This window comes from Pelodiscus sinensis, unplaced genomic scaffold (genome assembly GCF_049634645.1).
Source record: "Pelodiscus sinensis isolate JC-2024 unplaced genomic scaffold, ASM4963464v1 ctg34, whole genome shotgun sequence".
Lineage (NCBI taxonomy): Eukaryota > Metazoa > Chordata > Testudines > Trionychidae > Pelodiscus > Pelodiscus sinensis.
This window is the reverse complement of record NW_027465849.1, coordinates 3498731-3566174: the sequence shown is the minus strand read 5'-3', so window position 1 is coordinate 3566174 and position 67444 is coordinate 3498731. Positions and strand designations below refer to the sequence as shown.

The following is a 67444-nucleotide window of genomic DNA, read 5'->3' as shown; positions in this document are numbered from 1 at the left end:
TCGCCCCGGAGGTCGAGGTGGCGGGACCGCTGCGCTCTGGGCGGTCCCGCTGCCTGCAAGCTCCGGGCCAAGAAAGCCCCGTTGGTAAGTGCGGATCCGACATAAGTCGGATCCGCGTAACTCGGGGACTGCCTGTATAATTCCCCCACAGAGTTCTGCAGCTGGGTGCTCCGTGACTCAGCTTCCCTCCAGCCGCAGGAGGGGGCCAGGCAGAGCCAGCACCCCCAGGGTCAGGCCGGCCATCAGCAGCCCCAAGCGGGGGGCACAGAGGCGGGGTGCGGCCCCACGGCCGTGGTGCAGGTCTGGCCGGCAGGGCAGGTGGTCGTGGAGTAGGTGCTCGGGCATGGCTCCCGAATCTGGGGGCAAGGACAGAGGGGAATCAGGGGACAGTCTAACCCTCCCCCATCGCCCCCCCCTCTAACCCACTAGACTGCCTCCCCCAACCATGGCCCCATTTGGTCTCCTCACCCAGCCTGGTCAGTCCCTGATGCCCCCAGATGTGTCATGAGTTTGGGGGCCTCAATCTAGTTCCCAGACAAGCCCCTCTCAGGCTCTCCCCCTCCCCTGGCAGAGAAGTCGAGGGCCGGATGATTCAGCCCCCTCCCCATCCAGGTTTGTGGCTCGGTTTCCAATGAGGGGGTAAATTGGGAGGGGGTGCAGCAGGAAGGTGTAAAGAGGGGGTCTCCAGGCCCAGGAGCCCCAGGTTTGGGGGCAGAAGACTGTGGGGAGGAGCACTGATCTCAAAGGGGGGGGTCTCATTGCAGGACAGCTCCAGTTAGGGGGTCACTGGTTTGGGAGGGCTCAGAAAAGGGGGTTCAGGTCTCGGGGCTGCCTTCAATGGTGGGGGCTCTGTTCTCCAGGGGAATAGGCCTGGGGGGGTCTGCATTGGAGGGGATCTGCACTCTGGGAGGTGGGATGACTCTGCTGTCAGGGGGCCCCAGGAGGGGGGCTCTGGACTGGGGGGGGCTCTGCTCCCAGGGCCCATCCCCACTCACCCCGCGAGCGGTTCCAGACGAGCAGGCGCAGCTCACCCAGTGCCTGGCTCAGGTTCTGCACCCGGCCCTGCAGCTGGGTGTTCTCGGTCTGCAGCTCCCGGATGGCCTCCTGCAGCTCGAAGGGGCGCCCCCCGCCCTCCAGCAGGGCCAGCAGCACCAGGGCTCCCCACAGCCCCATCCCGCCCGCTTGCCACCCCAGCCCGACTGAGAACCAGAGCCAGCCCTGCGCCCCATCGATCCCCGGCCTGCGCCAGCCCTGATCAATGCACCCCCCCAGGGCTTATTAATTAGCAGCCCCCACAGCTCAGCACAATGAGCGGTGCCCCTCGCTCCTGACCCACAGCCCCTGTCAGCCCTGCCCCCACCCCAGCCTTGCTGGTGCCCCTCATTCCTGACCCACAGCCCGTGCCAGCCCAGCCCTGGACACGCTCCCGAACTGCAAGCCCTCAGTGATCACTGAGCTACAAGAAAAAAGTCACAGAGACATGGAAAAACTCTCCTCCCATGGTGCTACTGTAATTCACTCCATTGATAATGTGCAGTGGCATGCACCGTGGGGTACTACCGTAATACACCCCAGCAGTAACATTCCGCACCATCCCTGATGCCCCCAGATGTGTCATGAGTTTGGGGGCCTGCATATTTATACCTGCCTCTGGAAATTTCCACTACTTGCATGCGCCTACACTTCAGTTACCCCTCTGATACTATTCTGCACCATGCAGGCTATGCACCTTTGGGTCCTAATGTAATGCACCCCATTGATAATGTGCAGCGCCATGCACTGTGGGGGGCTACTCTAATACACCCCATTGATAACATGCAGCGCCATGCACTGTGGGGGCCATGCGCTGTGGGGTGCTACCCTAATACACCCCATTGATAACATGCAGCGCCATGCACTGTGGGGGCCATGCACTGTGGGGTGCTACCCTAATACACCCCATTGATAACGTGCAGTGCCATGCACTGTGGGGGCCATGCGCTGTGGGGTGCTACTCTAATACACCCCATTGATAACGTGCAGCGCCATGCACTGTGGGGGCCATGGGGGCCATGCGCTGTGGGGTGCTACTCTAATACACCCCATTGATAACATGCAGCGCCATGCACTGTGGGGGCCATGCGCTGTGGGGTGCTACCCTAATACACCCCATTGATAACGTGCAGCACCATGCACTGTGGGGGCCATGCACTGTGGGGTGCTACCCTAATACACCCCATCGATAACGTGCAGCGCCATGCACTGTGGGGGCCATGCGCTGTGGGGTGCTACTCTAATACACCCCATTGATAACATGCAGGGCCATGCACTGTGGGGGCCATGCGCTGTGGGGTGCTACTCTAATACACCCCATTGATAACGTGCAGCACCATGCACTGTGGGGGCCATGCGCTGTGGGGTGCTACCGTAATACCCCAGATTAACAGCGTGCGGCTCGCCGGTACGGGGTGGCCGGGTGTGCGGTTTTGAACCGGGCAGGCCGGGGGTCGAGCTTTGTGTCCGGGAAACCAACGGAGCGAACAGCACTGCCCGGGGCGTTCTACAGCCGATGGAATGCCCATTGTGACGTCACGTCAAGCGTGTCCGGTATTTTTGTTGCAACCACCTGGCTCTGGATTGGGAGAAAAACCGGGGGCGGGGCGCGGGGCAGAGGGGGCGGGGCCGGATCCTGAGGCTAGTGCCGAAAAGAGCCGAGCGCTGTCGAATGAGCGAGGGGGGGGGTCAGTGACGGAGATTCCCGAGCGCTGCCGGAAATGAGCGAGCGGGGCGCGCGGGCCGGAAGTTCAGTCCCTGCACCGACCCGCCTCTTCCCTTTCCGTTTCCGGCAGCGGCCGCGAGAGCAGGTAACGCGCGGAGCTCCGGCCCCGGCCCCACGTGGGACCCCCCCCCCCGCTCTCACCCCCCCCCCCCCCGCTAACGCGTGTCCCCCCCGCAGCCATGTCCGCCCAGCTGCAGTGGATGATCCTGCGGAACTGCTCCAGCTTCCTGCTCAAGCGCAACAAGCAAACCTACAGCACCGTGAGTGCCCCCCCCGGGACCCCCCCCGGGACCCCCCCAACCTACAGCACCGTGAGTGCCCCCCCGGGACCCCCCCCGGGCCCCCCCAACCTACAGCACCGTGAGTGCCCCCCCCGGGACCCCCCCCGGGACCCCCCCAACCTACAGCACCGTGAGTGCCCCCCCGGGACCCCCCCCGGGCCCCCCCAACCTACAGCACCGTGAGTGCCCCCCCCGGGACCCCCCCCGGGCCCCCCCAACCTACAGCACCGTGAGTGCCCCCCCGGGACCCCCCCCGGGACCCCCCAACCTACAGCACCGTGAGTGCCCCCCCCGGGACCCCCCCCGGGACCCCCCAACCTACAGCACCGTGAGTGCCCCCCCGGGACCCCCCCGGGCCCCCCCCGGCCCCCCCAACCTACAGCACCGTGAGTGCCCCCCCGGGCCCCCCCCGGCCCCCCCAACCTACAGCACCGTGAGTGCCCCCCCGGGCCCCCCCTCGGGCCCCCCAACCTACAGCACCGTGAGTGCCCCCCCGGGACCCCCCCTCGGGCCCCCCCAACCTACAGCACCGTGAGTGCCCCCCCGGGACCCCCCCTCGGGCCCCCCCAACCTACAGCACCGTGAGTGCCCCCCCGGGACCCCCCCTCGGGCCCCCCCAACCTACAGCACCGTGAGTGCCCCCCCGGGCCCCCCCTCGGGCCCCCCAACCTACAGCACCGTGAGTGCCCCCCCGGGCCCCCCCTCGGGCCCCCCAACCTACAGCACCGTGAGTGCCCCCCCCGGGACCCCCCCTCGGGCCCCCCAACCTACAGCACCGTGAGTGCCCCCCCGGGCCCCCCCCGGCCCCCCCAACCTACAGCACCGTGAGTGCCCCCCCGGGCCCCCCCCGGCCCCCCCAACCTACAGCACCGTGAGTGCCCCCCCGGGCCCCCCCGGGACCCCCCCAACCTACAGCACCGTGAGTGCCCCCCCGGGACCCCCCCAACCTACAGCACCGTGAGTGCCCCCCCGGGACCCCCCCCGGGACCCCCCCAACCTACAGCACCGTGAGTGCCCCCCCGGGACCCCCCCCGGGACCCCCCCAACCTACAGCACCGTGAGTGCCCCCGGGACCCCCCTCGGCCCCCCCAAACCTACAGCACCGTGAGTGCCCCCCTCGGCCCCCCCAAACCTACAGCACCGTGAGTGCCCCCCTGGGACCCTCCCTTGGGCCCCCCCAAATCTACAGCACCGTGAGTGCTCCCTGACCCCCCTCTGCTCCCTCGGGCCCCCCCCAAACCTACAGCACTGTGAGTACCCCCTGGGACCCACCCTCGGGGCCTTCCCTCCGCCCTCCCCCTTGAACTCCCACGGGACCCCCTTCCAACCTATAGCACTGTGAGTGCTCCCCACCCCCCCCAGACTCTCCATTCCATCCCCCTGTGAACCTCCCAAACCTACAGCATCGTGAGTGCCCCCCCATGGGACTCCCCCTTCCGGGCACCGCTCCCCTCCCTCTCCACTCCCACTGCAACTCCCCCCTCCGCTCTATCTTCTCACTGGACTCCCACGGAAACTGCCTTCTATCCCTCCACCGGTACCTCCACCGCCTGGATCCTCCCCACTCCACTGCCCGCTCCATTCCCCGCCCCTTTGGGGACCCCACCCCAGTCTCCTGCCACTCCCAGCCAGCCCTTCCCAGATACAGTCACCAGGATCGGGCCCCGCCAGACGAAGCCTCCATCCCAAGGGCTCCCAGTCTGGCCTGAGCCCCCGTGGCAAGGGGGGACGCGGGAGCTGAGGTGGGGCCCAGCCCTGCTCACCGGCTCCTTTCCTGTTGGCAGGAGCCGAATAACCTGAAGGCCCGGAACTCCTTCCGCTACAATGGCCTGATCCATCGCAAGACGGTCGGGGTGGAGCCAGCCGCCGACGGCAAGGGCATTGTGGTGGTGCTGAAGAAACGGGCAGGTGGGTGGGGGCAGGGATGCCAGCGGTGGGCTGGTTCCCTGCACCCGGGGCAAGGGATTCTGGGGGCCAGACTTGGTTTCCCTCTCCCCTGCTGCACGTTGCCAGTCAGGGATCTCTGGGGAGGGCAGAGGAGGATCCAGACCCATGTGTCTGGCGCGCTGATTGGGCCCCCAAAACGCTCCATACTCCATTCCCTTCCCTGCTGAGCCAACTAGTCCACTCCCTGGGGGTTCAGAACTGGTGCCCCATAGAGGGGAAGGGCCCCACTGCCCCATTCCCAGCCCCGCTGAGCCAGCCAGTCCCTGCCCAGAGTCTGGTTCAGAGATGGTTCCCATTGGGGAAAGACGCCCTGTCGTGTCCTGCTACATAGACCAGCTCCTTCTCTGCCGTCTCTCGCTGTGGCCTTTCCTGGCTCTGATCTGTGGTCCCTGCCCCAGGTCAGCGCAAGCCAGCCACGTCCTATGAGAAGACGACCATTAATAAGAACGCCCGGGCCACCCTCAACAGCCTGCGTCACATCATCCGCAAGAACAACTACCGCAAGGACCTGCGCATGGTGAGTGCCAGGCTGAGCCTCCGCTGTCCTGGGGCTGGACCCCGGCTCCCCAGAGACGTCACCTGTGATTATGAACCCTTTGGAGGGGGGGCACTGCCCCATTGGCCAGAGCTCTGTGCCCTTGGGCAGAAAGGGGCTGACTGTTCACTTCCCCTTCAAGACGGGAGGACCTGAATTTAATCTGGGCCGATGGGCTCAGTGCTCAGCTCATCATGCCTGGTTGGAGATGCTAGAGTGGGGGCATTCCTCAGTGTGGTGATAGTCGCTCGGCTCGCCATGCCTGGTTGATTGCCTTTGTGTGGGGGGAGGGAGACCTGTGGTTGTGGGATGCAGGTGGGTGCTCGGCTCGCCATGCCTGGGCAGGACCTCCTCCCCCAGTGTAGCTGCAGTGGGATGATCTCCAAATGTGGAGTGTTGATTGGCATTCGGCTCGCCAGCCTATTCCATGCATGCACCCGCCCCACCCCCTCCCCAGCCCTGGGGGGACATTCCACTCCCGGGGGGGGGGGGCTGCGCCAGGGCGTGCCCTGCCGTGTGCCAGCCTCACACGCTCCTGTTGCCAGGCCGCTCTGCGCCGCGCCAGCGCCATCCTGCGGAGCCAGAAGCCGGTGGTGGTGAAGAAGAAGAGAACTCGGGCTACCAAGACTGCGTGAAGGGCGCTCGTGTCCCAATAAAGCGTTCAAACCAGCCTGCGGTGTGGCCCAGCCTCTGTGGGGGGAGACTGGGAAGATGGGTGGGCCCCCTGGGGCTGCTGGAGGGCGGGGGCGGGCCCCTGTGCCTCATACATAATGTGGGGAAACTGAGGCGGGAGGTGAGACATGGTTCTGCCTCTGTGTCCTTGGGCAGGGAGAGGACCTGGCTCCCAGGCCCCCACCGCTCTTGCAGTGCCATGGAGAGAACCCATGAGTCCCAGCTCCCCAAGACTCATAGACTCATAGACTTTAAGGTCAGAAGGGACCATTATGATCATCTAGTCTGACCCCCTGCACAGTGCAGGCCACAGAATTTCGCCCACCCCTCTTAGAATAATCCTCTCACCCTTCCAGATGGGTCCTGGAAGTTGGTCTGAAGAGGCTGGGAGGGCTTCCCATACAGTGACTCCATTAGACACCCCCCCCACACACACCATGTCCCCTCCATGGTGCCATTGGGGACCCAGACACTTGGTCTTGGCAGTGACTCCATGGCTGCTACAGGCGACCCCAGTGGCCCCCACACAGCTGCTGGCGGAAGGGTGCAGGGCCCCAGCTATGGTCCTAGGAAGCTGTTCCCTGGTCAGCTTCCTCTGCAGGTGGGGAAGATGAGGAGTCCCCCCAGAGTCTGGGCTGGCAGGGGAAGCCCAGGCCTGGCCTAGCTGGGAGGTGGGTTCTGGCTGGCACTGCTGCTGCCATCTGTCCCCTGGGGGCCGGGCCCTGGTTGATTAGGCCAAGCTGCTTAGGGCCGTGTTTACACCGGGCGCAGAGCTGATCCCTGCTAACGGGATTGGAAGCCGCTGGGCGGGGGGGGGGGGGAGGCTGTTGTATAACAACCCCCCTGCCAATAGGCCTGGGACAAAGGGATTATCCCTGCACTGCATGTGGGTGGGAGGGAGCAGGAGGGCACGTCTGCCTGGGGTTAGAGTGAGGTTCTCTCCCTGGCTCCAGGATGGTAGTGGGGGCTAGTGCTTAGAGCAGGCGTGCTGGGAGCCATGGACCAATAGCTCCTGCTTTGACCACTCCAGCTTGCCCCAGCTAGTGGTGGCAGGGGGTACGTGGCTGCTCACAGAGGGCTTGGGCACGTGGCTAGTGGACAGGCTGTGTCCCTGCTGCTCTCCAGTTGTAGCAGGGCCCATGGACCTGCAAGAGGCTGGTTTGATTCCTGCCTCACTCTGGACGCCCCCCAGGCAGGACTGCAGGGGCGGGTGGTTTACACACAACGCTCTTTATTGAAAACCAAACACGGGTACAGAATAAGACAAATGCCCTTTGCTTCCCTCCCCCGCAACAAGCCCTGGGCCGGGAATCCTGCTGGCTCTTGTGGGGGGGGGACCAGCCGGCAGCCACACAACACAGAGAAGTGGGGGGTGAGGGCGGTTTTCCCCACACTGGCTTTGTCGGGGGCGGGCAAGAGGACAAAGGATCCGCCTAACACCGCTGCTGTGGGGGGCCCGAGAGAGGGAACCGATCAGGTCTGAGGACGGGCAGAGCAAATGGAAAAGGCAGAGCAGGTCAGGTGGGCAGTGGTTTGCACCAGCTGAGGGAGCCATGGCTGGGGCATTAGAGAAAGATGTCTGGGTTCAACTCCGGGCTCTTGTGCCACATCTGACCCCGATCAGTGACTCTCTGGGTAACACCCAACCCGACAGGGCCCTGATCCCCGTGAATCTGTGTCTGGGCGGCACTGGCACAACAGGGCCCCAATCCCGGGGACTCTGTGTCTGGGCAGCATCCAGCCCCACGGGACCCCGATCCCGGTGACTCTGTGTCTGGGCAGCATCCAGCCCCACGGGGCCCCGATCCCGGTGACTGTGTCTGGGCAGCATCCAGCCCCACGGGGCCCCGATCCCGGTGACTCTGTGTCTGGGCAGCATCCAGCCCCACGGGGCCCCGATCCCGGTGACTCTGTGTCTGGGTAGCTCCCGGCCCCACGGAGCCCCGATCCCGGTGACTGTGTGTCTGAGCAGCGCCCGGCCCCACGGGGCCCCGATCCCGGTGACTCTGTGTCTGGGTAGCTCCCGGCCCCATGGGGCCCCGATCCCGGTGACTGTGTCTGGGCAGCGCCTGGCCCCACGGGGCCCCGATTCCGGTGACTATGTCTGAGCAGCGCCCAGCCCCAGAGGGCCCCGTTCCCGGTGACTCCGTGTCTGGGCAGCGCCTGGCCCCACGGGGCCCTGACCCCGGTGACTCTGTGTCTGGGCAGTGCCCGGCCTTTCTTTTTCATCAGCCATTTCTCTCTCCCTTCCCTTTGCTGCTCTGCCTTCTTTCCATCCTCCGATCTTTCCCCTTCCTCATTGCTGCTTTTCTTTCCTTCCGTCCTTCCTTCCCATCAGCCCTTCCCCTCCTACGCTTGCCCCCTGTTCCTCTCCATTTCCGGGGGGCTCTGGGAGGCCCCCCACAGCAGCCTGTTGGGCAGTGTGGGCTGGGGACGCGGCGGGGGACACAGCTAGCCAGGGAGGGGGTGAAGACTGACAGTGGCAACATACAGCGGGAGCCGGAGCCGGTGCCTTCCCCTCGGATCTTATTCATTCACTTGCAGCTCTTGTTTGGCTCCCGCGTCCCCCCCTTCCAGCCCGGTGCCCCGCTGCCTATTTCTTGGGCTCGTACTGGATCAGCCTCATGATGGCTTCGTTCTTCATCACCTCTGTGATGAACTCCCCCTCGGCGAGCTTGTCTGTGAGGGGAGAAGACGGAAGGGCAGAGGGATCCGGGGGTTAATAGACTGCAATGTAGAGCCTGGCTCCTCTAGGGGGCGTTGGCTGGGGCAGGGAATTGTGGGGGGGCTTTTCCCTCCAGGGGGCGCCCACTCCCAACAGCTGATGGACAGGGAATGGGGCAGGGGCTTTTCCCTCCAGGGGGTGCCAGCGCCCACCTGGCCCCATGGCAGGGGGGCTGGCTGGCTCACGAGGTGGAGAATGGGACATGGAACTTTTCCCTTTTAGGGGGTGCTGACCCCCACCCAGCCCCATGGCGGGGACTGGCTGGCTCTGGGAGAAAGGGACTGGGGTCTGGGGCCTTTCCCCTCTAGAGCTGAGTTCTGTGGTAGGTTAAAAGGGCTTCGGTGTGTCGCCTGAGGGGTTAGGGTTAGTCGATAGGTGGGTACAGGGCTCCAACCCATTCAGCTCTGAGCTGGCCGCGGTGGGGAAGGGAGGGAGAGCGTGGGGGGGGGGGAGGATCCCTTACCGTTGTCCCCCTTTTTGAAGTAGGCCCAGAGCTTGTCGGCTCGTTTCTGGGGGGTGTTTTCATCGGCGGGGAGCGCCTTCTGCTCTTCTGGGGGGATCATCTTAAATATCGCCTGTGAGCAGAGAGCGCATTCGCCATCAGCTGGGTGCCATCCAGAGCCCTGCCTACCCAGCTCCACCCCAGAGCTGGCTGCATGTCTGGGAGGGTCCCAGTTCCCAGCTGGTGGGTGTGTGAACCGTCTCGTTGCTCCACCCACTAGCCCACCCTGCTTAAGGTGTGGGGGTAGGTCCGTTCCAGACCCTCTCCCAAAGCTGCTTTCCAGCTCTGGGGCTTAGCGCTGCAATGGGGCAGAGGTGGGGTGGGCTCCCAGCGTGCCCCTCCCCTGCTCTACCCACTAGCCCCCACTACCCTCCCCATGCCAAGGAGAAAACCCAGGGGCCCTGCCTCCCAGCCCCGCTACTCTACCCCTAAGCCCCAGGGCTGGGCTGTTCCCCTGTGCCTCACATAGCTCCTCGCAGCCGCCCCCCAAGTGCAGGCTGGGTGGGGGGTTATTAACCCCCCCTCCGGATTGGGAGATTAATCTGCACCCGGCACTGAATATGAACTGTCCGCAGAGCCCTGTGGGATATGAAAAATGATTAAATGGTCCCAGGGACTGAGCGAAGGGCTTAACCCAGACTATGGGGGCTATGCCAGGGAAACACGGGGGGGGGTTACCCCCCGGGTGGGGGAGGAGCAACAGGGCTAGATGTACTGGAGAGGGAGAGGGACATCGGGTGGGTGGCAGAGGGATGGGTGTGGGCGTGGATGGGGGGGCACTGTCTGGGGAGAGGGGAGAGGTGGATGGATGCAGGCCAGGCCAGGCTCTAGAGCAAGGCAAACCGGCCAGGCCCAGGGCCCCACTCCCAGCGTCCTGCCTTCGGCTCCGCAAACCCTTTGGCCGGGCCTGAATGGATGGATCAGGGATGGAGGGAGAAGTGTAGGGGTGGGTGGGTGATGGACAGAGGGATTGAGGGGATGGATGGATGGACAGAGGGATTGAGGGGATGGATGGATGGACAGGGGGATTGAGGGGATGGATGGATGGACAGGGGGATTGAAATGAACCGGGGGGCGGGACGGGATGGGTAGATGGCGACCCATTCTGTTTGCTGCGTGCTATGAGTCTCAATCCCCCGCCCCCCCCATTGCTCCCAGCCAGGTCCCTCCCCCACTCTGGAGTAGGGATGTAAGGGTGCAGTGGATAAGCAAAAGCATCGGGGCTAACGCACTAGACGACCCTCGTTTCCCTCCCACCCCCCAGGACGTGTTTCAGCAGCTGCCCGGCTCAGGCTCGGCTCGCGCCGGATCCGGGACCTACCCTGCTGCACCTCTGCATTTCAAGTGTGCTAGGAGCCGGGTGGGCAGGCAGCCTGGCTCAGCTCTGGCTCGTGCCAGGTCCAGGAGCTCAGACCCCCCTGGACAGGGGCTGCTGCCTCTGAATCCGTGGCAGCAGTGTGGGGCAACAGGCAGCTGATCCGCGAGGGGAGCCAGTTTAAAAACCAGGGAGTGAGGCCGGAGCGCACTAGCTGCCGGCCCCGCCCCTGGGCATTATAGACTCATCGAGTGACCAATAAGAATTCATGAGACGAATCGACTATTCAGTGAACCGATATCTAACATCCCCACTGTGGAGGTCGCTGTTTCTGACCCCTTACTCCAGGACCCCACCCATTCCTGGTGAGACTCTTCCTCCCACCCCGGGATTCTCTCTTGGCCGCTAGCCTGGTCATGAGAAATACCTTCCCCCTAACCATGAACCTCCTCTCACAAGGCCCCCAATCTCTTGTCACTTCTGCCTTCGTCTTAGCAAAATCCAGCAGCAGGCAGTTCCACTGGTCATCCACAGATTTTCCCTCCCCCTGCGACTGACGAGCAGGTGACTCCTTCCCTTGCCTTACCCACTGATCCCTCCCTAGGTTCAGGCCCACTGCAGCTGAGGGCTAATCCCTGATTAATGGGGGATCAGAGGCCCTGGCTGGCGGGAGGGCATGGTGATCAGGCTGGTGGGGTGGAGGCGAATACGTGCTAGGAGAGGCATTGGCTGTTGTGATGCCACCAGGAGCCAGATAATTTGGGATCAGAGGGAGGGGATCAGACACCAGCTTTTGTTCTGAGTACACGGGACTTTGCTGGTGGGTCGCAGATGAACCCTGGGCGCAGACCCAGGCTGGATTAAAATTAGCACTTTTTGGGTTTTTCTTTGAAAAAAAAAATGTAGAAAGGTTAAATCACATTTTTGTAATTCCATTTACAAAGCAAGTTTTCCTTCATGAGACGTCTGTTCCGAAGGGAATCTGAGTTGCAAACCAAAGCCGAACGGGCCAGAACGTAGCGTCTCACTACACGCGTGCTGCACCCTTCTCGGAAACGGGTGTGAAAGGCTGTTTTTCTAGACAAGTCAAGGATCCAGGGGGAAGCAGGTCGCTTCTGAGACAAGCTTTGTAAAGATGGCAGGGCCATAGGAAGCCAGCAAGCTGGGAGTCACCATTTTCTCCCATTCTAAAAACGTACCCCGGATAAGAATTTGCCTCTCTTAAGCTACACCCCTGCTCGAATAAATGTCCAGCGGCCCCTGCCAGGAAGCAAAGCGATGCACAAACTCGAGCGTAAGGGCACCTGCGAGTTATAAATCGACATGTTTGAACGGGCCCATCGGCAAGCGAGAAAGCAACTCGCTTTGAGAAATCACGGCGGCACAAAAGGAAAAGGAGCTTTAAAATCGGTGATTTCACTGGTCTTCTTTTAAATCCCTGTGCCCAGTGCGGAAAGGCTTAGCGGTCGTGAGGGGCCACGTATGGTCGGCTAGTTTCTCCCCTCCACCCAGTCAAAAAATGGATTGAAGAAGGTGGGGGATGGGGGAGACCGAAAGAAACGTTTTCACAAGGAAATCATCTTTTGATTTTGAAAGTGGCTCTTTGAAACCCTCCCCCCAAAACAGCTTCCCTTTTGGAAATGGGCAAATCCAGAACCCACCGGAGGAAAAACATTGGCACGGGTCGAATCCAAACACGGTGTTTTCCGAGTTTGGGGAAGCAGATCGAGTTTGGATGGAATGGGCAGTGGATTTTCAGCAGTGACAAATCGATTCCTCCTGGCTTGGGTTAAATCTACCTGGGTCCCGTCCCCCTCCCCAGAAATGTTCTTTTGTTTTTAAAAAATGTAGCCTCTCTGAAATCCTGTGGCGGGTAGTTCCGCAGGCCCGCTGTGGCCATAAGGTGAGAGGAGCAGCCGCTCACCTTGCCTTGATCCTGTGCTGAGGGACTGGGAACCCACCACCCCACAGGTTGCTTTCAGAGGCAAGACACTAACCCCCAGCCTGGCCCCAGGGCAGAAGCAGCAAAGGGAGGTTTTCGCCACCAGGGGGCAGGCAAGCCATAGATTGCAATACAGGCTCTATTAGCCGTTTGGGGGTGGGAGGGCCTGGTGGTTAGAGAGCGAGGGAGATGCCACTGTGGGAGGGGAGTTGGGTCTAGTGACCGGCTGTGAGCGCCGTGGCATTTTTAGCCCCTTCTACGAATTTCCACGTGGTTTTTATCGTGATCTCTCTCACCTTTTATCGTGATCACTGCTCCCTCCCCCCCAAGCCTTCCTCCTCCTCCCCCCCCCAGCCTTCCTCCTCCTTTTGGCCATGGCAAATCCAGCTTAAGGCTCGTTATTTTCTGCCGCGGTGTGGGGCAGCGCCCCAGATACCCTGCCTGACCTGCAGGAGCGGCTCTGTGGGGCCGGGTGAGGCCATACTGATAAAATTAACGAGGGGGGGGCTGGCAGCCAAGAGGCTCAGCCCGGATAAATTAGCATAACAGGATTTGGCGCCCAGGGGAGGGGGAGAGGCTGCAATCCCATCAGGGATGTATTTGCGACCAACGCAAGCCTTGATCGGGGCTAATCCACTGTCATGCTGCCGGGTACAATCCTGCCACCTGCCCTAGGGATCAGGCCGCCTCCACGCCCCTCTCTGCCCACTCCACCCGCTCGAGCTGGCCGGTCACAGGCCTGCGCGGCAGGGAGCAGGCGGGATGCCGGGGTAGATGGGCTCGCTGTGATGCTGCATCGGCCTGGCCTCTGTCCACGGGCGGGGGAGCCCAGGCAGGATCGGCGTGCTTGGCATGAGCGGGAACAGGCTGTGACGCTGGCTGAGGGTTGGTGCCCAGAGGACGGGGCTGGGCCGGTCCCCCAGTCGGCAGAACAAGCAGGAACCACAGTTTGGGCTAGGGAGAGACTTTCTGGCTCCGTGGGCACCAGCCAGGAGCCCGGGGGGTGTGGGGGGAGTCCCCTGGCTCCGTTCACTGTGGGGTGGGAATGGCCAAGCATCCCCTTAGGGCACCACAGCAAGGCTCCTCAGGGCACTGCTAGGAAGGAAGCTCGCAGCATGCCTTCTTCCCCCTCCTTTCTGGGCTGAAATCCCTACAAGACATTGCTATAGGAGAGTTCACATTGTTTGCTCCCTCCCCTGCTCCCGGCACTGCTGTGGGGAAGTTCACCCCTCCCTCATGGCACTGCTGTGGGGAAGTTCACCCCTCCCTCAGGGCACTGTTGTGGGGAAGTTCACCCCTCCCTCAGGGCACTACTGTGGGGAAGCTCGCAGCAGCCCCTCAAGACACTGCTGTAGGGAAGCTCACAGCACCCCCTCAGGGCACTGCTGTAGGGAAGCTCGCAGCACCTCCTCAGTGCACTGCTGTAGGGAAGTTCACAGCACCCCCTCAGGGCACTGCTGTGGGAAAGCTTGCAGCACCCCCTCAGGGCACTACTGTGGGGAAGCTCACAGCACCCCCTCAGGGCACTGCTGTAGGGAAGCTCGCAGCACCCCCTCAGGGCACTGCTATAGGGAAACTCGCAGCACCCCCTCAGGGCACTACTGTGGGGAAGCTCACAGCACCCCCTCAGGGCACTACTGTGGGGAAGCTCGCAGCACCCCCTCAGGGCACTGCTGTAGGGAAGCTCGCGGCACCCCCTCAGGGCACTACTGTGGGGAAGCTCACAGCACCCCCTCAGGGCACTGTTGTGAGGAAGCTCGCAGCCCCTCCCCTTGCTCCGCACTCACCGAGATGATCTCCAGCACCTCGCTCTTGCTGATCTCGCCGTTGCGGTCCACGTCGAAGAGGGAGAAGGCCCACTCCAGCTTGAGGTCAGTCTTGCCGGAGGAGGTGAGGTGCAGGGCGATGATGTACTCCCGGAAGTCCAGCGTCCCGTCGTTGTTGGTGTCGAAGCTGCGGAAGACGTGGCGGGCGTAGCCCTTGGGGTCGGAGTTGGGGAAGAAGTTGGCGTAGATCTTCTCGAACTCGGCCTGGCTGATGCGCCCGTCCGGGCACTGCTTCTGGAAGCTCTCGTACCACTTGCACAGCTCGTCCTCCGTGTACTTGGTGTTCAGCTTCAGGTCCTCCAGGATCTCCTTGGACAGGGCCCCGCTCTTACTGTTCCCCATGGCGCCCCGATGCTGCGCCCCGAGCCCGGCCTAGCCCCCGCGTCCCAGCACCCGCGCCCCGATCCCCGGCCTAGCACCCCCGCCCCTCCGCTCCCAGCCTGGCTCTAGCAGGTGGGCTCCTCGGCTCCCACTGGCATCTCCCAGGCCCTGGTGCTGCCGGCTCATATAGACTCCCTGGGAAGGGGGGGGTCTCCGCCAGGCCCCCCCCGCCCCTCCCGCGGGGCTGGCTCCGTGACGTTGGTCACAAGCTCCTTAGCGCTATTAACGGGAGATTGGCAGCCCTGAGCCACTTGGAGTATTGTCGGCCGCTGCCCTTGGGCGCCCGCCGCCCCGCCTTCTGCCGCCTCCCGCAGCTGCCTGCCCCCCCGGCCTCCTCCAGACTAGCTACCCCATCCCCCCGAATCCCCATCCCCCGCAAACCCCTCTATCCCCTGTCCCTGATGAACCCCTCCATCCCCATCCCCCCAAACCCTCCATCCCCCATGAACCCCTCTATCGCCCATCCCCCATTCCCCCACAAACCCTTCTATACCCCATCCCCCTGAATCCTCCATCCCCTGTCTCTCATGAACCCCTCTATCCCCCATCCCCCATGAACCTCTCCATCCCCCATAACCCCCTTACAGAACCCTCCATCCCCGTCCCCCATGAACCCCTCCACCCCCCGCAAATCCCTCTATCCCCATCCCCCATAACCCCCCCTGCAGACCCTTCTATCCCACATCCCCCATGAACCCCTCTATCGCCCATCCCCCATTCCCCCACAAACCCTTCTATACCCCATCCCCCTGAATCCTCCATCCCCTGTCTCTCATGAACCCCTCTATCCCCCATCCCCCATGAACCTCTCCATCCCCCATAACCCCCCTACAGAACCCTCCATCCCCCATCCCCCATGAACCCCTCCACCCCCCGCAAATCCCTCTATCCCCATCCCCCATAACCCCTCCTGCAGACCCTTCTATCCCACATCCCACATGAACCCCTCTATTCCCCCATCCCCCCACATACCCTTCTATTCCCCATTCCCCCAAACCCGCCATCCCCCGTCTCTCACAAACCCCTCTATCCCCCATGAACCCCCCCACCCCGCAAAACTCTTCCCCTGGAAACCCCTCTATCCCCCATCCCCCATGAACCTCTCCATCCCCATAACCCCCCCCGCAGAACCCTCTATCCCCCATCCCTCGCAAACCCCTCTATCCCCCATCCCCCATGAACCTCTCCATCCCCTTAACCCCCCCCCGCAGAACCCTCTATCCCCCGTCCCCCACGAACCCCTCCATCCCCCATCCCTCGCAATCCCCTCTATTTCCCCCGTTCCCCCACAAACCCTTCTATCCTCCATCCCCCTAAAGCCTCCATCCCCCATCTCTCATGAACCCCTCTATCCCCCATCCCCCATGAACCCCTCCATCCCCCATAACCCCCCCACAGAACCCTCTATCCCCCGTCCCTCGCAAACCCCTCTATCCCACATCCCCCATGAACTCCTCCATCCCCCCCAAACTCCTCAATCCTCCATTCCCCACAAACCCCTCTATCCACTCAGCCACCTACCCCCAGCCACCCCATTCCCCCATGAACGATCTATCTGCCTTATCCATCTATCTCAGCCACCCCCTCTATCTATCTACTCCCACCCATCCCCTTTATCTATCTATCCCCACCCGCCATCTATCTATCTAAGGGAATGGCTACACTACAAAGTTAATTTGAACTAACAGTCGTTAGTTCGAATTAACTTTCATAGGCACTACACAGGCAACCCGCTAGTTCAAATTTAATTCAAACTAGCGGAGCACTTAATTCGAATTGGGTAAACCTCATTCTACGAGGACTAAGCCTAGTTCGAATTAAGTAGTTCGAATTAAGGGCTGTGTAGCCACTTAATTCGAACTAGTGGGAGGCTAGCCCTCCCCAGCTTGCCCTGGTGGCCACTCTGGGCACCACCAGGGAAACTCTTCTGCCCCCCTCCTGGCCCCGGAGCCCTTAAAGGGGCACGGGCTGGCTACGGTGCCCGTGCCAGGTGCAAGCCTGCCAGCACCCAGCCAGCAGACCCTGCACCTGACACAGCATGAGCCAGCCACCCGCTGCCACCCAGCCCTCCGCCTCTTCCTGGGACCAGGCTGGCGGCTCCCAGGAGCCTGCCCAGGACTGCAAGAGGCGGGCGCCTGCCTGGTCTAGTGTGGAGATCGTGGACCTCATTGAGGTTTGGGGGGAGGCTTCCAACATCCACGATCTCCACACTAGGCACAGGAAAGTGGCCGTCTAGGGCAGGAGAGCTGCCAGCCTGGCCACCAAAGGCCACATGCGAAACCAGGAGCAGGTTTGCATGAAAATCAAGTTGGTCCAGTGAGCCCCCCGGCCCGGAGCGCTGAGCTTAGAACATAAGAACATAAGAACTTCCGTACTGGGTCAGACCAAAGGTCCATCTAGCCCAGTAGCCCATCTGCCGACAGCAGCCAACACCAGGTACCCTGGAGGGGATGGACCAAAGACAGTGACCAAACCATTTGTCTTGTGCCATCCATCTCCAGCCTTCCACAAACAGAGGCCAGGGACACCATTCTTACCCCCTGGCTAATAGCACTCCATGGACCCAACCTCCATGACTTTATCTAACTTCTCTTTAAACTCTGTTCTAGTTCTAGCCTTCACAGCCTCCTGTGGCAAGGAGTTCCACAGGTTGACTATGCACTGTGTGAAGAAGTTTCGCTTATTAGTTTGAAGTCTGCTACCCATTCATTTCATTGGTGTCCTCTAGTCCTTCTATTATGGGAACTAATGAAGAACTTTTCTTTATGCACCCTCTCCACACCACTCATGCTTTTATAGTCCTCTATCATATCCCCCCTCAGTCTCCTCTTTTCTAAGCTGAAAAGTCCCAGTCTCTTTAGCTTCTCCTCATATGGGACCTGTTCCAAACCCCTAATCATTGTAGTTGCCCTTTTCTGAAACCTTTCCAAGGCCAAAATATCTTTTTTGAGGTGAGGAGACCACATCTGTACACAGTACTGAAGATGTGGGCGTACCATAGTTTTATACTTCCCCTCCTCCTTCTTCCCCTGGCTTCCCCCTTCCAGCTCCCTCCTCCCAGGTTTCCCCCTCCCCTCTCCCACCCTCTCTCCCACCTCCTTTTCCCAGTCTCCCCAGAGGTTAATCCCCTCCCCCCCATTTTTGTTAAATAAAGAGAGTTTCTATTTTTGAACACGTGTCCTTTATTTTTTACATCAGGAAGGGGGGCTAGGGAGGGGTAAGTGGAAGGAGGTGAGGGAGGAATGGGGCACGAGCCCCCAATGGGGAGGACTGGGGTGGCTCTGCGGGCTCCTCGGGGTGGAAGCTCTCCTGCAGGGCCTCCTGGATCCTGACAGTCCCCCGACTGACCCCCCCGGATGGCAGCCTGCGGCAAGTGCAGCCGGGCTGATGGCCAAGTGCTGTGATGTGCCGAGTGTGGGCACTCAGGGCTCTCCAAGACAGGACTGCTTTGCTGTCCCTCATCGAGGTAGACAAGCGAGCGGGGAACCCTGAGAACTGTCTGTCCGGGGTGGGGGTCAGGTCCCTTTAAGCACAGCCCTCAGCTAGCCTGAGACAGCTAAGTCCTAACCTGATGCCCTGCCGGCACTGCTTCCGGCCAGCCTTAACCTCGGTTCAGGGTCCAGTCAATGTGGACATGCTAGTTTGAATTAGCAAAACGCTAATTCGAATGATTTTTTAGGTCTAGATGCACTAGTTCGAATTAGCTTAGTTCGAATTAACTAATTCAAATTAAGTTAGTTCGAATTAGTGCTGTAGTGTAGACAGACCCTATCTATCTATCTATCTATCTATCTATCTATCTATCTATCTATCTATCTATCTATCTATCTATCCCCACAACCCCTCTATCTATCTATCTAACCCCACCCACCCCATCTATCTATCTATCTATCTATCTATCTATCTATCTATCTATCTATCCCCACCCCATCTATCTATCTATCCCCACAACCCCTCTATCTATCTATCTGTCCCACCCACCCCCTCTATCTAACCCCACCCACCCCATCTATCTATCTATCTATCTATCTATCTATCTATCTATCTATCTATCTATCTATCTATCTATCTAAAGTTACACAATGAGCAACTCTGAGTGGGACTCAAAGTCAGCACTTCCTCTGTCCTGTGCTGGCCTGGGAGGGGAGTGGGGTCTAGTGGTTAGAGTGGGTGATGGGCTCCCCGGGGTGCCATCTGGAGCTGGGGTCCCACCAGGGCCCCTGAGCGCCCCAGCCTGGCCTGTGTCTCACACACCAGCCCTGGTGAGTGTGCAGAGCTGCACCCAGAGCCATGCACCAGCCCCACACAAAGACACGGCAGCCAGCAGCCCATTGCCCCCAGCCCCCCGCCTTGCCCTCCGCCTTGCCCTCCGCCTTGCCCCCTGCCTTGCTCTCCAGCATCAGCTCCCCCGCCATGGAGAGCACATGGGTCAGCCTGTGTTGCCGGGGATGCCCTCCCCCCCCAAAGCCACGGGTTTAGGTAAGATGGAAAGCAGAGTTGTTAACCGCGGCGTGGTGGGTTTTCAGGCACAAGCGGTGTCCACCGACGGGAAGGAAAAGCTGCATCTTAAACTCTCCTAGGCAGCATTTCAATCCAACCATTTCCCCATCCTACTGGTTGTTCCCATTCTTAAAACGCACGCCTCTTCCTTACACCAAGCCCCTAAGAGCCAGCTCAGGGAGTGGAGCGGTGACTAGTGGTTAAATCAGGGGGAGCTGGGACACCTGGGTTCTCTCCCCAGCTCAGGGAGGGGAGCAACATTCCCTCTAATCTTTTCCATCCATGGGTGATTTTTTTCCCATACATGTGCGGAATAATTTTATCTACACTGAGGCATGTGCAGATGTGCACCACCAGTAGAAACTCAACAGCCAGCTGTGGGTGCTCTGCTAATGAGCCAAGCGGCCTTTGAATCTCCCCTGAGTGGCCACTCAAGCACCCAGCTTACAGGGAACGCTGGAGGGGTGTGGGGGCTAGTGATTGGGGCTGGGGGCAGGGAGCCAGGACCAGCGTTAGGGAAACAGGTCCCCACCATTTGCAAAAGGGCAAATGGAATCAGAGGGAACAGAGCTCAGTTGCCCAAATAAAACAATGACTCTAGAACATCTGTTGCTCTAACCACTAGACCCCGCTGCCCTCCCAGGCCAGTGAGAGCACACAGGCGTTCTGGCTCCCAGCCACCTGCCCCCTCTCCCACTCTAGCCACTAGACCCCACTCCCCTCCAGAGCCAGAGAGCAAGCACAGGAGTCCTGGCTCCCAGCCGCTTCCTCCCTCCCCCTCCCCCTCCCCCGCCTTCCCAGCTCTAACCACTAGACCCCACTCCCCTCCCAGAGCTGTTTCATGTGCCACACAGTGGCTAATTACAGTCGGTCTCTGCTAATTATAGCCCAATCTGTGCCTTGTGCCATATGCTCAATCGGCTTTGGTGGGTCAGTTCTGTCAGCCAGGAGGCATTAGTGTCATGGCCAATCTGTCTGGGATAGGGCGGTGCCGGGCCCAGCTCTGGCTCATGGCGGGGGAAGGAGGACAGCATTGGGTGCCAGGGAGAAAGCCCAAGAGTCCGGGATGCCAGCCCTTAGCATAGAATCATAGAGCGGGAAGAGACCTTAGACAGTCATCAAGTCCAGCCCCCTGCCCAAGGCAGGACCAATCCCAACTAAATCAATTCAGCCAGGGCTTTGTCAAGCCGAGGCTTTGCTCTAACCACTAGACCCTGCTCCTCCAGCCTATCTCTGATGGCTGAGCTAGCGCAGCTCCCTTGGAAGGACGTCTAGTCCTGCTATAAAGATGCCAGGTGATGGAAAATCCACCTGTTTCATGAAAGAAGCCGCCAGTGCCTCACCTCCAGCTGAGGGAGCAGGGAATATAGGGGCTGGGATGTGAAAGAGGACGTTAGGGACACAGAACTACAACTCCCATGAGGCACGGCAGCATCTGTGCTGTGGGAGGAGGCCACAATGCAGTATGGGAGATAGAGTCTAGCAGGGGAGATCCCTTATGGGGAAATCAAGGCCTCAGGGTCACTGAACTACAACTCCCAGGAGACATTGCAGCAGCAGCAGCAGCAGAGCTGGGGAGGAAGTCACCGTGCATTATGGGAGATGGAGTCCAGCAGGAGTGGGGCTATTAGGGACATAGAACTTGGATCTCATGAGGCATAGTGACAGGCCCCATTCCCCCAGTGTGTGGGTATGGGATACAAGTGTGTGGTGGTGTAGCAGCTGGGTTGCGCGTGCTGTCACAGAGTGTGTGTTTGTGTGTGTGTGTGTGTGTGTGTGTGTGTCCCTCTCTGCTGCCCCCTGCTGGAGGAGATATGCCTCCCACTGTGCGTGTGTGTGTGCGTGTGTGTGCGTGTGCACGCGCGTGCAAGGGGGGGGGTTGTCAGGTGTCCGGTATTGAACCGGACAGCCCGGTATTGAACCGGACAGCCCGGTATTTGTGCTTTCCATCCAGTAAAAACATTCAGAAAATACCGGACACCTAAAATGTCCAATAGTTTCTGTTTTTCCCAAGGCCCGGCTCGGGCGCCCGACAGAAGGCAGCTTGGGACATGATCGAGTGAAGAGATGGAAGAGCAGCTCGGGAATTAAAGGGGCCGTGACTGCATTTCGGCCCTGGTCATTTTTTGGCGGGTCAGTATTTTTTGTGAAACCATCTGGCAACTCTGTGTGTGTGTGTGTGTGTGTGTGTTCCTCTCTGCTGCCCCCTGCTGGAGGGGATGTGTGTGTGTGTGTGTGTGTGTGTGTGTGTGTGTGTGTGTGTGTGTTCCCCTCTGCTGCCCACTGCTGGAGGGGGATGTGTGTGTGTGTGTGTATGTGTGTTCCTCTCTGCTGCCCCCTGCTGGAGGGGATGTGTGTGTGTGTGTGTGTGTGTGTGTGTGTGTGTGTGTGTGTGTTCCCCTCTGCTGCCCACTGCTGGAGGGGGATGTGTGTGTGTGTGTGTGTGTGTGTGTGTGTGTGTGTGTTCCTCTCTGCTGCCCCCTGCTGGAGGGGATATGCCTCGCACTGTGTATGTGGTTAGAGGCTACATGTACACTACAAGATTTTTTTGAGGCATAAGGCTCTTGCACAAAAAAAACCCTTTTGCACAAAAAGGAACCAGCCACACTGCTTGTTTTTACACCAAAACCCCTTGTGCAAAAACAGATCGGAAGAGAATATGCCACTGAAGCATGAGCCAATGCTAATCCGCGCTTCATTTGCATCGCCTCTTCCGGCAAGTCGTGTCGTGTAGACGCAGCCTGAGTGTCTGCGTGTGGGCTGAGGGATGTCTGGCTACGTCTCCACTACAAGATTTTACAAGATCCCTGTGTGGAGGGTTACATTTCAGGTGTGCATGGACATGGGGGGGGGGGGAGCAGAGTTGTGTGCATGGCTGGTGGGGTGCGGGCGTGTGTGGTGTTTACAGGGACGTGTGTATGTGCATATACTGCCTGCTTGTAATTTGTATGTTCCACGCCTCCCCCCCCCCCCCCCCACGGGCTTATCCCTGCTGTTTGTGAGTGTGTGGGAAACTGGGTGTGTGCAACCCAGTCCCCACGCCAGAGGAACTGGCTAATTGGTCACCTTATCATTTCATCTGCCAAGTGGAGACGCCGATTGCCAAGGGGCGGGGGCAGGAGTGGAGTGGGGGGGCAGGGGACTGGGACAGAGCTATATTATAGAGAGGAAGCAAAATTACAAAACTCCAGCCAGGCAGCTAAGGGGGAGACAGAGAAAGAAAGAAAGAAAGAAAGAAAGAAAGAAAGAAAGAAAGAAAGAAAGAAAGAAAGAAAGAAAGAAAGAAAGAAAGACGGACGAGAGGCAGCAGCAGAGAGGCGTGAAAGGCTGGGGCAGGAGGCGGCGGGCGGGGCAGGGCGGACGGCGGGAACCTGGACGAAGAGGGGAAGAAAGCAAGACCCCAAAAGGCCGTGGCCCTGGGCAGCTGAGAGGTAAGCAGGGACAGGACACACAGCTTGGCGGGGTTCAGAGAGGATACAGGCAGATGCCGGAGGGTTGAATGAGAAATTGGGGGCGGTGGGGCATCAGGGGGCCCCGCCTGGCACCTGGCTTGTGCCCCACAGCTGGGATGTCACGTTGCACCAGCTTCTCCCCAGCATGCCCCACACATCTGGCCTGCTGCCCCACCCCGCTCAGCCCCCCAGCTGGCGCGCACAGCACATTGGCCCCTGCTCCTATCCATGTTCCCCAAGACAGGTGCCCCCAGCCCATCACATCTTCCCAAGGCCCATAGGGGATGGATAGGGGGGGGTTAGTCAGGGCACCCTGCATTGTGGCTGTTCTCTGCCTCCTGGAGTCCAAGGGGGAGGATGAAAGGGTGGTCACGGGACCCTACGCCCGGGGAATATTGGCTCTTGGGGCGGGATTCCTCCCTGAAAGATGCAGGCTCCCTTTTCTGCGACACTGCACGGCAATGGTGGGATGTTTTTGTAGGGTCTTCTGAGCCAGTTCTTGATTTAAAGGCACAAACGGCTCCTTGAGGTGCAATGTTATTTTAGGGGCTCCAGGCAGGAAGCTTGGTTCCCCTAACCCTAACCCCTTCCCTCCTCCCAGCCCCCTCTCTCTCCCCACACACCCCCCCTCCTGCTGCCGCCTGCTATGTCTGCCACCCCGGCGCCACCCGAGCGTGTGACCGTGAACATGGCCACGGAGGAGGTCCAGATCCAGCCACGCCTGGACCCACACCTGGTGAGCACGACCACGGGGGGCGTGGAGGGCGCCTGCTCCCACTGCCTCCTGCCCTTCAGCGCGGTGGCGGTGCTGATCGGGGTGGTCATGACAATCCTGGCCTACGCCCAGGATGCCCACGGCTCGGTGCTGTGGGTGCTGGGGCTGGTCCTGCTTGGCACCGGGGCGCTGGGCCTTGCCGGGAGCTGCCTGGCTCGACGCTGCCGGGGTGGCAAGATCAGCTGGAGACATGACAGCTTCACACTGCTGGTGGGGGACCAGCTGCAGAAGAAGGCGATAGTGTGAGAGTCCGAGCCAACCCGGCGCTGCGATCCGGCCCAGCTTCCGTCTCCATCCCATGTCTGATGCGAGCCGGCGCTGCGATCCGGTCCGGGTTCCACCTCCATCCTGTGTCCGATCCCAGCCGGCGCTGCGATCCAGTCCGGTTTCCACCTCCATCCCGTGTCGGATCCGAGCTGGCGCTGCGATCCGGCCCGGCTTCCGCCTCCATCCCGTGTCTGATCCGAGCCGGCGCTGCGATCCGGTCCGGTTTCCACCTCCATCCCGTGTCGGATCCGAGCTGGCGCTGCGATCCGGTCCGGCTTCCGCCTCCATCCCGTGTCTGATCCGAGCCGGCGCTGCGATCCGGTCCGGGTTCCACCTCCATCCCGTGTCTGATCCGAGCCGGCGCTGCGATCCGGTCCGGGTTCCACCTCCATCCCGTGTCGGATCTGAGCTGGCGCTGCGATCCGGTCCGGGTTCCGCCTCCATCCCGTGTCGGATCCGAGCCGGCGCTGCGATCCGGTCCGGGTTCTGCCTCCATCCTGAGTCCAAGCCAAGCTGGCGCTGCGATCCGGTCCGGGTTCCGCCTCCATCCCGTGTCTGATCCGAGCCGGCGCTGCGATCCGGTCCGGGTTCCGCCTCCATCCCGTGTCTGTTCCGAGCCGGCGCTGCGATCCGGTCCGGGTTCCGCCTCCATCCCGTGTCTGATCCGAGCCGGTGCTGCAATCCGGTCCAGGTTCCGCCTCCATCCCGAGTCCGATCCGAGCCAGCGCTTCGATCCAGTCCACGTTCCGCCTCCATCCCAAGTCTGATCCGAGCCAGCGCTTCGATCCGGTCCGGGTTCTGCCTCCATCCCGTGTCTGATCCGAGACGGCGCTGCGATCCGGTCCGGGTTCTGCCTCCCTCCTTTGTCTTCTGGCAAAGCCCTCTCACGTCCTCCTGCTGGACCTTCCCTGTGTTGTGTGTCATGCTGCCTGTACTGCAGGTAATGGGGGAGTCACCGTTAAACCCAGCACTCCTTCACCTGTCTCCTCTCTATACAAACATCACAGCCTCCAACCTTGCCTCCCGATTCTAACTGCAACCCTCTTGCCGCACACCAATGGGCCCATCTAGCGTAGCATCCCACCTCCAGCAGCAATCAATACTTGCTGATGTGAATGGAAGGCCCAAGACACCTACCACGTCCCTCATCGTGGCCAATTACGAAACAAGTCAACCGGCTACCAAGGGCCTGCCAGTGCTGAGAATCATGTCTCGGGGAGTTCCGCAGGCCATGCAAGAAAAAACCCCCCAAAAATAACGTTGCCTTGATCGGTCCTCATCCCCGTTGCCAGCGCTGGCGTTGTGGTTTAAAGGACCAGCCCAGCGCTCAGAAAGCAGTTGGGGGGCGAGGTAGGCGGGGCTCTGTCCCTGCTTGGGGGGCTGGGTTAGTTATAACGGTTCCTGAGCAGGGTAGCGTTTTGGAGCTTGGTAGATCCCCTTTGGGGTCAGGTGCGGGGGCTGGTCATATGGGGACACAGCCTCTAGGGTGGAGGCTGGTTATCCGGGGACCCCCCTACCGGGCCCCTCCCCCCACTCCCTGGGCACAGGGCCACCAGGGCCCCTCTGGGGGTATCGGAGCCTTGTGCCGTGCCAGGCGGGGTGCCCTGGGCAGGAGGGAACCGCCCGCCCAATCGCTGCCATCTCGGTGCCCTGAGTGTAAACAGGCAGGGCGTATCAGCTGGGGGCCGGGTCAGTGCATTGTTCGCAGCCTCTGGCCTGGCTTATCTGCGGCCCACAGCGGTGGGGGGGCGGGTTGGAGCTAGAGGAAGCGTGGGAGGGCAGCCCCCGGGAGAAAGGATCCCCCTGCCCAAACCGCCCTGCCCCCCAGCTGCCTCCCAATATTGCCCCCTGCCCTTCCCCATCGCCCTCCATTCCCCCTTTTCCTGACACCCCCCCCCCACACCTCTCTTCCCCAGACAATGCCCCCCCCACTCCTAGGCTGGGAGTCCACCTGGTGCCCCCCCATCAGTGCCTGGGCCCCATTGCTTGGGACAGCAGGGGCCTGGGCAATGTCTCAATGAGCCCCCCCCACAGGCAGAATCCTTGTTGAACCCCTGACACCCCCCAAAACCTCTCCTTGGTCTGGCCCCTGGGGCATCGCAAGGGGGACGCTGGAGCCAGGCTGCAGGTGTCCAGGGACCGTCATTTTAGGAGAGGGCAGTGCCTACCTGGCCCCAGGGCACGATCTGGCTGGCTCGGGGGGCGGGAGGGGGGCAGGTAGGCACTGCCCGCCATGGGCACCAGCTCCCTCCCAGCCTCAGGTGCATGAGGCGAGTTTCCCAGGTCTCAGCTCAATTTCCAGGTGTCTCCATCACGCAAATCCCCCCCCCTCCATCCTGGGGGAGGGTCTCTGAGGAGATGGGGGCCATTGTGGGGGTAGGGCAGACAGAAGAGGGTGAATTATAGATTGGACCCAGGTCCCCACCCCTTGGGGCAGGGCCGCGGGCAGTGGGGCAGCCCAGCCAGTGGAAGTGGGGACACCAGCAGGGCCATGCCCCTCTGCTCCTCCAGGAGGGGGATGCCAGCCCCAATCCAGCAGCCCGGGACCCTGGCCCCAAGGCTCCAGCAGAGCAGGGGTTAACACCCTGGCTGACTCCCTCCCAGGCCTGGGGGGGAGGAGGGTGTCCGGGAGCCTTCCAGGCTGTGGTTCCAGCCCTGTTTACAAAAGCCCTTTCCTGTTCCCATGGTCCCTGCCCTCCCACCCTGGTGCTGTGGGTTCAGTCACTGCAGAGCCGGGCTGGGCCAGCAGATCAGGAGTGAGGAGCACCAGCTGGTGGGGAAAACTGAGGCTGGGCCCAGTGAAATTGACGATTTCCTCCCTGCCCAGCTAAACCAGAGCCCTCACCCCCTGCAGCCCCTCCCAGCCCAGCTGGTGACCTTCACTCCCCACCTGCAGCCCAAGGCTCCCCCCATACCCGTCACTCCTGCCCCACCAGCCCTGGTCTCTCCACCAGCCCTGATCTCCTCACCAGCCCCTAGAAACAGGTGCCTTTGCTCAGGTGCTAGGAGAAGCTACCTGGTGGTTAGAACAAGCAGGGTTGCACCCCAGGGTCTGCTTCCATCAGCCACTCCTACAGGCAACTGGCCCTGAAGGGTCCTCAGCCTCTGAGGCTACCGCTCGGGAAGGGGAGTGGGGCCCAGTGGTTAGATATAGGTGAGAGGATTATTCCAGGGGTGGGTGGGAGAGATTCTCTGGCCTGCGTTGCGCAGGGGTCACACTAGATGATCATGGTGTCTAGGGCTGTGTCTGCACTACCACGATCTTGCGCCGAAGCGGCCACTCTCGCACAAAAACCTGCTGCCTGTCTACACTGGCCGTGTGTTCTCGTGCAAGGAAACTGACATTCTAATGTGCGAAATCAGGGCTTCTTGCGCCAGACCTGACGCTCCCGCTCAGGAATAAGGCCTCTGGCACAAGAGGCCTGTGTAGACAGGCTACATGAATTTCTTGCCCAAGAAAGCCCCTCCACTGGCACAGATGCTCTTGCACAGAGGCACATGCCAGGATAGACACTCTTGTGGAAGTGTGTTTGCACAAGAACTCTTGTGCAAGAAGCTGCCAGCGTAGACGTAGCCCGAGTGAGTTAGAGCAGAAAGGGCCAGAATCCAGAACTGCAGGGTTCCCCCCTCACCTATAGAAGGGCAGTAGGGTCTAGTGGTTAAAGCCAGGACTGGTGGGTTCCATTCCTGGTTCTGGGAGTGGAGTCTAATGGTTAGAGCCAGGGGGACCCAGGGCTCCTGGGTTCTCTCCTTGGCTCAGGCAGAAAAGGGAGGCAGGACAGTGCACTGGGATAGCTGGATTCCAACCTCTCCCCGGGGGACTATGGGGCAGCTCTGCCCCCTTGTGGCTGGATTTCCACCTTTCGGCTCATTTAAGCCAGACTCCACCCAAGCAGCACCCAGCCCCCTCCAAAGGGCACCCCCCTGGGACACAACGATTGGGGGGGATAAATTAACCCTTCAGTAGAAAAAAGTCCTTTAATAGATTTTTTATAACTTAAATAACTTAAGATTGAAAAAAGGGTAAAATACCAAAGCGTCTTAACAAAAAGATGGGAAAAGGGACAGTTGGATTAGAACCCTGCCCCGGACCCCCCCAGCCCCCCCGCCAGTCCCCCCTCCCCCCAATGAGTCCATTCTCCAAGTCGGCCCCCCCGCCCCTAGAGCCGCCGCAGCGCCCGCTTTTTGTCAGTCTTCTTCTTCGCCAGCTGTTTCTTGTCCCTGTCGCCTGCGTGTTTCTTGGCCAGGGGGCCCTCGCCCCCGGCCGCCAAGACAGTCGCGGAGGAGCAGGGGTCAGCCGGGTCCTTGCTGGCCCCCCGCAGGCTGGAGGGCTGGGCGTGGATCTCCGTCAGCAGGCGGGCCCGGGCGGCGTACTCCTCGTAGTTCTCCAGCAGCAGCCGACCCGCCTCCTCGTTCAGGGCCGACTCGGGGTTGGGGTGGATCAGCAAGCACTTGATCGTCTGTGGGGAGGGAAGGCGGGTGAATCGGAGCAGGGGCTGCCCACAGCTCCATTCCCAAGGGAGGGCAGCCAGCCATGGGGCTCCCTCCGGTCCAGCCCCTCCCGCAGACAGCTGCTAGGTCAGGACACCCCACTTGTCTTATTACATGCCCCCCCTCCCGGCACCAGGGCAGAACAAATTGCCAGTCTCTGGCGCTTTGCTGGCCTCCCCCACCCCTGATCTACTCTTTCAAGGTGCCTAGAGATCTGGGGCACCCTGAGAATTGAGGCAGGTGAAGTCAAGGAGGCATCCCTGGGCCCTTGGGGGGGCACGGAATAGCCAGAGGACAGGGCATCCCAGCCACACATCCCTGGGCTCCTGGGGGGGCAGAGAATAGCCAGAGGACAGGGCATCCCAGCCACACATCCCTGGGCCCTGGGGGAGGCAGGGAATAGCCAGAGGACAGGGCATCCCAGCCACACACCCCTGGGCCCTGGGGGAGGCAGGGAATAGCCAGAGGACAGGGCATCCCAGCCACACACCCCTGGGCCCTGGGGGAGGCAGGGAATAGCCAGAGGACAGGGCATCCCAGCCACACATCCCTGGGCTCCTGGGGGAGGCAGGGAATAGCCAGAGGACAGGGCATCCCAGCCACACACCCCTGGGCCCTGGGGGGGCAGGGAATAGCCAGAGGACAGGGCATCCCAGCCACACATCCCTGGGCTCCTGGGGGGGCAGGGAATAGCCAGAGGACAGGGCATCCCAGCCACACATCCCTGGGCCCTTGGGGAGGCAGGGAATAGCCAGAGGACAGGGCATCCCAGCCACACATCCCTGGGCTCCTGGGGGGGCAGGGAATAGCCAGAGGACAGGGCATCCCAGCCACACATCCCTGGGCCCTGGGGGAGGCAGGGAATAGCCAGAGGACAGGGCATCCCAGCCACACACCCCTGGGCCCTTGGGGGGGCAGGGAATAGCCAGAGGACAGGGCATCCCGGCCACACATCCCTGGGCCCTTGGGGGGGCACGGAATAGCCAGAGGACAGGGCATCCCAGCCACACACCCCTGGGCCCTGGGGGGGCAGGGAATAGCCAGAGGACAGGGCATCCCAGCCACACATCCCTGGGCCCTGGGGGAGGCAGGGAATAGCCAGAGAACAGGGCATCCCAGCCACACATCCCTGGGCTCCTGGGGGGGCAGGGAATAGCCAGAGGACAGGGCATCCCAGCCACACATCCCTGGGCCCTGGGGGAGGCAGGGAATAGCCAGAGAACAGGGCATCCCAGCCACACATCCCTGGGCTCCTGGGGGGGCAGGGAATAGCCAGAGGACAGGGCATCCCGGCCACACACCCCTGGGCCCTGGGGGGGCAGGGAATAGCCAGAGGACAGGGCATCCCGGCCACACACCCCTGGGCCCTGGGGGGGCAGGGAATAGCCAGAGGACAGGGCATCCCAGCCACACACCCCTGGGCCCTTGGGGGGGCACGGAATAGCCAGAGGACAGGGCATCCCGGCCACACATCCCTGGGCCCTTGGGGGGGCACGGAATAGCCAGAGGACAGGGCATCCCAGCCACACACCCCTGGGCCCTGGGGGGGCAGGGAATAGCCAGAGGACAGGGCATCCCAGCCACACATCCCTGGGCCCTGGGGGAGGCAGGGAATAGCCAGAGAACAGGGCATCCCAGCCACACATCTGGGCTCCTGGGGGGGCAGGGAATAGCCAGAGGACAGGGCATCCCAGCCACACATCCCTGGGCCCTGGGGGGGCAGGGAATAGCCAGAGGACAGGGCATCCCAGCCACACATCCCTGGGCCCTTGGGGGGGCAGGGAATAGCCAGAGGACAGGGCATCCCAGCCACACACCCCTGGGCCCTTGGGGGGGGCAGGGAATAGCCAGAAGACAGGGCATCCCAGCCACACACCCCTGGGCCCTGGGGGGGCAGGGAATAGCCAGAGGACAGGGCATCCCAGCCACACACCCCTGAGGGAGGCAGGGAATAGCCAGAGAACAGGGCATCCCGGCCACACACCCCTGGGCCCTGGGGGAGGCAGGGAATAGCCAGACAACAGGGCATCCCGGCCACACACCCCTGGGCCCTTGGGGGACAGGGAATAGCCAGAGGACAGGGCATCCCAGCCACACACCCCTGGGCCCTGGGGGGGCAGGGAATAGCCAGAGGACAGGGCATCCCGGCCACACATCCCTGGGCCCTTGGGGGGGCACGGAATAGCCAGAGGACAGGGCATCCTGGCCACACATCCCTGGGCCCTGGGGGAGGCAGGGAATAGCCAGAGAACAGGGCATCCCGGCCACACACCCCTGGGCCCTGGGGGGGCAGGGAATAGCCAGAGGACAGGGCATCCCGGCCACACACCCCTGGGCCCTGGGGGGGCAGGGAATAGCCAGAGAACAGGGCATCCCGGCCACACACCCCTGGGCCCTGGGGGGGCAGGGAATAGCCAGAGGACAGGGCATCCCAGCCACACATCCCTGGGCCCTGGGGGGGGCAGGGAATAGCCAGAGGACAGGGCATCCCGGCCACACATCCCTGGGCCCTGGGGGGGGCAGGGAATAGCCAGAGGACAGGGCATCCCAGCCACACATCCCTGGGCTCCTGGGGGGCAGGGAATAGCCAGAGGACAGGGCATCCCAGCCACACACCCCTGGGCCCTGGGGGAGGAGGCAGGGAATAGCCAGAGGACAGGGCATCCCAGCCACACACCCCTGGGCCCTGGGGGAGGAGGCAGGGAATAGCCAGAGGACAGGGCATCCCAGCCACACATCCCTGGGCTCCTGGGGGAGGCAGGGAATAGCCAGAGGACAGGGCATCCCAGCCACACATCCCTGGGCTCCTGGGGGAGGCAGGGAATAGCCAGAGGACAGGGCATCCCAGCCACACATCCCTGGGCCCTTGGGGGGGCAGGGAATAGCCAGAGGACAGGGCATCCCAGCCACACATCCCTGGGCCCTTGGGGGGGCAGGGAATAGCCAGAGGACAGGGCATCCCAGCCACACATCCCTGGGCCCTGGGGGGGGGGCAGGGAATAGCCAGAGGACAGGGCATCCCGGCCACACATCCCTGGGCCCTGGGGGGGCAGGGAATAGCCAGAGAACAGGGCATCCCAGCCACACATCCCTGGGCTCCTGGGGGAGGCAGGGAATAGCCAGAGGACAGGGCATCCCAGCCACACATCCCTGGGCCCTTGGGGGGGCAGGGAATAGCCAGAGGACAGGGCATCCCGGCCACACCCCCTTTGGTGGGGGAAGATTCCGTCTCCACCCCGTTACGCAGCTGACAGCCCGCGGGAAGAACTGACACCCAAGCCCAGCCCTGCAGCAAGACCAAGCAGCCCCCGCCCGAGCGCCCAGGGTGGGACCCACCCATGCAGCTTGGAGAAGCCAGGACTGCCACGGCCAGCTTCGCTCTCCGGCTCTGGGGCGCATCGAGATCCCGGGGCCGCTGGTTCAAATGGTGCGTCGCGCACTCCCCAGCGCCACGCAGCGCCCGGAGCCCTCACCTGGGACCCCGCGACAAACGGCCACGCGAGGGACACCCCAGTGCAAGGCGCCCAGCTGCCCTCCCCCGAAAGTTTAGGCCCAGCTGCTGCTAAGGACCAGAACCTATTTGAGGGGCCACCTGGCCATCATGCTAGGCCAGTGGCGGGGCTCTGCATGTGGCCCACGAGACACCCTGCTCGCCAGTGCCCACCCACAGGGTGGCCAGATTCCGCTGGCTTCTGGGGATCACTTTCCCAGCACCTGCGACTCCCTCTGGCGAGGGGCAACTGAGGCACGGACCAGCAGCGACTATACCCTGCAGTCCAACCCTGCAGCTGCCAGAAAACACCCCCCCGCTCCCCCGTAGTGAGATGGACAGAAGCCATTCCCCCCACCCAACCCGGCGGGCGACATCACTTGGAAAGGCAGGCCAGGCCTGGGGGGAGCTGCAGAAGGGAATTTGCAGACAGTGCGTCCCCGGCCGGAGGGAAGGAGGGGGCTGCCTGGAGGGATCGGCCGGCAGAGTTCGAAACAGGGGGTCCCTTTCAGGTGTCCAAGCCTGCAGCTGCCCGGTGTGAATGGCGCCAGGAACTCCGCAGGCCGGGCCTCAGGGTGTTCGCCCCTCCTAGGGTGCCGCACTGCTGGAGCTCTGTGCCAGCCTAGCAGGCACAGCCCGGCCTGCCAGGGAGAGAGCCCCCTCCCCCACCGGGGCCCAAGCCAGGGGAGGGCACCGGCGCCGTCGTCCGTCCCCCCCCCCCCCCCCCCCCCCTGCTTACCAGCAGCACGTGCTTAATACCCAGCTCGGCCTTCCAGTCTTTCTTGAGGACGTTGACGCAGATCTCGCCGTTGGCGCCCACATTGGGGTGGAAGATCTTGGTGAGGAAGTAGCCCTTGGGTGGCGCGGCCGGGAAATCCTTGCCCAGGATGAGTTTCATCCGGAAGACGCCTCCGGCGTAGGGTGTCCCCTCTGCCAAGGGAGCCGAGCGGGTGAGATGGGCTCGCCCCCACGTCCCAGGGCACAGCCCCACCCCCAGCTCGCTCCCAGAACAGCCCCCACATCCCAGGGGGCCCTGCTCCGGGCTGGAGGCGCCAGCCCCCTTTGGGGAAGGGCCCTGGGACAGGAAGTAGATACTCCTTGTGACACTGCAGAGTAATTACTTCCAGCTCCTGGGCACCAGTGACTGCCAAGACCAGGAGTCTGAGGGGGGCTGCCTTCCGCACTGCACAGGGCCAGCAGGACTGGGTGGGGATTGCCCCCGGGTCTGAGTGCCCCCCACAAGCACCCAGGGATCACAGCGCCCTCCTCAGGCAGAGATCCACTTCCCTGCCTCAGACAGGAGCAGGCAGGGTGCCTGGGGTAGGGATGCAACAGCATGGTATGCAAAAGCTTGGAGGCTAACGCGATAGGGCCAGTGTTCCTCAACCTTGTTTTTATAAAGTGCCCCTTTAAAAAAAAATTAGAAGTGCCCCCAGTACCTACAGTTTTCAGACAATTTTTTTCCACCATCGCAACACGTGTGTTTAAACGGGCAGGTGATAAACATTGAGTGTAAAAAGTACAAAAAGAATCAAGCGCTGTACAACTGAAAACAAACATTCAGTTTTCTCCAGGTGTCAGTGGTGCTGACGTACCCCCCAGACATCTCTTGAGTACCCCTAAGGGTACCTGTACCCCTGGTTGAGAAACACTGCTGTAGACTACACCCATTCTCTCCTCCCCCCCACTTGCCAGTACATATTTTAGCAGACTGGCCAGCAGCCCGGCTCAGTCCTGACTTTATGACGGGTCCAGGATCTACCCCTGCTGCAGGATCTGTATTTCAAGTGTATTAGGAGCCGGGCAGGCGGGCAGCCCAGCTCAAATCTGGCTTGCGACAGGTCTGGGAACTTAGACCACCCCTCTTCCCCCCTCCAAGACAGGGGCTGCTGCCACCCCATGCTGCTGCCTCTGCATCAGAGGCAGCAGCACGGGGTGACAGGCAACCGGTCCACATGGGGAGCTGGTTTTTAAACTGGCTCCCCTCATGGACCAGCCCCCCCCGCTGCTGCCTCTGATCCAGCAGCAGTGGCAGCGTGGCAGGGGGTTCCTCGGGAGTGGGGCTGGAGCACACTCGCTGCCAGCCCCACCCCAGGGGACTACAAAATAGCTGAGTGACCGAGAAGAATTCTTGAGGTTACTCGACTGTTCAGTGAACTGATATTTAACATCCCTAGACTGGGAGCACTGAGGAAAGCTCCACCCCCTTGTAGCCACTGACCACACCCCCCCACAGCCAGCTCCACCCCCATCTCACCAGGTCCTTCGATGGTGACCTGGACGTCTGTGATGTCCTCCTCGTTGGGGAAGACCTTGATGCCCTCCGGAGGGTCCGACGTCAGGGTGGAGACCTCCTTGTAGACCAGCCGGATGACGTGAGGCGGCAGGTTTTCCACGTTCGAGTTCTGTGGGGGAGACAGACGGGGGCGTGTCACAGGCCGGGGGGGTGAGCTGGCCGGCGCGTGGGCTCTCGGCTAACCGTGGGCCTGCTCGCTCCACCCACCCGCTGCACTCCCCCTCCACCAGAGCTGCTGACCTGGAAAGCGGCCGGGAGCAGGACAAGCACGTGCACTGGGACCCTGGAGCAGCGGAACCGTGCCAGGGACATTGATGTCAGCACTGACAGAGGCGCGCGCCCCATAACGAGCCCCCCAATCCGCCCCATGCAGGTCCCAGGGCCTCCTAGAGTTCCCTGCCCGGTCCAGGTCGATATGGAGACCCAAGAGCTCACTCCCCTAGAAGGGGTGAAGTGCAGCCCCCATGGAGCCTTGGCAATCCCCCCCCCCCCCCATGAGCTGTGGGGCCCTCCCGGGCACCCTTCACTCAGCCCCTGCCCCACTTGGTGCACCAGGGAAGCCCCACTGGCACCAAGACCAGGTCATGGGACCCAGGACAAGTTGCTCTGGCAAAGACGAAGGCCAGAGAAGAAAAGCAGAAAAGCTTCTATCACTCCCCCCCCCCCCCGCCCATCTTGGGATCTCCCCCCAAACCGCTGCCACCTGGGGACCCAGGTTGGCTTTACCAGGCAGATTCCAGGGGCCGGTCCGTGGGGCCAGCTGGAACCTGTGTCCCGTTTTCACCCCCAGAAGCGAGGGAGCAAAATCCCTGCTGCCCCCAGCGAAAACAGGCTCTCATAATGGGGGGGGCCTGCAATTCAGTCCCCCTCCCTCGAACTTTATCAAGCAGCAGCATCCTCCTGAGTCTGCAGGCCCAGTAAGATGTGGCGCACAAGAGCACAGACACCTCTCCTAGCCTGACCCCCTACGGCAGCTCGGGGGGCTTCAAAGAAATTGAACAGCTGGAGACCCATCCAAAGGTCCCCCCCTTCTTTAGTCATTAACAAGGACGAGGCCCCTGTTGTGCTAGGGCCCCGTGTAAGATTTCGGGAGAGGGAGAAGCCCCGTCTACTTGCATCCTCAAGCGAGCCCGTTTGAAGGCCAGGAGCTCTCAGGAGAGGCAGGTTTGGGTCTTAGGCCCTTCAAGGTCTCTGCCGGGGTTAGGGGAAGCCCCCGAGCCAGAGGAAGGGGTGGATTTGGCCCCCCGCACACGGCTATCCAAGATCAGAGGCATCTTTATGAAGAGACAGCAGGGTCAGCTGCCCGCGGGCCTCAGATCCAGCTGCCCTGGGGAAACTTTAGGGTCTGTTCAGCCAGCTGAGGTCCCTTTTTTGGTGCTTTGGAGGTGACAGATTGAGACCCACTAACTCACCACAGCCCTGGACTGGCATACAAGAGCCGGAGACACAAGACAGGCTCAAGGGGGACCCCCAAGTACCTCCCCCGTCCCCAATGTCTAACCAAATCAGTTTTATACCCTCCCTCCCCTTACAGCCAACCAGGGACATTACACTGGCCTCCAATTAAGCCCTCAGCAAGCCAGTGCCAGGAATGGACAGTCCCCGTTCGTGTGCCAGCCTAGAAGAGCTAAATACAGAGCTAAAAAGTCAAAGGGCTCTGGCTGAGCGTGGCCAAGGCAGGCCTGGCCTATAAGCAGGACTTCCTGGCCCCACAGCAGTTCTAGGGCAGACCCCCATGCCAAGAGCACAAGCCATCAGCCCCCCCCCCCCCCCATGCCTCACAGACACACCCCTCAGGAGCTAGGCCTTGCGGAGAATAAAACATGGGGGGTGCGCCTCTGGCATTTTGCAGCTGGTGACAAACAATCCTGAGATGGAACTACATCAATTAGCCAAACAGGCCTTCCTCTTGGCTTGCCTGAGCACCCTACCCTCCCCCCGACCCGGCCATCGCCGCCCAGTGCGGTCTGGTCCTCCGGCAGGGCCCCCGCCATGCTGCACTGAAAGACATCTTAGAGACCGTGCTGCATTTGCTCCGCAGGACTCTGCCCAGGGAAAAAATGACACTGTAGCCACCTTTACACAGCTTCAGCGCCCGTGACTTTCGGAGGGCCAGTTTCACACCAGAGGCCTGATCCGCATTTGGCCCTGGCTCTTCCAAAGCAACCAGCAACCATCTGATCACCCTCACTCAAAGAGGCTCTGGGTTTTCCTCTTGGGAGGAAAAAATCCAGCATCCTGAAAAAAAGCACTTTTCAAAAGTCCTGGCTTTGGCTTGCAAACAACATCGGGGGGGGGGGGGGGAACAGAGGCTGGGGAATGAGAACCCCCCTGGCACATGTGGGGTGCAAGATCCTTTGTACCTGTGCTGGAATCTGACAGCAGGACCCTTGGGCACATGGCAGGGCAGCCACCAAAAAAGTTTTCTACCAGGTTCTCTTACCCCATGCAAAATCAGCATAAAAACCCACTAGCCCAGCCACAGGACTAACTAGCCCAGTTTATAGGTGCCTCAAATCAACCAACTTCTTGCTCCCGCCCTCCCAAGCAACACCCATCATGAAAATGATAATTTTATACACAAAGTTACATGCACAAGTTACTAGGGCAAGTCAGCAGGATTGTGATAGACCGGTAGATGAAAAAAAACAGCCATGCAGACCCCAGCTGTCCACAAAAGTTGTAAGCACAGCAAGTCACTGGACTTGTGTAGAAATTCATGCATGCAGATTGTTTTCTGTCCAGTCCTCAGAGGACCCAACAACCGGAGACAAGACACACACATACATACATACCTGCCACGCGAATAGATCTTCTTTACAACCACCACCCAATACACAGCTAAGCAAATTAGGCTACCATTTCCTACCCACCAGAGCAGGAATTTTGAAAGGACACGTGGTTATCAGGTTACCCAGAGATTTTAACCAACCCTACAGAACTGGGGAGCAGCTTTTAGTATGATCGAGAATAAGGGAGGTAGCAAAAATTAGACCCACTGCTGAGGAATGTTAGGCCTGATTAAATCTACTTCCTTTATCAATAAGCCATAAGAATATGCAGCCACCTTTCACCTTCGACTATTCAAGCCAACTGAAACCCACCTCTTTAAAAAGCAGCTGCTTAATAAATGAGGCGCACACAAAAAAAGTCCACATTCACCCCCAAGTTTAGAGCCTACTGACGTCTTTCCTTTTAAAGGACCCAGATTAACCTGATCTCAGAAACTTTTGCTCCATTAAAGGGCCTATTTGTTCTATTCGTCCCAGTGCGCCAAATGTCTCCCCCATCGGATCACAAGCAAATTGTGGCCCTAATTAGGTCTGAGCCATTGCTCTAGGCTAATTGCACTTGCCCTCCCCGCCCCCAAGCCTCGGCCTCTAAATTTCAGCCTCAAAAGACAAATGGGATCTGCCCCCCAGCTTTCATGCCTCGTGCACCCTACCCCAAAATGCAGCCAGGCCCTATTAAAAACCCAAGCAAAGCAGCCCTTGCTATCAGCCCCACCCCATTAAGAGGGCTCAGGCAGCTGCCCTCTACAAAACAGGGGTCAACCCCCTCCAAAAAATTGCTACCCCATAACCTAGTAGGCGCCTTGGGAAAGCAGAGAGGAAGGGAACAAGAACCACTCACCATGGCGGTGGGTCTGGCCTGAGGTTGACGGACACCAGGTACCCCCTATGCACGCAGGGCACCCCCTAAAATTGGGGGGCACCCCCTAGTCTGAATGGGTTGGCCCAGCCCTATAGAACTCACTCCTTAGCTCTGCAGGGTGGGGAGAGGCAGGGTCTCCTCCAAGGCCCACCCCTCCCCACCTGTGCCCACCAGGCTCTCCCACTTCCTTCCACCTGACCCCTCCCCCAATCTGGGCTGAGAGGGGTCCCCCTTTCCTCCTCCTGCCCTCCCTTGCAGGGACTGCCCCCGCTCCTGGCTCCAATCCAATCGCCTCCCACCCTCACTAGGACCAGGCTAGTGCCCAGCAAGAGACTTTATAGCCTTTGGCCTAGGCCGACCACGCCCCTTTCGAATCCCGGCCGCCCAATCAGGCCCGGTGGAACGGAGGGATTTGAACCCGCCCCCCCTCTTGCCTTCCCCGGGAGGACGTTGACAACGAATGTCCGCGACGGGCAGGAGCCAATGGGAAAGCAGGCGAGGGGCGGGGACAAGCCGGCCGATTGGCGGGATTTGAATGCGAACGCGTGGAGGCGGCGGTTTGAGAGGCAGGAGGGAGGAGGGAAGAGGGAGCAGAGGGTTGTTTACCCCTAACGGTCGCAGAGAGGGGCGGGGCGGATATTTGAAATGCCGGATTGACGGCGGGCAGAGCCAATGGGAGCGGAGGAGCGTGCACGGAAGCAGAGGGGTGGGACACCACGGCCGAGCCACTTCCCACAAAGGGCCGCGACCTTTTAAAAAAAGGGGGGCGGGACTTCCCTTTATTAGTAGCAAATGGCAGCCCAAGCAGCCAATCAGAGCTAAGGGAGCCAGCCCCCCCCCCTCAAAGCACACACTGCTCACTGCAGCCTTATACATATTTATATGAGATGCAAATACTGTACAGCTGCAGCCAATCAGCTGATGGAATCGGGGAGGGGGGAGAATTAGGGTCACCCTGTTCCTGTGTGTCATGAGCCCTATAGTGCACCAGGGAGGGAGATTCCCCAGTAGGTAGCAGGTGGGGTGCGCCCCTGCTGGGGCCAATGCAGAATCACTGGGGTGGCGTACTAAGGGGAATAGGGCCCAAGGGGGTCACCTTTAAGCAGCCCCGTGCCCCACCCTACAGAGGCTGCATCCCTCCACATTCCCAGCCCTTGCTTGGGAGCCTCCCTGGGGTTAAGACAGGCTCCCTGCCTGCCCCGGCCCTGCACAGCTCCCAGAAGGGACCAGTCTCCTAGGCAGGGGGGGGCCAGGTGCCTCCATGTGCTGCCCCCAACCCCGAGTGGCACCTCAGCAGCTCCCATGAGTGGGGAATCGCGGCCAACGGGAGTGATGCCACCCGGCCCCCATGCCTCCACTTCCCGGAGCCAGGACAGGCAGGGCGCCTACTTTAGCCGCGCTGCCTGGCTAGCGCTGGTGCCCCAATCCTCTGCCCCAGCCCTGGGTCCCCTTCCACACCCAAACTCCTTCCCACAGCCTGCACCCCACCCCTCTGCCTTGGGCCCTGGCCAAACCCCCTCCCATGCTCCATACCCCTCAGCCCCAAACCTGCACCCCAAATCCCCTGCCTAAACCCAAAAAGTGAGGGCTGATGGGGGAACAGCAAGCCATAGAGGGAGGGGGTATGGAGAAGGGACCTTGGGATTCATGTGATTAGACAGTTGGCACCCCACATGCCCCACCCCAGAGGGGCCGAGTCCCACGTGAGTGGGCCCCGTATACCCAGCCCCCATGCCCCACCCCAGAGGGGCTACCTCTGCACACTGGAACAGCTGACGGCGATGGGAGAACTCCAAACCAGCAGCAGGAAACATCAGTTTATTCAAAAAACCCAAAATTACAGCAATTCCAGGGAACTTTATAACAACTTTTATTTCTCCTTTACATACATACGGCGTCACCGGCCTATGGGTTGAGCCCAGAGTCCTTCAAGATTTTCGCACCCGCTGGCCTGGGCACCTGATTCGATTGTGTCGCTAATTAATGGGTTTTATTTTTCTTAATTAAGTTGCTTTGTTTTTTGTTTTTTTCCCCCGTGAAACTGCATTGATATCCACCTGATTAGGTCCAAGTGCTTTCCGAGTTCTGTGCGATCCAGCGGCTGTGTTGTGTGTGTGGCTTTTGAAATGGTGCCCGATGACCAGGGTCTGTGTGTGTGTCCCCATCTACCCACCACCCCCAGCTGGAAGGGATGCGCCCTGCGTTGTGTGCCCATGCACACATGCTAGCTCCTGGGGCTCCCACACCGGTGCTGCCAGAGGGTAGATATATGGACGTGGAGGGTGACTTTAAGGCACGTGATCCCCCTTGTGAGGCGTGGGGCAAATCAGAGCCTCCTCGCCCGCCAGTTGCCTTGGGGTTAGGAAGGGACTTCCTCAGAGGGCCAGGGCCCACTAAGGGATGTCCTTGACCGACCTCTGAGGCAGCTGGTGCTATCCATTGCAGGAGATAGGGTCATCTAGGGCCAGATACCAGGATAGTTGGGCCTGTGAGTCTGACCCCAGGGGCAGGAAGGGGGCTGGGCTGCAGGGGGCGGGGTGGGAACCCAGCAGGGGGTGCTGGGCTGCAGGGAGCAGGGCGGGGGTCTGGCCGGGGGCAGCATTCTCCTTTTTGTCCAGGGATGGCATGCTTGGGAGACGCAGGGACGCGCAGGCGTGTGGCGGAGGAAATCTGTCCCCTGTACTCAACAGCGGGTCATTCCGGGCTCTTTCGCTGCCGGGGCTGGCGGAACGAGCTGCCGCTAAGGCCCTACCTGCACCCCTGCGTGCAGCTCCGAGTTCCCCTCGAACCCAACTCATTGCTCCTGGGACACATTCTGCACCTTTTGGCCCCTGAGGGAGCTGCCTATGGGCTTGCTCATACCCCAAGTGGGACTGGCCACCTGCTGTCAGACTCCTGGGCCAGCAGCCCAGGAGCCCAGCCAGGCAAAGGGGAGGACTAGTGAAGAAGCAGGGGGGAAAGAACGACAAAGAGGGACTCTCACACAAAGCCTAGTGGCCAGGCAGCGAGGAGGCCGTCAGCGCACGGCAAGCAGCCGGCCACGCACAGTGGGCAGGAAATAATGTCTATTGAAGAGTGAAACACGAGAGCCCAAGAGTGAATAAAGACTAGTGAGCGGGAGTTGAGAGTGCAAACTCCACAGCGGGAAAAGAGTGAAGTGATGAGTAGTGAGTGGGGATAGTGCACAGTGACTCATAAATAACGAACAGTGAACAAGTAGTGAACGGGGACAGTGACTAGGAAATGACTAATAGTGAACGGGCACCGGGAAGAGTGAATAGCAGACCCCTCAGCTCACCAATAGTGCGCTGCAAAGTGACTACTGGACCCTGAATGGTGGAGGGAGAATGATGGGTGCCCAGCGTCCCTCCGCACATGCACAGCTGGGCATGGACGCCATGTGCTTTGTTCCATTGTGCCGGGTGAACTCCGGCGCACGAGGGGCCCTTGAGGCACGGCCAGGCCCACATGGGTGCAAAGTGAGGTGTCGGCGCCAGCCACAACCGGAGTGTGGGAGCGGGGGAGCCAACATGGCCGTCTGATCGCACAGAACTTCGCGGGAGGCGCCGGCGTACCAGCTGGCTGGCGAAGGCAGCAGGCCGACATCAACACCGCTCACTGGCGGGCCGGGAAGGGAGAGGATGCCTCGCCCGCGGAGGCTGGCCTTTCCAGACGGAGCCTATGGCTTAACCCTTAGCGCCTGTGACGGGACTGGTCAAAACAGTCGTGGTTCTAAAAATAGAAGACACCGTTTTATTTTTTCTATTAAAAAAAGAGAGAGAGAGAGAGAGAGAAACAAGAGACCGGGGGCTGAAGAACCAGCCCCCCAGCATCATGCCAGCAGTTCTCCAGAACTTGGCCATGGGGCGCAGGGGCAACAGGGCCCAGCCCCAGGTGACGGGGGCTTGACGGCATCAAACTTGGAGTTCTCCAGAACTTGGCCATGGAGCGCAGGGGCAACAGGCTCCAGCCCCATGGAGTTCTCCAGAACTAGCCCCGGGCACCTGGAGAGAAGAGGAGTCACTGTCTGGCCAGGGCCCTGCTCTGGACCCTAACGATACCAAGGAGCGCAAGGCTGCCCGAGAGTCTGAGGGGACGGGGTCCCGGCCAGCTGACATAAGGGGCACAGGGATGGTGCCTGGCAGCTGGCTGGGGTGAGAGGATGTGGGGGTCCCATACTATGTGCCGGGAGTCCCGTGGGGAGTGGGTGCTGAGCACGGGGGGAGGGAGGGAAAAAATCAACCCAGCTCTGTGGGGTGCAATCTGCTGGCCCTTCGAGGGGCAGGGAGAGCTGGGTCTCAGAATGCGCGGAGGACTCCCCTCAGGACACGCAGCCCGGCAGCACAGAAGCCCCCGTGCTGCACACGCAAGCTCCGGGCGCGTATACGCTCTCCCCCCGGATCCTGCTGGGTGCCTGCCAACGCGCCCGGCACCGAGCCCTGGGCACAGCCCGGTACACGCAGGCCGGCACGGCTCCCACGCCTGCCTGCCCCATGCAGAGACGCTCTGGTCAGCCACAACCTGCACAGCTCCCCACCCCTCCTGCCTGCCTCGCCATATTCCTCCCACAACCCCCCCACCTCACCGACGCCTCCAGTCCTCACACGCCTGTTATCCCCCCGGTTTTCCAACCACCCCTCCACACCTGCACTGTCCCTCCCACCTCTGCCTTCCCCCATTCTTCCCTCAATCCCCCCACCTCCTGCCATCTCACCCCCTATTGCTTCCCCCATCCCCACGCCCAGTCTCCAAGGCTGCCATGACCCCCTGCTCCCAGCAACATGGGGTGACTAGGGAGCCCTCTCCCCACAACCCCTCTAACACGGCTCCCTCACAGGGTTGGTGCCGGGTCCAGACCTGGCTGGATGGCTCTTCATCTGGGGCCCCAAGCCCCTGGTCAACTATGGCTTATGTTTGGAGGCATGGGACTGATGGGGGGCCCCCCAGGAGGGCCATGCAGGGGTGGCCCACGGCAGTCTCCCAAATGGGCCCTCACCTCTCCTGGGTCTGAGCTGACTGGGAAGATCCAAGATCCCTGGGATTATTTGGAGGGGTAGCCCCAGTTGGGGGGCAAAGAGAAGAGTGAATGGGGCCAATGGCTCCCTCTGCCCCCCAAAGTCAAAATGGGGGGGGGCAGAGCAGCAGAGAGCCAGGGGAACTGCCCCCCCCCTTCCCTGGGTCCCCCCGTGAGGGGAAAGTTTTGCATTGAGATGCTTTGAAACAACAACAACAACAACAGCAACAACCCCCCCACCCTACCCCCCAACACAAAATTACCCCGGGGCTGGTGCCCCGCATGGGCGAGGAAGAGGAAACATTAGCCCTTGATTCGAGTTCAGCGGGGGGGGGGGGGGGTCTGGGAGGAGGATGAATGGGGCTCAGGAAGGAATTGGGGGGAATTGATTCCCCTGCAAAGCTGAAGCCTGGGGGGGGGGGGTGCTGAGGCGGGGCCCCTCAGACTGATGCTGTACAGAGGAGGATCCGTTTATTCCGGGGGGCGATGAGGTGGCGGGGAGAGGGGACTGGGGAAAAGGCTCGTGCTGTAGCCGGCCATGGGGGACAGGACTCCCCTGGGCTTCTCCCCCCGACTCCCCACACCCTCAGCGGTGCTGTTTCAGCAGGTCTGGGGGAGCCCTCCCCTGCCCAGCTGGTGGGGGGCCAGGATAAGGGAGCTGCAAATACCCCTGGCATTAGGGGCAGATTGGGACACCCAATGCTGTGGCTATTCCCCGCTCCCCCTCCCCCAGGCCCATAGAGGGCAGATTGGGGGCATGTCTGGGTTAACCTGAGGTGTGGCTATTCCCTGTCCCTCAGGGTCCATGGGGAGGATCAGGGCTATGGCTGGGGTGCTCAGCTGTTCCCTGAGGCCCACCGTGGGCGGATGGGGGTCAGGTCCAGGTTGCCCTGCGCTGGGGCTGTTCTCTGCCCCATAGCACCAGTGAAGCCAATGGGGCAGAGCCGATGGGCCCAACTGGCCTCCCCCAAAGGTCCTGAGAAGGGGGTGGCATAAACTGAGCTGCGGAGGGGGGCGGGAGGAGATTGGAGGGGAGGGCTGCCCCTGTCTGAGCTGAGGCTGCCCTTCCGGAGAGGAAAACTTGAGACTTTCACTGCCCCTAAATCTTCAGATGTGGGGGGGGGGGGAAGAATCGCCTTCGAAGGGGGACCCTTACCAATCAAATCCCAAAACCACCCTTCCTGGCACGTCCTACAACCTGGCCCTTAGAGGGAACGGGCTTAAAGTTCGTCAGGGTGACACTGTCTGAATCCAGGCACCGTGACTGTCCAGTTTGGGGACAGATGCCCCTTCCAGGGTCCAGCCTGCGAACATACCGCAAAGCGCAGCTCCTTAAGGCGGAACCAAACTGGGGCACGTCGGGGAGGGAGACCTCCCCCCAAACTCACTTTGTTCGAATGAACACCAGTCCCACTAGGAAGAGAAAGGTTTAACTCTAGGGGGTGGTGCTTTGAGCTCTGGGGCAGGAAGGGGGACATGAGACATTGGCTGGACGGACAAGAGGCCTGCCAGCCCAAAGCAGTGCTTTTCCCCCCAAGTGATACGGAATGAGCCTGGGGAACTCACTGCCACAGGAAATCGTTGAGGCCAAAAACTGAGTGCGGCTCAAAAGGGGAGTGGACAGGACCAGTCTGCATTACGCTGGGGGTCAAATTACTGATGCCAACTGGCTCCATGGAGAACAGGAATATTTGGCAGGGTTGTAATAAATGCTGGTGTAACCACCACTGGGTGGATTTGAACCTGGGACATCTGGAGCTTAGTGAAGAAGCCTCCGTGAGCTATAAAGGCAGCGAGCACTCAGTTTAGACAGGAGAGCTCCCTTGTTCTTATCTCTCGCTGGAAGTGGTCTAAGTGCCATGGCATGGAACAGTGACCCACAGTAGGGCTACATCTACTCTGCAGAGTTTTCGCACGTTTGTGCGCAAAAAGTGCAGAGCGTCCACGCTACAAGTGCATTTTTGCACAAGAAAAAGGACAGTAGATCGTCAGAAGACAGTGCTATTTGAGTAAGAGTTATTCCTCTTTCGACGAGGAATAAGCCTTTTTGCGCAAGAGCTCTTGCGCAAAAAGGCGTGTGGACGGACTTCAGAGCTATGTCTACACTGCAGGCTTCTTGCGCAAGAACTGTTTTGCACAAGAGTCCTTGCACAAAAGGTCTTGCACAAGAGCATGTCCACACGGCCATGTACTTTTGCACAAGAGTGTCCATGGCAGTGTGGACGCACTCTTGTGCAAGAAAGCTCTGATGGCCGTTTTAGTCATAGGGGCGACGTCTACACGGGCATGATTTTCCGGAAATGCTTTTAACGGAAAAGTTTTCCATTAAAAGCATTTTCGGAAAAATCGCGTCTAGATTGGCAGGACGCTTTTCCGTAAAAGCACTTTTTGTGGAAAAGCGTCCGTGGCCAATCTAGACGCAGTTTTCCGCATAAAAGCCCCGATCGCCATTTTTGCGATCGGGGCTTTTTTGCGGAAAACAGTACTGTGCTGTTTACACTGGCCCTCTTGCGCAAATGATTTGCGCAAGAGGGCTTTTGCCCAAACGGGAACAGCACAGTAGTTCCGCAAGAACACTGACGATCTTACATGAGATCGTCAGTGTTCTTGCAAAAATTCAAGCGGCCAGTGTAGACAGCTGGCAAGTTTTTCCTTGCGGAAAAACTTGCCAGTCTAGACACAGCCAGGGGTTTCTTGCGCAAGAAACCACCGTTGCCCATCCACACTTCCTTCTTGCACAAGAGCTCTTGCACAAGAGGGCGTATTCTTCATGGGGAGAGGAATAACTCTTGCACAAGAAGCCCTCTGTTCCGACGCTTTCCTGTAAATTTACTTGCGCAAGAACGCGCGTGCAGTGTAAACGCTCCGCAAGCATTTGCACAAGAACAGCCATTCTTGCACAAGAAGTTTGCAGTGTAGATGTAGCCCAAGAGTCCTGATTCCGCAGTTCCCTGAAGTGTCTGGCGCTGATCAATCAGGGTACAACTACACCACACAGCTATTTCGGAATAAGCTCTTCCAGAATAGTTATTCCGCAGTAGCTTATTTCGACATAGCACGTCTACATGCAGGGAAGCCTCAAAACGAGTGCGAGGCGGGCTTCCCTAATGTAGATGCGCTATCTCGATTTAGAGCCCCAGGAGGAATTACTTAGAACAGCCCTGGGGAGGGGCTATTTCGAAATAGCAGTGAAGCGTCTACACACGCCTTATTTCAAAATAGCTATTGCGGCAGAGGTGCTATTCCTCGTCTTACAGATTTCGGAATACGCCGTCCGTGATTTCAAAATAACGGGCTGGCCGTGTAGACGCTCGCGTGGTTATTTCGGAACAACGCCAGGTCTCTCGACATAACGGAGCACTGTCGACGCGCCCTCTGAAACAGAGCTCCGGCCAGATGCGCCTATTTCTTGGCTCTGGTTCATTTGCTCTGCTCCTGCGATTTCTGGCAGCACAGAGCACCCGCCTCTCTGACAAACAGGTGCTTGAGACAAGCACCCCAAAAACTGAAGCCCAAAATTCAAAGAGCCTCACAACTGACTTGACTTGACTCCTGGGCAATCCTGCCTCCACCAGCCGTCACTACAGACTTGCTTCAGAGGAAGGGGCAAGCCATCCCCAAATTGGCAAGTAGGAATAACCCACCCAGGCGGTTGGCTGAAATGATTTCTCAGGGGATTTGGGACAGAGGGCCTCGCTGAATGGCCATGAGTCACAGCTGCTCCTAGTGAAGCTGATTTTTGTAGGGACATGCACAGACTACACACACCTCCCCTCCTTGCTGCCTCTTTATCAGGGAGGGGAGGTGGGAGCTGGTGCCCGTGGGGAGCCGGCTTTTAAGCTAGCTCTCTGCTCCCAAAGAGGCAGCAGCATGGGGGGGGGGGCAGTACTTGTAGGAAGCTGGCTCCTGCCTGACCCCACTCCCTCCCCCCCCCCATAGCCTCTGATAAAGAGGCAGCAGTGTGGGGGCCAGGCAGCTCTGCAGGAGCTGATATGTGCGGGGAGCCAGCTTGAAAGCTGCTTCCTGCGTGTACTGGCTCCCACCTGTCCCCACCCCGTGCGAAAACGTGCAACCACTAAAAAAATCCCATGGTTACACATTTACACAAATACACATTAGTTCACATCCCTAGTTTTTTGTAGGCACCTATGCTTTTGGCTGCAGTGACATCCAGTGGCGGGGAGTTCCACAGGCGAACAGCGTAGCAGTGAAGCCACTCCTGTTCCTGGCATTTCGACTCCGGCCGCCCAGGATCCCAGAGAGTCCCCTGACCTGACAGGGGTCTAATTTCCCTTTGAAAAACCGGAGGCCGGATTGTCTGTACCAGAAGCCAAGGACCAAAGGAATTCCTAGAACCTTGGGGAAGAATGGGATTGAGTCATACGTGGCCTATGAACCACGGTAGCCACGAGGGGCGGAAGGAGTCCTGTGGGTTAGCCTGGCATCTAGCTGGCTTTGATACGTTTATGAGGTGGGGAACTGTGTGCAGAAGACACAGCTAGTGTGTGTCTGGGCCCTCGCCTAGACATGCAGGGCAAATAGGTGTTGCCCTTTCAGAGCAGAAAGGGAGCTCTGAAGGGTGGGTCTGATGCAGAGGAGGACGAAGGGAGGAGAAGCTTCCACACCCGTTGGAACTCTACTGGGTGATGACCTCTAAGATCCCATGGCCTGGCAAGTGGCCCGCCAAGAAATGGAAGGGAAATAAAGAAAAAGGCATGATGAGAAGACCCGGTCTGCCCCCCCCGCGGTATGGGGAGGGGGCCCCACAACCTCAGGGAGAGAGGGGCAGGGGTCGAGAGAGGTGAGCTGTTCAAACTACATTCACGTGTGCTGGAGGGGTGAGGGCTGGCGATCCCCTACCCCGTGGCAGTGGAGTGGGATGAAAATCCAAAGATCCAATGCACTGGAAGAGAGGAACCAGAGAGTCCTATATAAAGATATGTACATGGGGGGCGACGGTGGGGTGGGATGGAAGTGGGGGCTGGGCCGTACCGTGGCCCACACAATGAGCACCCAGCCAATCGCAGGGGCCGCCGCTTGCTCCCACCCCGGCTCTGGACGGGAGCGGTGATGTCATCGGAAGGCACCGTGGCGTCCCCAGCGCCCGCCGCGGCCTGGCCAAATGGATAGCGATGGGCGCGACATCACAGGGCAGCGCCGAGTCTCCAAAGGTGGGCCGCGCCCCCGGCAGCGCCACAGCTGTGACGGCATCAAAAGGGGACTAGGTCGGCAGTGCTGACATCATCCCAAACTGGACCGGGCCCCAATGCACTGACATCATCAAAGAGAGACAAGGGGCCACGGTGCTGACGTCGTCAAAAAAACCCAGCCAGTCCACAGAGCGGCCATCGCCGGCTATCAACAGCGATGACGTTAAAGGGTCAACCGCCCCCCTCTCCCCCCCGCAACAGCCTTGACATCCACAGTCACTGACAAAATCCACAGTGCTGGCGTCCTCGAACATGGACAGGCCCAACGGTCGGGGTTGTACGTCGAGGCGGCTGCCGGCGCGGACCCCCTCAGCCCCCAAAACCACAGGGCAGACGCCCATGAGGTTGGGATCAGCCAAAGTCAGCAAGCGCGGCAGCGCTGACACCATCACCCGGGGGGGCGGCGAGGACCTCGTCAGACGTCGCCTGATGCTGCCCCTCACGGACGCGGTCCACAGTGTTGATGTCATCGGACGGAGACGGTTTGGCCGACAGCGTTTCAGAGCTCTCGGGGCGTCAGCCAGAGCGTTTACATCATCACAGGATGGCGGAGTGGCAGGACGGACGTCGCCAGACACAGACAAGGGCCACAGTGCTCATGTCGTCAGAGAGGGCCAGCACTGATCTCATCATCAAAAGCCAACAGGACCAGCGGTCTGGACGGGATCAAATGCCGATAAAACTGCTGCACAGATGTAATCCGACACAGCCTGGCCCGAGAGTCCTGACATCATCAGTTGTCCCCTCCCCCTCCGCGCTGATGTCATCCAAAGGAGATGGGCCCAATGTAATGTGACATCATCCAGCGTGGATGGGCCCAAAGCAATCTTGACGTTGTCCCATGTCCACGGAAGCTGACGTCACCCGACGGGGACGGACCCCACATGACTCTGACATCAAAAGGCTGGCCGGTCTCATGGTGCCGACGTCACCCAACAGGGCCGGGCCCCCAAGGCCGTCTTGACATCCTCAAAAGTGGAGAGGGCCCCCAGCACGGGAGGCCCCCGAGCGGGGAGCGGCTCAAAACGCTCCCGACGTCGTCAAAAAGTCGACGGCGCCCCGGGCACCGGCACCGCCTCGCCGGGACGGAGAGAAGGCGACCGCGACGTGCTCCACAGCGCTGGGGTCATCCAGCGTGGATGGGCGTCTCGCCATCCTGGCCCCGTCCAGAGCTGACCGCGCTGAGGTCATCAAAGGCGGAGGCCATCAAAGCCCGGCAAAGGCCTGGAAGCTGCCGGCCACGCCAGCGGGCGGAGGGCAGGCCGCCCGGGGCGAGAAAGCAGATGGGCGGGACGGGGGCGGGGGGGGGGCGACGGACAGGAGGAGGAAGAGAGCTATGGCCTTGAAAACTGGAGTCCCCCTGAGCCGGGCCCTCACACGGTGACCTCGTTCTTGCTGCCGGTGCGGAGGTGCTGGCTGGGGTGGTGCCCGGGAATCAGCTGCAGCTGCTCGATGGTGCTCTGGCGGCGGGCGCCAAAGCCCTGGCGCCGGCTGACCGTGTGGTTGCTGCCCACCTCCCAGGCGGCCTGGGAGGAGTTGGCAGAGGCGGGGTGGGAGTTCATCTTGTGCCCCTGGTGGCGGTCGTGCAGCGGGGTGCCGGTGGCGCAGATGTTGGTCTGGGACAGGGCTTTCTGGTGGCCCAGCCGCAACTCCTGGAAGGGCCCCGTGCCCTGGTGCAGGCGCTCGGGCGAGAGCAGGGGCTCCTGGGAGTGCAGGGCCTCGCGGGAGAGCAGCCGCTCGTGGGAGACGACCCGCTCCCGGGGGCCGGGGCACTCGTAGGGGGAGGCGCGGTAGCCGTCCGAGAGGATGTGCTCCTGGGACATCACCCGCCGCGGGTGCTGGGCCGTCTCGCCGTAGCGCTCGTAGTTCATCTTCATGGCGTGCAGGGGCAGGGTGCCCCGCGTCAGCTCGGCCAGGTGCCGCCGCTTCAGGTACAGCTCGTCCATGTCCTTCTCGGCTGGGGAGGGGAGGGGCAAAGGCAGGAGGGGCGGGGCAGAGAGGAATGGGAGGGGCAAAGGCAGGAGAGGAGGGGCAGAGGGAAATGGGAGGGGCAAAGGCAGGAGAGGAGGGGCAAAGGGGGAGGGGAGTGGCAGAGGGGGGATGGGAAGGGCCAAGGCAGGAGGGGCGGAGTAGAGGGGAATGGGAGGGGCAAAGGCAGGAGAGGAGGGGCAGAGGGGAATGGGAGGGGCAAAGGGGGAGGGGAGTGGCAGAGGGGGATGGGAGGGGCCAAGGCAGGAGGGGCGGAGTAGAGGGGAATGGGAGGGGCAAAGGCAGGAGAGGAGGGGCAGAGGGGAATGGGAGGGGCAAAGGGGGAGGGGAGTGGCAGAGGGGGATGGGAGGGGCCAAGGCAGGAGGGGCGGAGTAGAGGGGAATGGGAGGGGCCAAGGCAGGAGAGGAGGGGCAGAGGGGAATGGGAGGGGCAAAGGGGGAGGGGAGTGGCAGAGGGGGATGGGAGGGGCCAAGGCAGGAGGGGCGGAGTAGAGGGGAATGGGAGGGGCAAAGGGGGAGGGGAGTGGCAGAGGGGGATGGGAGGGGCCAAGGCAGGAGGGGCGGAGTAGAGGGGAATGGGAGGGGCAAAGGCAGGAGAGGAGGGGCAGAGGGGAATGGGAGGGGCATAGGGGGAGGGGAGTGGCAGAGGGGGGATGGGAGGGGCCAAGGCAGGAGGGGCATAGTAGAGGGGAATGGGAGGGGCAAAGGCAGGAGAAGAGGGGCAGAGGGGAATGGGAGGGGCAAAGGGGGAGGGGAGTGGCAGAGGGGGATGGGAGGGGCCAAGACAGGAGGGATGGAGCAGAGGGGGATGGGAGGGGCAAAGGCAGGAGGGAGTGGCAGAGGGGGATGGGAGGGGCCAAGACAGGAGGGATGGAGCAGAGGGGGATGGGAGGGGCCAAGGCAGGAGGGAGTGGCAGAGGGGGATGGGAGGGGCCAAGACAGGAGGGATGGAGCAGAGGGGGATGGGAGGGGCCAAGGCAGGAGGGAGTGGCAGAGGGGGATGGGAGGGGCCAAGACAGGAGGGATGGAGCAGAGGGGAATGGGAGGGGCAAAGGCAGGAGGGAGGGGCAGAGGGGGATGGGAAGGGCAAAGGGAAAGGGGCAATGGGGCAAAGGAAGAGGGGGAGGGAGGAGGGGAGAGAGAGAATTGGAAGAAGCAGGGGGCGCCCAGAGCCATGGACACACCCAGACGGACAGACAGAGGGCCAGGGTGGAGGGATGGAAGGCGGGGGGCAGACAGGAGATAAGGGGAATGTGACAAACTCTCCTTTGCACAGTCACAGGCTCCTTGGCTGGACAGAGCCACTGGGAGCATATTGATTGCATGCGCGGGCCACCAAACAGCCGGCAGCCCCAAGAGGGGACAGACCCCCTCGCCCCATTCTCGCCCCCACCGAGCCCGCCAGTCCCTGCCCTGGGGACGGGTGGGAGCTGGTGCCCGGCCCCATGTCCCATTCCCCGCCAGGCGCATTCCCAAGAGCTGGTGGCAGCAGTGGGATTGGGCTGTGTGCGCCCCTTCCCCCCAGCAGCAGGGCCCCTGGCTCACCCAGCCTCTTGAGGGAGGAGTAGCGGCTGAGCTCCGACTTGATGGCCGACTCGTAGGACGGGGGCAGGTGCGAGAGGTTGTGGAAGGAGCGGGAGCAGGTGAGCGAGTTGTATTTCAGGCCGGACGTCGGGGTGTGATGCACTCGCCAGTCTGCGGGGGGGGGGGGGGGGGGGGGGGGGACGATGACAAAGGCGGTGCATGGGGTGGGGGGTTGGGTGGAGCAGGGTCGGGGGGGAGGGGACAGGTAGAAGGAGGGGTGTGGGGGAAGGCAAGACAGAGTATGGGGAGGGGTCAGAAGAAAGGGGGAGGTATCCGGAAGGGGGAGGGGACAGGTAGAGGGAGGAGGTGGTGGGAGGGGAAAACAGGTGTGGGGAGGGGGCCAGGAGGGAGGCAGTGGAGAGGAAGAGAAAAAGGGGGTCAGAGGAGGGATGAAGATAAAGTGAAATCCCTGGGCTTAAGGTCCTGATTCCCTGGGGGAGCTGGGATGAGAACGGGGCCCCCACCCCCAGGCCCATGGCGATAGGTCCCGAGCCCATGCCTGGCCCGTCACCTACCCAGCGTGGCGGCGTGGTGCTTCGGGCTGTTCACGTTGAGGTGCACGTAGTTGTGGTGCACGGCGTCTGAAAGGCAAAGCGGGTCCTTACACGTTGTAGATCACACACCCCACCAGCCCTGACCCTTAAAGGTGAGGTGCCAACCCAGGCACCTCTGGGTCCACCTGGTGCTATTTTCTGTCTAGGGACCAAAAAACCCAGCCCCTTAAAGGTAATGTGTGAGGTCAGACACCCCTGGATCTACCTAGTTCTATTCTCTGTCTGGGGGACAAACCCCCACCCACCCAGTCCCTTAAAGGTAATGTGTGAGATCAACTATCTATGGATCCACCTGGTTCTATTTTCTGTCTGGAGACAAAAAAAACCCACCAGTCCTTTAAAGGTAATGTGTGAGGTCAGACATCTCTGGGTCCACCTGGAGCTATTTTCTGTCTGGGGACAAAAAAAACCCACCAGTCCTTTAAAGGTAATGTGTGAGATCAGACACCTCTGGGTCCACCTGGTGCTATTTTCTGTCTGGGGACCAAAAAAACCCCCCAGTCCTTTAAAGGTAATGTGTGAGGTCAGACTCCTCTGGGTCCACCTGGTGCTATTTTCTGTCTGGGGACCAAAAAAACCCCCCAGTCCTTTAAAGGTAATGTGTGAGGTCAGACTCCTCTGGGTCCACCTGGTGCTATTTTCTGTCTGGGGACCAAAAAAACCCACCAGTTCTTTAAAGGTAATGTGTGAGATCAGACACCTCTGGGTCCACCTGGTGCTATTTTCTGTCTGGGGACCAAAAAAACCCCCCAGTCCTTTAAAGGTAATGTGTGAGGTCAGACATCTCTGGGTCCACCTGGAGCTATTTTCTGTCTGGGGACAAAAAAAACCCACCAGTCCTTTAAAGGTAATGTGTGAGGTCAGACACCTCTGGGTCCACCTGGTGCTATTTTCTGTCTGGGGACCAAAAAAAACCCCCAGTCCTTTAAAGGTAATGTGTGAGGTCAGACACCTCTGGGTCCACCTGGTGCTATTTTCTGTCTGGGGACCAAAAAAAACCCCCCAGTCCTTTAAAGGTAATGTGTGAGGTCAGACACCTCTGGGTCCACCTGGTGCTATTTTCTGTCTGGGGACCAAAAAAACCCCCCAGTCCTTTAAAGGTAATGTGTGAGGTCAGACATCTCTGGGTCCACCTGGGAGGGAGGGTTTACATACTCTCTGAGCAATGAAGAAACCTGCCATTTCTCCAGCTGCCACTCGGTGTCACTCTGGGCTCCCCTAAAGCTGCCCAGCTCCCAGGGAAGGGAGTGGGGTCTAGTGGTTATAGCGAGGAAGGGGGCTGGAAGCCAGGACTCCTAGGTTCCCTCCCAGCTCTGGGAGGGGTGTGTGGAATGGTAACAAAAGCTCAGGACGACAGGCTGGGGGCAGCAAACAGGAAATTTGCACCCCAGACAATATTCAATGAGCCCCAGTCCATGGCTGATGGGAGCAAGGCCAGGGCGAGCAGACATTCAGTGTCCCCCAAACACCCACTTGGACCCCCCCGCTAATGAGGCCCTGGAGAGATGTATGAACCCCGTAGCACAGCGTCCATTGTGGTCCCCGGGCCTGCTGTACGCCAGAGAGCTGCAGCCTCTGAATTCCCAGCAGCAGAGACCTGAGTCATTCCTGCCTCAGTTTCCCCCCACACTCCATGGGGAGGACAGCCCTGCCGCCCTGGGCGTGCCAGGAGAAGAGTTGGAGGAGTCCAGATGCGAGGGTGCCGGGTGCCAGAGAAGCGTCACAGGCAGACCGGCATGGCACAGCCCACCTGGAGATACACAGTCCCCCTGCAGGCACCAGCCGTGCCAAGCGGGACCAGGGCCGCATCGCCTCCCAAAGGCAGCCACCTCTGGGGTGCAGCCACCACGTCAGGGCAGCACAAGGCGCCCGCTTGGGCCAGGGAGCCAAGGGAGCCCCGCACTGCGCAGGGGGTGATGTGGGGCAGCAGGACGGAGTTAAGACCGATAGCCCTGCCTGACCCCCCCCAGCTAATGTACCCCTGGCTGCTAGGACCCTACTGCAATTCTCCCCCCAGCCTGTGCTCCCCCAGCTGCTAGACCCCCTCCCCAATACCCCCCAGCCTGTGCTCTCCTCGCTATCCCCAGCTGCTGGGCCCCCTCCCCGCTACCTTAGATCCCCTCCCCCAAAACCCCTGGATTCCATAATCCCCTTTCAATAGAACAGGCCTTAGGAAGGGTTTCTGAACCCGGGGGTGAGGGGGGGGGATAATGACTCAGCCACTGCCCTCCCACCCCCGTCGCCGCCGCCAGCCCCGCCATGAATGCTCAGCCATCACAGACACCCCACGACAGCCAGCCCCGGTTGCCATGGCAAACCGCGATCTCCCACCATGCCCCGCGCTGTCATGCCTGCGCCTGAGACCAAAAACCGCAGGCTCCAAATGACAGCATTTCCCAAGTATTCACCGCCGGGGGGCGGAGAGGCTGGCCCGGGGAGGGGGGGGGCAGGGACTAGCTGGCTCTGGGGGGGCAGAGAATGGGGCTTGAGGCCTGTCTCCTCTAGGGGGCGCTGACCCCAGTCCAGCCATTCACGGGCCTGACATGAGCTTGTTCTGTCTCGGCTCCATCTGCACCGACCCCCCGTGGGGCCCTGGCGGAGGGAAGGGGCGGGCTGACCCGCCCGTGGATAATGTGCTCCCCCCAGCCTCCTCCTGTCCCCCCTCTTCTGCCCCCAGGTCAGACCCACAAGGGCATCTACCCCGGTGCCCTGCCCCCCAGATCAGACCCATGGTCTGCATGGGCTGCTCTCTCTGGAACTGGCATCTTCATTCCCCAGTGAAGAGCTGAGACATCTAGGGTGGTGAAATTAACCAGACTCTGCTGCCTACGCCCCCGGCCCCACTCCCTGCAGCCCAGCGCCTCCTGCTGCCCCCCCACTCCCTGCAGCCCAGCGCCTCCTGCTGCCCCACACTCCCTGCAGCCCAGTGCCTCCTGCTGCCCCCCCACTCCCTGCAGCCCAGCGCCTCCTGCTGCCCCCCACTCCCTGCAGCCCAGCGCCTCCTGCTGCCCCACACTCCCTGCAGCCCAGCGCCTCCTGCTGCCCCACACTCCCTGCAGCCCAGCGCCTCCTGCTGCCCCCCACTCCCTGCAGCCCAGCGCCTCCTGCTGCCCCACACTCCCTGCAGCCCAGTGCCTCCTGCTGCCCCCCCACTCCCTGCAGCCCAGCGCCTCCTGCTGCCCCCCCACTCCCTGCAGCCCAGCGCCTCCTGCTGCCCCCCCACTCCCTGCAGCCCAGCGCCCCCTGCTGCCCCCCCACTCCCTGCAGCCCAGCGCCCCCTGCTACCCCCCCACTCCCTGCAGCCCAGCGCCTCCTGCTGCCCCACACTCCCTGCAGCCCAGCGCCTCCTGCTGCCCCACACTCCCTGCAGCCCAGCGCCTCCTGCTGCCCCCCCACTCCCTGCAGCCCAGCGCCCCCTGCTACCCTCCCACTCCCTGCAGCCCAGCACCCCCTGCTACCCCCCCACTCCCTGCAGCCCAGCGCCTCCTGCTGCCCCACACTCCCTGCAGCTCAGCGCTTCCTGCTGCCCCCCCACTCCCTGCAGCTCAGCGCCCCCTGCTGCCCCCCCCCACTCCCTGCAGCTCAGCGCCCCCTGCTACCCCCCCCACTCCCTGCAGCCCAGCGCCCCCTGCTACCCCCCCACTCCCTGCAGCCCAGCGCCTCCTGCTGCCCCACACTCCCTGCAGCCCAGCGCCTCCTGCTGCCCCACACTCCCTGCAGCCCAGCGCCCCCTGCTACACCCCCACTCCCTGCAGCCCAGCGCCTCCTGCTGCCCCACACTCCCTGCAGCCCAGCGCCTCCTGCTGCCCCACACTCCCTGCAGCCCAGCGCCCCCTGCTACCCCCCCACTCCCTGCAGCCCAGCGCCTCCTGCTGCCCCACACTCCCTGCAGCCCAGCGCCTCCTGCTGCCCCACACTCCCTGCAGCCCAGCGCCCCCTGCTACCCCCCCACTCCCTGCAGCCCAGCGCCCCCTGCTACACCCCCACTCCCTGCAGCCCAGCGCCTCCTGCTGCCCCACACTCCCTGCAGCTCAGCGCCCCCTGCTGCCCCCCCACTCCCTGCAGCTCAGCGCCCCCTGCTGCTGCCCCTCCCTCCCCGCTCGCTGCAGCCCGCGCCGCGGTCCCTACCGTGGTTGCTCTGGCAGGGTTTGATGGTGTTGTAGAGGTTCTTAGGGGGCCGGGCCGGCCCGTTGTCCTGGGACGCTGAGTTGAGGGTGGTGCTGTTGCTGCGCTCGGAGCGGGTGCTGGTCCCCGCCTGGTGCCTGAGAATGTCGACCAGAGCCCTGCCCGGGGACAGCACCCGTCAGACACCCACAGGGGACATCCCCCCCCAGCCAGGGGACACAGCCCCCCCCAGCCAGGGCCCAATCCACTCCCCACCCCTGGGCCTGTGTCACTAGGTGCCCTCCCCCACTGCCATGCCCCACAACCAGCCCCACTTTCAGGCCTGCTGCGGTGCCCCCACCCCCCAGCTGCACCCTCCTCCCTCTGGCCTCCCTCCCCTCTCATGTTCCATCTCTCTCCCACCCATGCCCCCAACGCCCCTCCACATCTTCCATCCCCCCCTTCCCTCTGACCCCCAAAACTCCCCTCCCCTGCTCCCCTTCCATCCCCTCAAATCTGTCAATCATGCCCCCTCCCCCCACCTCACCCTTCCCCATTTCTCCCCCAACTGCCCCTCCCTCCTCCCCACCACGGCCCTCGGCTCTCCCTTCCCCCGGCTGACCCTCGGCCCACCTGGGCATGTTGATCTCCCGCCCCTGGGGCCGGCGGGACGCCTTGCCGAAGGCCACCTTGATGCCCAGCCCCACGGCCAGGGTGAAGCTGATGACGCCGCAGACCACGTAGACGGTGCTGTTGGTCTGCTGGCGGGCCGCCTCGTCGGCCCCGGGCCCCCGGCCCCCGGGCCCGGCCGTGCTGCTGGCCTGGGTGTGGGCCCAGAAGGGGCTCTCCACGTTGGTGCAGCGGCCCTGCTCCAGCCGCATGGCCCGGTGCTCGCAGCAGAAGCGGTAGTGGCACGTGCCGCAGCAGAAGCGGTAGCCGCCCGTGGTGCAGTTGAAGGCGGCGTCGTATTGGCCCATGACGTCGTAGTAGCCCTGGCAGGTCTCGGCCGCCCGGACCCCCCCGCCCCCACCCGCCGCCCCCGTGCCGTTGACCCCCGCCAGCCGCTTGAGGTGGGCCAGCAGGCTGGGCAGTGCCCGGCTGTGGTTGGCGGGACGCGGGGCTTGGAGCACCGCCAGGGCTGGCCGGCAGCTCAGGGCCTCCAGGGCGGCACAGAGGAGGACCGTCAGCAGGTGGTGCATGGTTGGGGGGGGGATGAGTGGACCCTGGGAAATGGGGGGGACAATCGGGGCCACAGAGGAGCCCTGGGTTGAGGAGAGGATGAGGTGGGCCCCACAAGATGGCACTAAATGGGGAGGGAGATGGCACAGGAGGAGGGAAATGGGGGGTACAAAGGGTCCTGTGAGAGAGCCCTGGGGAGGGGAACGGAGGGGCTCCAGGCAGTGTGTGTGGGGGGGCTGCAGAAGGGTCCCGGTGTGGAGCTGGAAGGGGGGGGTCACAATCTGTGGGCCCCGTTGGCTGGTTCCTTCTTGAGGTTATAAAAAAAACGGATCAATCCATAGAAAAGAATCCGAGAGAGAAATCTGCAGAGCGAGAGAGAAAGAGAGAGAGATGGCTCCAGCACCCCGACAAGCCCAGCAAAGCCAGCTCTCCTGACCAGCTGCTTTCCCCAGGGCCCTGTTCTCTGACACAGGAGCTGGGGCAGATCTCTGCCCCCCAGAGCCGACAGGGGCTGGTCAGGTGATGGGTAGAGCCCGTCTCAGACAGAGTCACTGACATCGGGGCCCTGTCGGGCCAGGCACGGCCCAAACACAGAGTCACCGAGATCGGGGTCCTGCCATGCCCAGCACTGTGACACCCCTGTACCCCATCTTTCATATTACAGCCCTTGGGATCCCCAGATCTGAGACACCCCTGTACCTTCGTGTCCAATTTGTTAGCGGATATTGATTATTACTGATGTCCAGTGAATAACTAACAAAGAGTTCGAGAAGCTAGTGAGCTAGTCCGAGCCACACACCCAATGCGAGCAAGGCGACGCAGGTCAGCGTCCATCTGGGGGCCCCAGCGGGGGAGGCATGCAGAGGAAAGCAAAACTTCAGGCATTTTGGGGTGCACCGTTTGCAAAGCCACAGCCGTTCCAAGCCACACAGAAATGGAGCAGGGCGAAGGTGGGGGAGGCAACAGCTGGAGAACGGGTCTAAAGTCAATACAGGTTGAACTTCTCTAGTCCGGCACCCTCAGCAGCTGACCGGTGCCGGACCAGAGAATTTGCCAAACCACGGGAGGTCAATATCGTCAGCTTCCACTGCTCAGCCCTGGTCTACACTAGGGAGTTATTTCGAAATCACCCCCCCCCCATTTCGAAATAATAAGCGGAGCATCCACACTCGCTGGTTATTTCGAAATCTGGACTCCTGCTTTCCCGAGGGAATAACGCTGATTTAGAAAGCACAGTCGTGTGGATGAGCCGGTGCTGCTATTTCGAAATAACCACTCCCCGAGTCAATGGAATTACTCCCCAGTGCTCTGGGGCTCTAAGTCCACATTAAGGGAGCCTGCCTCGGACTCATTTCGAGGCTCCCCTGTACTGGGGACACGCTAGATCAATTTTGATATTTCAGGAGCGACGAGGAGTCCTGTGGCACCTTATAGACTCCTCTTCAGTTAGTCTATAAGGTGCCACAGGACTCCTCGTCGCTTTTGCAGATTCAGACTAACACGGCTACCCCTCTGATATTTCAGGAGTTATTTCAAGTTTAGGGGGTTTTTTTTAAATAATTTCCTGTGTAGATATACCCTTACTGGGCTCTGGGAAACCATTGAGGGGTAAATTAGACTTAAATAACAGCAGAGGGTTCTGAAAGCCAGGACGGGGGGCTGTACATATGGGGCTGCAGGAATCCCAGCCACACCCACGCTAAGTGGACATCCGGCTAACTACAATCATGCTGGGCCACAGATGTTGCCGGGCCAGACAGTGCCAGACTAGAGAAGTTCAACGTGCCAGATGAAACTCAAGAAGGACACGTACAAATTACCCCACTGAGGAAGGAAAGTCGAAAACGGGAAGGGCCTAAGGGGACACTGTGGGAAGGGATCGGGGGGAAGGGAGAGGCTAAAAAAGCAAACATCAGTTTGGGCCGTATCCAGGGCCGGACGGAGGCATGGGCGAGCCGGGCAGCTGCCCAGGGCACCAACCCATGAGGGGCGCCTGAAGGCAGCTGTCAGGGGCACGCGGCATCCCTTACAGCTGCCATCAGGCGCTGCGCGCCCGGCTCCCGCAGCGCCGGCCCGCCCCATCCCCTCGGCACCGGCTAGTACCGCCCTTTCCCCCACGGCCGCGGGGCCCTACACGGCCCAGCGCGCGCCAGCAGCAACAGCCCTGGCCGTATCAGCAGATGAGCGGCGAGCAAGACACAAGACAGGCCCGTTCGCGGGTGGGAGGGAGTGCGAAGGGTTCCCGCCAGGCTGGGGTGGCGAGTTGCCCCAGTCTCCCTCCCCCATGCTACAGCTGGCCGGGGGGAGACGGGAAGGCTGGGCTGATTTCCCATTGGGCCATCCTGACTCGAGGCAACTACCAGCCTCTCCCACAACTTGGGCCTGGCTAGGCAGGGCTGATTCTCCTGTGCGGCTGGGGGACTTTTTGCAATATTGTTTTTCACTTAATGCTGTTACAGCAAGATCCCAGAAGGCAATTTCTACAATCCCTTTATTGCTGTGTACATGTTTTAGTCTGTTAGAACAAAATCATTTCAATCGTCACGGTTTCCCTTAACCTCGCTTACGCACACTTGTCGCGGGACTATTTTGAACTCCTTTATATTTTTTTTTAAAAGGCCCCCCCCCATTTACAAAAACACCCCCACATACCCCCACAGACATTCCTGCAAGAAGAGATTCCTCTGTTTTACTCGGTGCAGATCGGGCCTTAGCTGGAGGATTGTGCCCAGTTCTGGGCGCCACATTTCAGGAAAGGCAGGGAGAAACGGGAGAAAGTCCGGAGAAGAGCAAAAAACACAACAAAAGAACATGACACGTGAGAGGAGAGGACTAGCATCTGAAGGGGGGATAGCTCAGTGGTTTGAGCATTGCCCTGCTAAAGGGTTGTGAGTTCAATCCTTGTGGCTGCCATTTGGGGCAAAAATTTGTCAGGGATGGTACTTGGTCCTGCTGTGAAAGCAGGGGACTGGACTCAAGGTCCCTTCTGTTCTAGGAGATAGGCAATCTCCATTTATTTATAAGTTGGGGTCTGGTCCTATTTTGAGCAGGGCCTGGACTAATTTGGCCTCCTGAGGCCTCTTCCAACCCTCATCTTCTACAATTCCACATGATCCCAAGACTGAAAAAACTGCGTTTGTTTAGTCTGAAGAAAAGGAGACTGAGAAAGGCCGTGGTGAGTTTTTTTCGAGCACATGAAAGGGTGTTACAAGGAGGCGGGAGGTAAATGATTCTCCTTAACCTCAAATGACAGGACAAAGAAGCTGAAACTGCAGCAAGTGAGGTTTAGGTTGGATATTAGGAAAAACTTCCTCACTGGTGGTTCAGCCCTGGAATAAATTGTGGAATCTCCCTCACTGGAGATATTTAAGAGCAGGCTAGACAGACACCTGTCAGGGACGGCCTGGAACAGGGGCAGGACACTTTTTTCGGGCCGGGAGTCACCAACCTACAGAAAAATCAGTCGGGGGCTGCACCCAAGTGAAGCGAAAAAAACCCCAAACCCATCCGCACTGATGTGGCCCCCAACTGAGAAGCAAGAAGGCATTTTCTACACCCCCCTTGCATAACAGAAGCTAGGGGGACCAGCTAGCAGACTGTGTGTGCTCCTGCCCTGTGGGGGGCTCAAACACCATTGCAGGCTCCCCAATACAAGGGGAGAGCCCCCAGCCTTGGGGGCTGGATCCAGGCAAGCCGGGGGCCGCATCCCACCCCTGGTCCTGCCTTGAACACAGGGACTGGACGGAATAACTTCTCGAGGTCCCTTCCAGTCCTATGAGTCTATATCTTAAGGGATCGTTCAAGGGGAAGCTCCTAGACTCGTCCTTTGAAGGCAGGGTGCAGGTCTGAGGTCAAAGGCTGGCAGGTGTTCTCTGGAAAGACGGCTTTTGGGCAAGAGGGAACCCACCAGTCCCGCTGACGGGGGTAAATGCCCCGGGGCCTAGCGATTCTGAAGGGCCTAGAACACCGCTCCCGTGGAAACCACCCTCACCCTGCTCCCAGGACGCCTCTGCCATCCTCCACCAGCTCCACAGCATTAGCAACTGCCCTCGGCCTCTGGGAGCGGCAGGAGAGCCAACACAGAGGCTGCCCAGGTGGCAGGAAGGATAAGGGACACCCTGAAAGGAAGGTGGCAGGGTAGGGTCTGCTATGACCTAGGGGATAAAGTGCTCACTGGAGGAGAGAAGGGTGATGAGTTCAAGTCCCACCCAGGGAGGGACACCCTGACAGTAAGGTGGTGGGTTCTGCTGTGGCCTAGGGCCCCCATACCCCCCCCCCCCCCCCCACAGTGCTGCCAGCCTCAGAGATTCATGGGACAAACAAACACCTCTGACATGTTGGCAAACCAAGATGGTTCTTTGTCTGCCCTACATTCAACCACCAGTCCGTAGCAGCCCAACAGGCAAACCTCCTCCTGGGTCAGCTCCGGGAAGAATGTAGGAACACCTGTTCCTGACAACACAGACAATATTTTCCTCCTGTGGGCAAACAGCCCAATCTCCCTCATTGATTTCCACCACCACGTCAACCCCTGCCCCGAAAACACCCCCACACTAACATCAACTTCCTGAGCACCACGATCCGCTTCAACCTTGGACGCCTACAATGAACCATACGCAGGAAACTCACAGATCACCCCAGCTACCGCCACGCACTCAGTCATCACCACAAAACGCACCAAGAGCTCTGTTACCTACCACCAGGCCCCTAGAGCCCACAGGATGTGCTCCCGGGAAAAAGTCCTTAACACACTTAAAAATGCCGTCACCCAAAAAGGCACCCTGCCAGAGATGTCGATTGTTCCCTGGAATAGGTCAGCTAAATCCCCTGAGAGCACTTGCTTCAAAAGCTCCCCCAACCTAGTTAAGCCCACCAGAACAGCCAGACTGGGTCAAACCAAAGGTCCATCTAACCCAGTGTCCTGTCCGCCGACAGTGACCAATGCCAGGTGCCCCAGGGGGAATGAACAGAGCAGGGAATCATCAAGTGATCTGTCCCCTGTCATCTATTCCCCACCTCTGACAAACAGAGGCTAGAGACACCATCGCTGCTCAGCCTGGCTAATTGCCATTGATGGGCCTAGCTTCCAGGAATTTCTCTCTCAATTTTTTGAACTCTGTTGTAGTCTTCACAACATCCTCCTGCAAGGAGTTCCACAGGTTGTCTGTCCAGGGTGAAGAAATACTTCCTTTTGCTTGTTTTAAACCTGCTGCCTGTCAAATTAACACCCCACGGTTACAACTCAATGGGCACTCCATTCGGAGAGAAATCTTTCCCGAACCCTCTCTTTTGGCCTTTCAACAACCCCTCCAAGGTCACCATCGGAAGCAAACTCTCCACAGACAAGGAGACACCAACTCAAAGCAGCACCACACCCAGTTAGGATAATGGATGCAAAAAATGACACCCCCTCCTTCCACAACAGACCTTTCAAGATCCAAGGGTCCTACACAATGTTTTCTATACGCTGAGCATTTGGGCAGCCACCCAGGAGTGATTCAAATGCCACCCAGCCGATTAGCAGAATACCCACAGCGGGCATGTGTTTCTAATGGTGGTGCACATCCACACATATCTTGGTGCGCCTAACAAAATTTATTCTGCACACACAGATGGGAAAAATTAGAGAGAACACTGGCTCTATCCACCCTTTTCACAGCACTCGGTGTCCTCCGTTTAGCACACCAAATGTGGCAGTCACAGCTATGTAGCCAGACTATCGGATGCTTCCTGCTGACTTTGCCTTGGCAAGGAACTGACACACATGATCGTAAGTGAAGATCCGTATTAGACTAACCTGTCGGAGAAGGATACCCCAACTTTATATCAGGGAGGACTTTAGAGATGAGCATTTGTCTGAATATCCAAGGCACCACCCTGGCTCAGACTACCTCCTAAGGGAGAGGGCCAATCCATGGGACTTGTCTGCCATGCCAGGGAAGGAGTGAAATGCGTATCAGTTCCCCAAGAAAGGGTGTGAATCTCTCCAGGGAACGGTACAAACTAGCAGCTTGATATTCGACGGCTGTGGTTTTCTAGGCAGGTTTGTGGCAGCCATGGCGGTCCTGGGATGTTTGAGAGACGAGGCGGGGACGGATATATTTTTTACCGAGCCAATTTCCGTAGGGGAGAGAGATGCTTTTGCCCTGCCCAGAAATCTCTAGGTCTGAGACGGGCCTCCCATGGGATAGATCTGGGGAAAGCGTTCACCCCCACAGGACAATGCCCTAAAACCGGATGTCAGTTCAGTGCTCCTCTTCCTATTGGCGGGTGTTGTTTGGCACAGATACCCCTCTGCCTCCATGTTCCCAGCCCCCCAAAACTCAGCATCACCATCAGGCCCCTTATGCTGAGGCGTATACACCTCAATCTGACCCCAGAGCCGCTGAGGTCAGGCCTGGTGGGTCCTTGAGTTGTCTCTACATAAAATGCTAAATTAGCTCTCTGGGCCAAAGTCCCTGTCTCCCCTCCCGGCACAGTGTGCGACAGTCTGTTAGAGGATGTGTGACTCCGTGGCAGGATTTTAGCGCGTGTGTGTGCGCCTGCTTGTGTTTGTGTGACTGTAACAGTGCATGTGGGGTCGCTGGGGGTTTGTGTGTCAGTGCGTTTGTATCCCTCGAAGCCAGCTGTCAGCACCCACCTTATTTAGGAGGGGTGGAGGAGCTCAGAGGATGAGCGGGAGGGTGGTAGAAATGGGTCACTGTGTGACTTGGTGTGTGTCAGCGTGGGTAGCTGTGCTGTGGTGTGAGTCTGTGTGGTGACAAGTGTGCCACAGTGTGTTCTGGACCTTGGCCTTTGGGTCAGAGACACAACTGGCCTGTGTTAAGAGTCCTTGGGTGAATAGCGGTGTTTATGGACCACGACGTTCATGATTGTGCGTTGTTCTTGGTGTCCCTCTGTGTGTGTGTGTATGTGTGCATGTAGTTCCCCGTGTTCCTCTTTGTGTGTGTCATTAATTGTGTGTGTGCGTGCAGTTCGTTGTGTCTCTCTGTGTGTAATTAATTATGTCCGTGTTTATAATTAGTTGTGTTCCCAAGTGTGTAGTTCACTGCATTCCTGTATGCATAGTTCATTGTGTCCCTGTGCCTATGTGCGCAATGCACTGTGTGTGTGTAATTCATTGTATCTATGAGTGTGTGTGTAGTTCATTGTGTTCCTGTGTATGTGTAGTTCATTTTGCCCCAGGGTGAGTACTGTAGTACATTGTGTTCCTTGGCGTGTGCATAGTTCATTCTGTCCTTGTGCATATATAGTTGTGTCCCCATGTGCATGTAACTCATGTCGCTCTGTGTGTATGCAGTGTTCATTGTGTTGTGTGTGTGCGCGTGTAAATCATTGTGCCCCCATGCACGTAGTTCGTTATGTCCCCGTGTGCATGTGTAGTTCGTTATGTCCCCGTGTGTGTGTGTAGTTCGTTATGTCCCCGTGTGCGTGTGTAGTTCGTTATGTTCCCGTGTGTGTGCGTTTCATTAATTTGTCTCTCTGTGCACAGCTCACTGTGTTCCCATGTGTCTCTGCAGCAGGTGTCGGTATTTCACACTCAATCTGTCTCCATTCTCCCTTTGTGTTTCAGCCTCCATCTCTCTCCTCTTCCCCCTCCGGCTGCCCTGTACCTGATTCCCTTTGGGTCCCACGGCCGGCCGGCAGAAGGCAGCATGGGCAGCCACCCCGTCACCCTCCTCTGATGGCTTCTCACCTTCCCTGCCCTGCCACGACCCTGCACCTTCCACAGGTGATGCCCGGGCAACCATATGCCCCCACCACAGGCGGGTCCTAGCCCAGCTGTGGCCCTCACGGGCTGGGGAGACCTGGGCAATTCAGCTATCCCACAATGCACAGCCATCCCCTGGCCACGTCCCCATAGCCCTCTGCCCCCTGCAAGGCTGCCATGGGATCCTGCCTCCCACAGTGTCCCTGCGCTGGCCAATCAGCCGCAAGCCCTTGCTACTCAACGCCACTGCGGGACCCTTGCTCCCACAATGCACGTGGACTGTCCCGAGCTTTCATAGGACCATTAAGCAAGCAGCAATCCCAGAATGCCCTCTGATTGGCCAATAGCCCACAATCCCCTGCTCCTGGCGGTGTGGCTATGGGGCAGGCATTTCCAGAATTCCCTGGGAAAGGCAATTACCCACAATTCCCTGCTCCTGGCTCTGGGGCAAGCATTCCCACAATTCCCTGGGAAAGGCAATTCCCCACATTCCCCTGCTCCTGGGGGTGTCGCTATGGGGCAGGCATTTCCCAGAATTCCCCTGGGAAAGGCAATTACCCACAATCCCCTGCTCCTGGGGGTGTCACTATGGGGCAGGCATTTCCCAGAATTTCCCTGGGAACGGCAATTACCCACAATCCCCTGCTCCTGGGGGTGTCGCTATGGGGCAGGCATTTCCCAGAATTCCCCTGGGAAAGGCAATTCCCCACAATCCCCTGCTCCTGGGGGTGTCACTATGGGGCAGGCATTTCCCAGAATTCCCCTGGGAAAGGCAATTACCCATAATCCCCTGCTTCTGGGGTGTCGCTATGGGGCAGGCATTTCCCAGAATTCCCCTGGGAAAGGCAATTACCCACAATCCGCTGCTCCTAACTGGTAAAGGAGGGGGGCCGGGTGCGGGGTGTCCCCTGGCCCAGCTACTACGAGCGCCCCCAGGCTAACCAAGTGCAGGGAGCCCAGCCCAGAGGCATCGGGCTGCTGGACCCAAACACTGGGCAGCGTCTGGGGCTCGCCGAGCCAGCTGGCTGAGCGTGGGCACAGGGTTGCTCCTATAGGTATGCGACAAGTCTGGCCCCATGGCAGGTTCTATCATTTTTGCTGGTGCTCAGAGGGTGTCCAAATCCTTTCCCACCTGCCCTATAAGGGTGTCCTGGGGTGGGGCTGGGGATGAGGGGGTGAGCTGTGGGAGTGGCTCAGGGCTGGGGCAGAGGGTTGGGGTGCAGATGGGGAAGGTGTGTGTGGGGGGGGCTCAGAGCTGGGCAGAGGCTCATGGTGCCAGCTCTAGGATGTGGATGAGGGGTGTGTGGGGAGAGGCTCAGGGCTGGGCAGAGGGTTGGGGTGCAGATGAGGGGGTGGGGGGGCTCGAGGCTGGGCAGAGGCTCGGGGTGCAGATGGGGGCTCGGGGCTGGGCAGAGGCTCGGGGTGCAGATGAGGGGGGCTCGGGGCTGGGCAGAGGCTCGGGGTGCCGGCTCTAGGGTGCGGATGAAGGGGAGCTGTCTACCAGCCAACAGCCATGTCCAGGGGAGCGCCCCAGCCCCGACACTAGTGGTGCCCAGGCACCATGGCCCATGCAACTGGCCCCTGTGCCCAGAGCTCCCCATGTGTTCGCCGCGCCCCGGCCGGTTCCAAGTGGCCCCCTCGGGAAAGAGGCAGTTGGCAGCTGTCAGAGCAGGGGAGGGAACCCAGGAGTCCTGGCTCCAGCCCCTCCCGCACCCCTAGACCCTCCAGCCCCCTTAGAGCTGGGAAGGGGGCCCCTAGGCCTGGCTGCTTGCACCCTGCCGGCTGGAGCTGATCCCTGAGACCTGGGCCCTGCCACGAACCCCCCCCCCCCAACTGCTCCTCATTCATCCGGCCGCTTCCCCAAGGATCCAGGCAGCCTGTGCTGTTTCCATGGCAACAGCTCCATGGAAACGGCAGCCCATCCCTCACCTCCTCTATTCCCCCCCACATCCTCCTTCCCCTGCAGGGGATGGGGGGCAGACCCCAGCACCGCCAACACCCCACTGGAGCGCACAGCTGGTCATAGGGCCCGGGGGGCAAGCGGGGCCACGGCAGGGTTGGAGCCTGCCCCTGAGCACCCCACATGTCTGTCTGTCTGTGTCCTCCGTGCTCACACTCCTCTCTGTCTGTCCTCTGTCCCTACTCATCTGTCTGTCTGTCCCCACGTGTCTGTCCATCTTCCATGCCCACACTCCTGTCTGTCTGTCCCCACGCGTTTTCTGTCCATCCTCCATCCCCACCCATCTATCTGTCCATCCTCTATCGCCACATGTCTGTCTGTCCATCCTCT

General features: G+C 60.5%; 5 protein-coding genes across 6 annotated transcripts; 2 read left to right on the top strand and 3 right to left on the bottom strand.

Annotated features, from left to right (window-relative positions):
- Nucleotides 1-2767: 2767 nt before the first annotated feature.
- On the top strand, nucleotides 2768-6191 carry RPL28 (ribosomal protein L28). The gene is made up of 5 exons (XM_075915259.1): nucleotides 2768-2843; nucleotides 2936-3018; nucleotides 4824-4947; nucleotides 5385-5503; nucleotides 6067-6191. The coding sequence occupies exons 2-5, from the start codon at nucleotides 2938-2940 to the stop codon at nucleotides 6154-6156; spliced, it is 414 nt and encodes a 137-aa protein (XP_075771374.1). The 5' UTR covers nucleotides 2768-2843; nucleotides 2936-2937; the 3' UTR covers nucleotides 6157-6191.
- Nucleotides 6192-8613: 2422 nt separating this feature from the next.
- Nucleotides 8614-15129, bottom strand: RCVRN (recoverin). Its single transcript, XM_075915513.1, has 3 exons — nucleotides 14465-15129; nucleotides 9382-9493; nucleotides 8614-8872 (listed from the first exon to the last, which is right to left on the bottom strand). Exons 1-3 carry the CDS (start codon nucleotides 14843-14845, stop codon nucleotides 8787-8789), a joined length of 579 nt encoding a protein of 192 aa, XP_075771628.1. The 5' UTR covers nucleotides 14846-15129; the 3' UTR covers nucleotides 8614-8786.
- Nucleotides 15130-22675: 7546 nt separating this feature from the next.
- Nucleotides 22676-26837, top strand: LOC142823773 (transmembrane protein 100-like). The gene is made up of 2 exons (XM_075915113.1): nucleotides 22676-22815; nucleotides 23438-26837. The coding sequence occupies exon 2, from the start codon at nucleotides 23483-23485 to the stop codon at nucleotides 23855-23857; it is 375 nt and encodes a 124-aa protein (XP_075771228.1). The 5' UTR covers nucleotides 22676-22815; nucleotides 23438-23482; the 3' UTR covers nucleotides 23858-26837.
- A 624-nt stretch (nucleotides 26838-27461) lies between these two features.
- On the bottom strand, nucleotides 27462-38191 carry UBE2S (ubiquitin conjugating enzyme E2 S). 2 transcript variants are annotated; one of them, XM_075915112.1, is made up of 4 exons: nucleotides 37789-38191; nucleotides 34117-34264; nucleotides 32599-32789; nucleotides 27462-28338 (listed from the first exon to the last, which is right to left on the bottom strand). In XM_075915112.1, the coding sequence occupies exons 1-4, from the start codon at nucleotides 37789-37791 to the stop codon at nucleotides 28039-28041; spliced, it is 642 nt and encodes a 213-aa protein (XP_075771227.1). In that variant the 5' UTR covers nucleotides 37792-38191; the 3' UTR covers nucleotides 27462-28038. The 2 variants fall into 2 exon arrangements, with proteins under 2 accessions (XP_075771227.1, XP_075771226.1); XM_075915111.1 differs by lacking the exon at nucleotides 37789-38191 and adding an exon at nucleotides 34396-34598.
- A 7187-nt stretch (nucleotides 38192-45378) lies between these two features.
- SHISA7 (shisa family member 7) lies at nucleotides 45379-57581 on the bottom strand. The gene is made up of 5 exons (XM_075915474.1): nucleotides 56898-57581; nucleotides 56289-56443; nucleotides 52122-52187; nucleotides 51568-51717; nucleotides 45379-49990 (listed from the first exon to the last, which is right to left on the bottom strand). The coding sequence occupies exons 1-5, from the start codon at nucleotides 57461-57463 to the stop codon at nucleotides 49407-49409; spliced, it is 1521 nt and encodes a 506-aa protein (XP_075771589.1). The 5' UTR covers nucleotides 57464-57581; the 3' UTR covers nucleotides 45379-49406.
- Between the last annotated feature and the right edge of the window lie 9863 nt (nucleotides 57582-67444).

Bases quoted from the DNA above. Each gene is read 5' to 3' on its own strand.
- RPL28 (XM_075915259.1), top strand. From the start codon at position 2,938: ATGTCCGCCCAGCTGCAGTGGATGATCCTGCGGAACTGCTCCAGCTTC. The intron at 3,019-4,823 runs GTGAGTGCCCCC...TCCTGTTGGCAG, and splicing joins ACAAGCAAACCTACAGCACC to GAGCCGAATAACCTGAAGGC. The intron at 5,504-6,066 runs GTGAGTGCCAGG...TCCTGTTGCCAG, and splicing joins ACCGCAAGGACCTGCGCATG to GCCGCTCTGCGCCGCGCCAG.
- RCVRN (XM_075915513.1), bottom strand. From the start codon at position 14,845: ATGGGGAACAGTAAGAGCGGGGCCCTGTCCAAGGAGATCCTGGAGGAC. The intron at 9,494-14,464 runs GTGAGTGCGGAG...CTCTGCTCACAG, and splicing joins AGGTGCTGGAGATCATCTCG to GCGATATTTAAGATGATCCC. The intron at 8,873-9,381 runs GTAAGGGATCCT...CTCCCCTCACAG, and splicing joins CTTCAAAAAGGGGGACAACG to ACAAGCTCGCCGAGGGGGAG.
- LOC142823773 (XM_075915113.1), top strand. From the start codon at position 23,483: ATGTCTGCCACCCCGGCGCCACCCGAGCGTGTGACCGTGAACATGGCC.
- UBE2S (XM_075915111.1), bottom strand. From the start codon at position 34,524: ATGGGGCGGATTGGGGGGCTCGTTATGGGGCGCGCGCCTCTGTCAGTG. The intron at 34,265-34,395 runs GTCAGCAGCTCT...TCTCCCCCACAG, and splicing joins TGCTCCCGGCCGCTTTCCAG to AACTCGAACGTGGAAAACCT. The intron at 32,790-34,116 runs GTGAGATGGGGG...CTCCCTTGGCAG, and splicing joins GGTCACCATCGAAGGACCTG to AGGGGACACCCTACGCCGGA.
- SHISA7 (XM_075915474.1), bottom strand. From the start codon at position 57,463: ATGCACCACCTGCTGACGGTCCTCCTCTGTGCCGCCCTGGAGGCCCTG. The intron at 52,188-56,288 runs GTAGGGACCGCG...TTTGCCTTTCAG, and splicing joins ACCCTGCCAGAGCAACCACG to ACGCCGTGCACCACAACTAC. The intron at 51,718-52,121 runs GTAGGTGACGGG...CCCCCCCCGCAG, and splicing joins GCACCACGCCGCCACGCTGG to ACTGGCGAGTGCATCACACC.